At 39.8% G+C, this 70329-nt stretch overlaps 1 protein-coding gene across 3 annotated transcripts; it reads left to right on the top strand.

The window, feature by feature from the left end:
• The first annotated feature begins 21873 nt into the window (after positions 1 to 21873).
• Positions 21874 to 58445, top strand: TTF2 (transcription termination factor 2). 3 transcript variants are annotated; one of them, XM_081306720.1, is made up of 23 exons: positions 21874 to 21964; positions 22054 to 22156; positions 24191 to 24277; positions 31966 to 32032; positions 32886 to 33806; positions 34101 to 34215; positions 34545 to 34724; positions 36968 to 37095; positions 38489 to 38570; positions 40281 to 40400; positions 41531 to 41681; positions 43923 to 44022; positions 45873 to 46054; positions 46731 to 46884; positions 47197 to 47288; positions 47999 to 48081; positions 48465 to 48598; positions 49346 to 49516; positions 51932 to 51990; positions 53144 to 53294; positions 54294 to 54376; positions 55708 to 55782; positions 58162 to 58445. In XM_081306720.1, exons 1-23 carry the CDS (start codon positions 21937 to 21939, stop codon positions 58304 to 58306), a joined length of 3411 nt encoding a protein of 1136 aa, XP_081162846.1. In that variant the 5' UTR covers positions 21874 to 21936; the 3' UTR covers positions 58307 to 58445. The 3 variants fall into 3 exon arrangements, with proteins under 3 accessions (XP_081162846.1, XP_081162845.1, XP_081162847.1); XM_081306719.1 differs by having other exon boundaries at positions 43923 to 44028; XM_081306721.1 differs by lacking the exons at positions 51932 to 51990; positions 53144 to 53294; positions 54294 to 54376; positions 55708 to 55782; positions 58162 to 58445 and having other exon boundaries at positions 43923 to 44028; positions 48409 to 48598; positions 49346 to 49481.
• Positions 58446 to 70329: the final 11884 nt, after the last annotated feature.

The raw sequence follows: 70329 nt of genomic DNA, 5'->3' as shown, positions 1-70329 counted from the left end.
GTGTGGAGGAGGAGGGGTCAGCAGTGCCACTAGGTCCTCCCATGTTCTCAAGGCAAGCAGCAGGTCAAGTCTGATTCCTGGGGATCCCCTAATCTCTGCCTGGAAAATTCCAAAGGTGGGGGCATTTAAGGCTTGAGGCTTTCAAAGGCTGTCCCCATCAGGCCTGGGGTCTCCTCACCTTTGTTTCAAAAGCTGCTCAGGCCTTGTTTTATCCAGAATTGGAAATCAATCAATGCCACCTAAAAGACCTGAGAAAATACGTCTATTTATTGTCAATGTGACCAACAGGGTTGCTTTATGGCTTAGCAATTTGCATTTCCAAGGAGAGCAATTTATTTTTAATTATTTTATCAGGCGCGTGATCCTCTCCAAATTTAATTAGTTCCTTTGCTCCTTTGCAAGCAGATTACGGGTGGCTATGAGAACCTTTACTCTAGACCTGCAGGTTTCTTAAATTCGTCTCCTTTTTTAGCCTCATTTGAAATACTCCAAATATTTTCTTAAACGTGTCAATACTTTTACTACTTCTCTCCCAGGTGAAGGAGCATATTTTTACTGAAAACAAAACAGAAATAAAGACTTCTTAGAAAGTCTGATGAACCCTTTCCCTGCATTTTTTCCCCCAGAAATTTGTATTTTATTTTATTTTATTTTTTATTTTTTTAAATTTTTATTGTTGGTTGTTCAAAACATTACATAGTTCTTGACATATCATATTTCACACTTTGATTCAAGTGGGTTATGAACTCCCATTTTTAAGGACAGAAATTTGTATTTTAATTGAGATTTGGGAAGGAAAGAAAGTACAATTGAGCCCCAGCCAGAGAATCACAGAATAGACAGTGGAGCTGCTGTCTGCCCGGAGCTCCCTTCCTCTGTCCCACCTCTCTTCACCTGGATACAGCTTTCTTGGCTCAAATACCATTCCTTCACATTTGAACCCAGCACAGTGAACTCAGCACAGGGCTTGCACAGAGAGAGACTGCGCTATCAAACTGAGCACTAAGCCAGGGAAGTATTCCCAGGAAGCCCTTGCAGCTTGCCAGCCACTGTAACAGGCACACAGGGCCCAAGTGATGAGTCAGACATGGCCTTGTGCTCCTGGGAGCGTTGCCTTGTTTCTGCAGATGCTCTCTGTCATAAATGGGACCTAGATTTTCTTAGAAGCTACATCACACTATTGTCCCATAGTGAGTTGTCAGGCAACTAAAACCCCAAAGTTACCTTCTACTTCCTTTTTTTTTTAACTTTTGAACTTCTAGAATAAAATTTGCTTTGATCCAATTCAACAAATATTTTACATAAAACCTCTTTCCAGTTTAATGTTCGAACTTTAATGTTCGAAGTATAATGGAAACCTTCACTTTCAACGCATTGATTTCAACTTTTTTCATCCTGATAGTTAATATTCTGTCCATTTTACCCATGTATTTTGTTCCTGGGAAGCTTGATTTGACCTGTTATATCTGAATCTGTTTTGTACCTGACTGACTTAATAAATAATCTTAGGTTCTGAGGACCAGTGTCAAGTCCAAGACTTTCTACCATTTGAATCTTCCCCACCAGGCTCATCCTAGAGATGGACAGCTCACTACCTCTGCAGTATTCCACACCATCATACTGTGAACATACTCTGTCAAGACCAGAAAGCCATGGTTGACCATTTCATTATTTTCAGTCTATTGAGTCAAGGCAGAAAATGAATGTAATGCAAGAAAGTCACCTGCCATAATTATTATGCCATAATTATTTCTCATACTTGAACAGGATTCCTTCATCATCTCAGAGTCTTATGGAATCCCCTTCTAGAAGGGATCATTATTCCTGTTCTTCAAGTAAGGAATTGAAGCTCAAAAAAGCTGGGATTTATCCAGGGTCCCCAACCATATGCAAAAAAGTAAGAGCCAAAATTTAGGTCTGCTAACAAGTTCTGGACTCTCTCCACAATAAGCACTATGGGGAAAACCTGGTGGTAATAATACCTCCTCATGTGTGTGTTACAGTGATCAGATCAGTTCTTATGTGGAGATAAGTTTTAAACCATGTCAAATTATAAGTGAATGTCAGTATAACCCATGTTTTCCAGGTCTTAACTGCCTGTGCACATAAATGAAATGATATCAATCATAAATGAAATGATATCAATAGTAGTAATTCAGATTCTATAGGTTTTTGTCACAGGTTGCTTACACAGGGTCTTGCCCATTGTATTAGTCAGTTTTTCATTGCTGTGACCAAAATACTCAAAAAGAACAACCTAGAGGAAGAAAAGTTTATTTAGGCTCATGGTTTCAGAGGTTCAGTCCATGGTGTGCTAACTCCCTTGCTCTGGGTCAGAGGTAAGGCCCAGAACAATGGAATTAGCACATCATGGTGGAAGCAGGTGGTGGAGGAGCACTGCTCCATGGTGGCCAGGAAGCAGAGAGATAGAGAGGGGAAGTGGGGAAGACGGACCCTTCCAGAACATGCTCCCAGACACCTACTTCTTCCAGCCATGTTCCACCTGCCTACAGTTACCACCCAATTAGTCCGTTCGAACCAGGATGGACTGAGTAGGTTCCAGCTCTCATAATCAGTTTACCTTTGAATGTTCTTGCATTAAGGCTGGAGCTTTTGAGAAACACATTATATCTAAATCATAACAGCCATGTACAGTGTCCTTCAAATATTTCTGGGGATTCCTGAAGATTCTGAGAATTCATATGAGCTCAAAAACAAGGTCACTCCCACATAATTCTTTGCTACTCTCTCTGGCTCTGTGGGTTCCAACAGGCTCACCGCAGCTGGAAGGGAGGAGAACTAGATATTAGTCTGCACGTGTTTAGAGGTAACATCTTACTCTCATTCTGCCTTTGCTTTATGCTCTGATATAGGAGAATGAATCCAAGACTGCTTATGCTTTATGTCTCTTAAGTATTCTCTTGTTAAAATGACTACTAACTTTTGCCCAACATCTCCTTTCTTTGTAGAGTCCAGACACCAACTGGGATCAGACTGGGAGACAGACTTCAGGCTATTCTCTCCATTTCTCATTCTCTGATCCCAGGAACGTGTGCACTAACTTCTTAGGCATTTAGAAATGAGAGAAAATTTCACAAGGAGATATTTGAATTGGGCTTTAAAAGTAAGGAAATAGAATAATAGGACCAATTAGAGTAAATGGTCTAGGAAAATTTTGCAATGAAAAGTACAATGCAATGCATACAATAACTTTGGTTTAAGTGTGTGATCTATGGGTAGGAGGTAAATCAGGAAAGGGAGTTCGAGCAAAATTTTGGGGTGGTGGAAAGGGCCAGGAGGACAGATCTTGAACATGTAGAAAGAAGAACATGGACTTTATGTGGTAGGCAATGGTGAGCCATTGAACATTATTTAATAGGGAAGGGGCAGCTGTGGCTTAGGAGAATAAAAAATAACAGCACAGATATTGGATGGGGTTAGACTGAGGAAGGTGGAAATGTCAAAGTGAGATTGGACAGCCAGCTGGAGAACAACTTTTACTTTCCTGCTTTGTATAATGGAAATGACACTAATTTTGCAAGTGTTTGAGTATAGCACAAAATTATAAGACAGGTTTGAGCATGATATCAGGTTTATAGAAGTAGATTTATATGTATAATTATATATTAAATACAATGACACATATTATGAGATTCCTCTTGTGTTCAAAAATTTTAACCTAATTTTCTACAGACAGGTATAGAGGTAAGAAAGTTACATATATTCACTATCTTAACTAGCTCTCTGTTTATATTTTTGATACTTGTTTTTATTTTAATTTACTTGTTAGAAATTTGAAGTTGCTACCAGGTCACCTCTGAATCCAAGTCTCCTTCTGGGTGAGCTCTGACTGCCAAATAGAGATGTTTTGACTAGAAGCATGATTATCACATTAAACCATTTACAGAGATAAAAGAACACATTGGGTAAGGATAGTGATTAAGAAGTCTGTATGCTATAATTAACCAGTATATGAAAATCCAAATGTATTGCTCCTTCAAAGTCAACAGTGGTGGTGGGTGGAAAGGTGGAGAGAGTGGGTGGGAGGGTGGAGGGGGCTGTCACTTTAAAATTGCCTTTTTTTTTCAGTAAGAAGATCCTTGCTCAATTTATCTTGCCCTAGTACCTTTCTGGAACCCTGTGCTCCAGCCACACCGAATTACTTGCTGGTTCTCAAACATGTTTCTGATTTTGTCTTTGGATTTTTTCCCCTTTTCTAACCACCTTCATTTAGTTGACCTCAATATTGCTGAAGAAGTTCACTAAGATACTAGGGGAGCTGAATTTGATGGTGCATCCTAGCTACTCCAAGGCCAGCCGGGGCAGGAAGATTGCAAGTTTAAGACCAGTCTGGGCAACTTAGTGACACCCTCTCTCAAAATAAAATTAAAAAAGGGCAGGGAATGTAGTGCAGAGGATTCAATATCCAGTACCACAGGGGAGAGAGAGAGAAAGAAAGAGAGAACGGGGGAAAGCAGTACTATTTATTCCTTTGTTTACCTGTTTTGGACTGGATCGTGTCCACATAGAATTGTGAAGCAAGCCCAAATCTCAGAAAGCTCTCTACCATCACCTCTATCCTTCGGTAACTGTAAGATTATGAGCACCCATAATATTGTCTTAGGTCATCTCCCCCAGAGTACACTGTGCTGGGAGGTGTTCGCCTGTGACCTGATGTACACGGATGGCATGTACACAGATGGCATGTACACGGAGAGATGTGGTAACATGGAACCTGCCCTGTGTCACTGGTGCATTTACAGCCTACTTCCTTGGCTCTGATTATGTATACGTATATCTTCATGTGAAGGATTTTCAAATTTATCTTACTTGTAACAGGTAATTATTGAGAGTCCCATGCCAATCAGAAGAAGACACCATGACAGTAGCAATCAATGTTCTTTGGTAATACCTCTTTGTGTATATGCAATGAGTCTCTAATTAAAACACATATCAGTAACAGTTCTTTGGTCACGATAATACTATAGACAAAGGATCATCAGCTTAGGTGCTTCAGGATTCAAGCAGGTAAATGAAGGGAAAAACAATTGGTCTGTGGAGTCTTCGGGGAGTGATGAAGACTGGAACAACTGGAGCATGCATTTCTATTTAAAGGCACTCAGTTTCAACATAAGATATCGTGCAAGGTAATTAGAAGACTTTAGAGCTTTATAATCCTGCATCATATCCGAAAGCCATCAATAGATACCAAAACTCTGCCATCAAAACAGCACCTCAAAGTTAGGCCTGCACTTAAAGGTCATGAAACTATTTGTCCATGTTTTCTTCTGAGTGCTTCATTGTTTACCTTTCCAAAGAAGGCTTGGAATACATCTAAAATTAATTTTAAACAAATTAATTTTGTATACAATTTGAGTTGGGAACCTTGAATGCTACTGATAGGAATGTAAAATGGCACAGCTTCTATGGAAAAATTGTAACACATTTCCTTTTCTTTCTTTATTTGCATTGTCTTACTGCAAAAATAGAATTACCATAAGACCCAGTAATTCCATTTCTGAGTATATACCCAAGATAAATGAAAAATCAGGGACATGGATAAACCTTGAGGAGACCTATGCTAAGTGAAGGAGTCACAATAGGAGAAATACCATGGGATTCTATATATGAAGTACCCAGAGAGTCTACTTTATAGACAGAAAGTAGAATGATGGTTTCCGGGGCTGGAGATGAGGCAATAGGAAATTATTATCTAATGAATTATAGAGTTTTTATTTGAGAGGATAAAAAAAGTTCTGGCCAATGAAGCCCACTATCACGTATAATTATAATGCACCAATAAAAAATAGTTCTAGTGATAGTGGTAGTGGCACAACAATGTAATTGAATTTAATGCTGCTGAAATGTACACTTAAAATGGTTAAAATGATAAATTTTATACTAAGTATATTATAGCATTTTCAAAAAAGGAAAATAAAGATCAAAGTTTATTTCTCTCCTTTTGATTATCCCATTGCTCCAGCATCATATTTTTAAAAAGAATATCCTTTCCTTTCCCTAAAGCAGTGGCATCTATAACAAAAATTAGGTGAATGTTGTTTTAATGTACTGTTTAAGAAATCTTTGCCTATCCTCAATAAACTTTGTTGATATATTAAATCACAGTGAATTATGATTTAATCACAATTTACTACTGAAGCATGATTTATTCCAGTAATGCAAGGTTGTTTCAACATATAAAATTCAATTTATGCAAATCATTAAGTGAACAGAATAAGGAAGAAAAATACTTGATCATCTTAATAGATGCAAAAACTAATTTAATAATGTTCAATACTTACTCTTAATAATATTTCTCAGTAAACTAGTAATAGAAGGGAACTTTTTTTTTTTTGAGGGGAACTTTCTGAAGTTGATAAGCATCATACTCAGGTGTTGCCACAGTCTGGCTGGGCACAATTCAGGAGCCACTTATCAAGCAGCAACCAACTTTATTTTTAGAACACACTGCGCACCACAGGAGCTCTTCAGGAATTCCCCCACAGCCCAACTGCCACCACCAGCTTCCGGTAGCCTCTCAACCCCCACTCCTCCCGCTCTTGAGGCCGATTGGCTAGGTCGTGTGGGTGGAGCCAAAAGAGTCCCCCAATGAGCAGCTCTGTGGTCTGAAAGGACAGGGAAACAGCCCAATGAGCATCACCGCAGAGGAGCCAATCAGTTGGAAGTTTGCTGGGGCCGCTTCAGCTGTGGCTCTCAACCAGGTGTGATGGCCTACACCTATATTTCCAGCTATTGGGGAGCTGAGACAGGAGGATCACAAGTTTAGGTCTCAAGGTAAAGCTTAAAAAGGAACTGGGGTGGTAGCTCAGTGGTAGTGCACTTGACTACTATGTACAAGACCCTGGGTTCAATCCCCAGTACTGGGCGGGTGGGGAAGACAACTTTAAGATAGGGACCAGTATATAAGCCACAGACTGGGAGAATGATAATCACAAAACATTCCTGATATGAACTTTTATTAATATTTATATACTGAACTCCTATAAATCAATTAAATGGGCCTTCTTTGGGGAGGAGTACCAGGGATTAAAAAGGGGGCCCTCGACCACTGAGCCACATCCCTAGCCCTATTTTGAGTTTTATTTAGAGACAAGGTCTCACTGAGTTGCTTAGTGCTTTGCTTTTGCCGAGGCTGACTTTGAACTCGTGGGATGCTTCTACCTCAGCCTCCTGAGCTGCTGTGATTACAGGCATGCACCACCATGCCCAGCTTATAAATCAATTTTTAAAAAGGGCGCACATAACTTAAAAGTAGGCAAAAAATAGGAACATGGTTTGAAAGGGGAAAAAATACTTGAACATGGATTTCACAAAAGAGGATATGAGAATAGTCAACAAAGTTATATGTCTACTGAGTGCTTTGAGAAGCATATACCAACAAGGTGGGATTAAACGTGGAAGGGACCTACTGGGAGCAAATCCTATGAAGGAAAGAGGAGACTGGGAGATGCAGAAAATGTGAAGAGCCACTATGAGGCAGGTTTGACTCCTATGGAAGGAAACCAGGAAGGAAGAAGGATTATGTAGGCAGAGTCTCTCTATACAGCAGCTCTGAGACAATCTGTTTCAAACTGATAGGGAGTCTCTAAAAATAGGTCAGAACCTCATGGGGCAGAATACCTCTTGTATCTCTACCATGCTTAGACTCTGACTAAGAGCATCCAGGAGGAAATGTGGCCTCAGCACATACATCATAATTGATCTAAAGATCTGGATGTTAGAGGTTGTCAATCAACTATGCTCTCTATAGCAGTTTCCCTTGAAAAGAGATATGAGTGATATAGTGAGTGCATGGCCATTGAATATAAAAAGATGCTCAGGTCATTACTTATCAGAAAAATGCAAATTTAAAGAGTGAGTTACCCTTATACATGTACCAGGATGGCTAAAATGTAAGACTGACAACATCAAATGCTAGTAAGAATTTGGAGCAACTGGAATTTCAATACATGGCTGGTGGAAGTCTGAATCTGTCCAACTATTTTGTATGGTAGTTTCTTTCTTTTTTTTTTTTTTTTTGTGTGGTACTAATAATTGAACCCAGGGGTGCTAAATCACTCAGTCACATTCTCAGTCCATTTTACTTTTTATTTTGAGATAGGATCTCACTAAGTTGCTTAGGCCTCACTAAGTTGCTGATGTTGGCCTCAAACTTGTGATTCTCCTGCCTCAGCCTCCTGAGTTGCTGGGACTATAGGTGTGTACCACCATGCCTGGCTGGTAGTTTCAAATAAAACTAAACACATACCTTCCTTATGGCTCCTGGCATTTACCCAAGAGAATTAATGCTTATGTCTACCAAATAGCATATACAAGAATACTGATAGCTTTATTTCTCATTGTATAAAAACTGGAAACAGTCCTCATTGTTCATCAATAGGTAAATGGATAAATTATAGTTTCTATGTGCTATGGGATACTACATAGTAATAAAAACAAATTACTGATGATAAGGATGAATCTCAGGGCATTTGTTAAGTAAAAAACCCTGAATGCAAAAGGTATGAAGTTCAAGAGCCAACAAAATTAATATATGGTGACAGAAGTAAGAATAATGATTTCCTCTGGCAGGGGAATAGTGACTGGAAGTAGCATGAAGAAATAATCTGGGGCAACTGAAATGGTCTGTATCTTTATCTACGTGTTAATTTCATGTATGTGTGTGTGTTTGTGTGTAAAAATTCACTGAGTCATCTTCTTGAGATTTACTGTAAGCAAATAATAACATATATCATATTATACTCTATAACTATTTGCAAATAACTTAAACCTGAGATTTTTTTTATTTTTGCAGTAATGGGGTTTGAACCTATGTGATCCATACAACTTGAGCTACATCTCCAGTCGCCGCCTCCTCCTCCTCCTCCTTCTTTTTCTTCTTCTTCTTTTTTAACTTTGGGACAGGCTCTTTCTAAATTTCTGAGGCTAGCCTTGAACTGCCTGCCTCAGCTCCCCGAGTATCTGGGTTTATAAGTGTGTACCACTGAGACTTTTTTTTTGGTCCTGGGGATTGAACCCAGGGGTGTTAAATCACCCAGCCACAACCCAGACTTTTTTTTTTTTTTTTAACAGGATCTCACCAAGTTGTTTAGGCCTTTGCTAGGTTGTTGAAGCTGGCCTCGAACTTGTGATCTCCAGCTTCAACCTCCCAAGTCACTGGTAATACAGGAGTGTGGCACCACACCAGTGAGATTTTTTTTTTTTCGTTTTTTTTTTGTTTGTTTGTTTTGGTTTTTTTAGTATCTTTTTGAGAATCAAATGGATGGCTGGCACAGAGAAAAGAGCTTTAATACAGAAATGATAAGATTTTATATCTAAAAATAAATAAATAAATAGAAACAACAAAATAAATAAAAATCTTTTATATCTTAAAAAATAAGATTTGTGTATTCAACAAGCATCTTCTAGTATTTACTATGTGCCAAGGCTTATACTAAGAACTAGGCATGCAGGAGTTATTGACAAGTCACTTCCCTCAGTGAAGAAATGAAATAAGAATTAACATTCACCTTGTTGAGCAGCTACCATGTTTCAAGGCCTGAGTCTTTATGACAATATTGGGAAGAAGCTGATATTAGCCACAATTCTCCAGAGAAACAGAAACAATAGGATTTATACAGATATATAAGAGGAATTTCATTCTGGGAGTTGTCACATGTTTATGGAGGCTGAGAACTGACTGGTAACTGCAAACTGGAGACACTGGAGACTCGGGAAAATACGTGGTGTAATTCAGTCTGAGTCCTGTAGCTTAAGAAGCAGAACAGCTGGTGATGTAACTCCTAGTTGAGGTCAAAGGCCTGAGAACTGACTTGATAAAGGGGTTTAAACCTTGGAGTCTGCAGGCCCAAGAATCAGAAGCTCTAATGTCTGTGTTCAGGTGAAGACAGAAATCCCAGATGGAGAGAATTTGCTTATCTTCTGACTTTTTGTTCTATTTGGGAACTCATCAGATTGAATGATACCCACCAATATTAGTAAGAAAGTATTTTTACTCAGTTTTCTGATTTAAATGCTAATTTCCTTCAGAAAAAAACAGAAATAATATTTTACTAGTTATCTGGGTAACCTTTAGCCCAATCAAGTTGACACATAAATTGAGCCATCACAACCATGAATCAGGAAAAAACAGTTAAGTATTGTCATCGTTAAGTGGTAGTAAGGGTCATGACTCCAAAAGCAGAATGCTTCCCATAGATACAGATTCTACCATCTCATTATGAGCAAAGACTCAAAAGGTAACGAGAGGACCACTGAGACAGAAAATGACCACAGGTGCTTACACTGTCACAAGATTTTTAAATGCCAGTTTGCTCTGAAAGAGAGATGTAAATTTGGACTAGGGGAGCAGGGGACCCCTGTGCACTCTGCCTTGGTTCCCACAGATCTCTATTCAGCCCAACACATGTCAATTGAATGGCCACTCTGTGTTGCCTTAAGAGGTTGTTTAAATAGACACATGAGAGCATGTTTTGTTATGGTCTCCTGTAACCAAAGGCAGATGCTACAAGTTCTTAAGTCTGTCTTCAGGGAATCTTTGTATTGTTTAATGATCTGTCTGACAGCAGCTATTTGTACCACCCTGTTGGCAGCAGGAAATTGAGGGCTCTTCTGTTCTCAATGCCTAAGATGTGATCAGCCAATAAAAGGGTGCTGATATCAGAATGACTTGTATTCCCTACGCATGGCCCAAATGCCTGCTAGCCCTCAAACAGACAAACAGTGATGTGGTGTGTGAAAAGCAACACAATGGAAGCAAAAACTGAACAGTGTTGCAGGGATCTGAAGTGGCTGTGCTCAGCAGTGATGTTGAACAAGATTTACTGGCTCTGCCCAAAATCAGCTCCAAACACACATTATTTGTCTACATACTCCCATTGCTCCTCTTTTCTTGATTGAGAAAAGGTAGTCAGTGTAGTGTTTAACATGTGTCATTCATATGAAGTAAACCAGGAGATTTTCCACCTGGCAAGAGAAGGCTAAATGGCAATGTCCTTCTACACAAAAGAAATAGTCAACACTTGAGCCCTCACTAAGAAGTAAGCTTCACTGAGATACAATTGAGGTTGTTAACTATTACCTCTTACAATCTTCCACTTTTGACTCTTTGTTTCTTTAAGATGGTATTCCTAATGACAACCTTTGCTAAATTAATAGGTATGGGAGCTCTGGATTTATACTGCTTAGGTTCAAATCCTGGCTACATCACTCAATGATTATGTAATCTTTGGCAGTTGATCTCTCTTTACCTCATTTTCATCATCCGTGAAATGGGGGTAATACCCCTTACTTTACCCTTACTTTACAAGGTTGTTATGAGGATTAAATGGTATATACACATGAAGGAGCTAGAACTCTTAAACGTTAGGTATCATCATTATCATGGTTGACCAGCTGGCCATTTTAATCCTTTCTACTCTTGACAAAGAAACCAGATATCTGCAATTTTACTTCTTAATTCTCAGCACACTTGTGGAGAGAACAAGATGTGGGAATGGAACACTAGCATGGGCTTTTCCATAAAATGGGATCACTGCTTAGGTTCTCAGTCAAGAGGCTAATTTAGGGATAGCTATGTATAAGGTTTCAGGAAAAAGTCAGGATATCAAGGCAACATGAACAGGGGAACATTTAGATAAAACTGCCTGGGTGCTTTGCAGTTAAATGAGAAGCCAGCGTAGTTGAATCCAAGAGTTCAAAGTGAAGATGTATAAATATATGGGAATTAATGAGAAATGGAGTCACCAGAGACGCCTATCCTGAGGTACTTTATACCTGTATTAATTAGCTAATTCAATTTACATGTAGATTCAAGTGCAAATGGCACATTTGAAAAACAAATGTTATGGCAGATAGCAAATAATTAGCTTGGGAATTTGTATTAGTCTGCTCAGGCTACCACAACAAAATACCATAGACTGGGTGGCTGAGACAACATAAATTTATTTTCTCACAGTTCTGGAGACTAGAAGTCCCAAATCAAGGTGCCAGCTGATTCTGGGTCTGGTAAGGGCTCTCTTCCTGGCTTACAGACAAGCTACCTTCTCAATGTATGTTCTCACAGCCAAGAGGGAAGCTCTCTGGTGTTTCTGCTTATAAGGGCACTAATACCATCACGAAGGCCTTTCCCTTATGACCTCTTCAAATCTAACATCTCCTCAAGGATTCATCTGCAAATGCCAAAACACTAGGGGACAGGCCTTCAACAAAATTTGAGGGAGCACGATACAGACCACAGCAAGATTGACAGGATAATTAATGAACTGAACTGTGGCTTGCCCTTGCTTACCCCAGGTGTGCACTCTTCATATCTGATAACATGGTTCAGATGGAGTTTAGTTCTTAACGTGATACATTTGGGCAATTTTTTTTTATCATGCATGTCCAACCTAAAACAACCTAAAAGCAAAACCAGTCAAATGAACTGAGCAAAAATTCCCCATCTGCCACTTAGCCATGCTCCAGCTCTTCCATCAGAAACAGGCAATTACTGATGTGGCAGAGATGGTGTCATCTGAAGAAGTTTAAGGATGAAAAGGGATTGCTTAAACATGCATGCAGAGCTTTAGGTGAAAATACCAAGGACCTGGGTGGTTCCTCCTCCATAGCTGATCACCAATGCTGTTTTCATCTACCCTGAACTGCAGAAGTGTTGAGGGTTAGAAAGAGGAGGTGGTGAGGTAAGCAGGAGCAAAAGAGGAATGAGAGAGAAAAAGCAAAAGCAATTAGTACACAAGAATGAGAAAGCAGAAATAAAAGCCACAGAAAACCACAGAAAAAAGAACCACACGTTTCCTGCCCTACTAGAGCCCTGCTCTTAGCTCAAGTAGGGCTCTCCAGTCCCCTGCCCCAGCAGTGTCCATAGCTCCTTAAGTAACCACCAACCATATAAAGAAAGACGCCAGGAGAGGCAGCAAGCCCCAGGGCACTGAGGCAAGGTCTTGCTGTGTCTTTGGTATAGTAGACAATGTCTACTGCATGTAGAAATAGGTCTGTTGGTTTCTGCTTAAATTAAGGTAGAAGTTCAGCCTAGGAAATGGAGGACAAATTAGTTCTAAAGAGGAACTGAACAGCTAGGAGAGCTGGACCTTTGGAAGGGGATGTCCTGAGTTTCTGTATCATGCTACCCAGGGTGACTACCCTAGATCTCATCAAAAGAGCTAGCTTAGCCAGACATGGTGGCACATTCCTGTAATCTCAGTTACTCAGGAGGCTAATGCAGAAGGATCACAAGTTTAAGGCCAGCCTCAGCAAATTACAAGACCCTGTCTCAAAATAAAAAATAAGGGATGGGGTTGTGGCTCAGAGGTAGAGCATTCACCTAGCATGCGTGAGGCACTGGGTTGGATCCTCAGCAGCACATAAAGTAAAATAAAGATATTGTGTCCACCTATAACTAAAAAATAAATATTTAAAATAAGTAAATAAATAAATAAATAAAAAGTAAAAAGGGCTGAGTATGTAGCTCAGTGGTAGAGCATCCCTGGGTTCAATACCCAATACTAAAGAAAAATAAAATAAAAGCTAACTCTTCCTCTTCTCACTGTGAGACCATAGTAGTCCCTCACTTAGAACCTTCCTAACCTCCATCCAAACACATATAAACCTTAAGAGGGATCTAATAGGGGGATAGAAGAGGAGGCAGATTGAATCAGAAGTGAGAAGTGACAGACATGGCCAGGCAAACTGATGAGACAGGAGATGATGTGGCTGAATGAATCACTAGGCTGCTATGAGCCTTTGTCCTGAGAAGCCACAACCTTCTGTGGCCTCCAGGCTGCTTCCTGTGCTGCTCACCAAGAAAAAGTCACGGCCAGATGAGTGTCACTTCCTTTTTGGTCAAGCTTTGCAGGATGGCAAATCAAGGGACAGCCATAGAGCCAGCACATATGAACTGCGGCAAGGCATTTGGACAAGAGGAGCAATGTGGACTTTAGGTGACTCCATGCCTGACTGAATGATTGTATCCAAAGCACTATGACAATGGTGCCATGTTTGCCTGGAGGGGGTCTCTCCAGGTCATGCTAAGGTGCTCTGCCTGGCTGAGCATTGTTTACTGGCAGGTTGGATGAAGGCAAAGAGGGCAGCTTACCAAGTGTTCAATTGACAGAGAGTCAGGAGGTAGCCTAATAAGTCAGCTGACAGAAACAAGAAAGATTCAAAGAGATCTAGACAGGCTAGAATGCTGGATCAAAAATAACAAGATAAAACACAGAATCCATAGTTAAATTCAAGAAATTAGATGCACTGGGCAGGCTCGAGTCCATGAGTGAAAAATGAAAACAGTGGTTTTGGTTGATTGCACACTCGATATAAATTACTAGCATGAAATATTTGTTTAAAAAAAAAGAGAAAGCAGCTTTATAATGCATAATAAAGTGGTCAGATCCAAAATAAAGGAGATAATTATCCCATGGAATTCTTCATATTGAATTCTATTTGAGATGCCTCAAATTAAGCAAACATGCATTGAAAAACATGAGTGAGGGGGTCTGGAGGGGAGAGAAGCAATTGAAGCAGTTGGAACAGTTTCTCTGGGGAAAGAAAAATGCATGTGAAGAGTGGGGAGGATAAAATAGCCATATCCAAATATTTTAAAGTGATGTTAAAATGAATTAGATGCATTGTGTGTAATTCCAGATGACAAAAAAGTGGTTGTTTCAGACAGACAGATTTCTACCCAATATGCATTAGAATTATCTGACATTTTGAGATATCCATATAGAGAACTTCCTGTGACCAGAAGTTTCTAAGATGAATCCATTAGGGATGCAGTGAACAGGATTAGGGGGCACACTGGATGGCTTTAGGTTCCCTTCCTACCCTGGTTTCATTTATTCCATTTAACAGATATGTATCGAATTTCTATACACTGTGTATATAGGGAATGGGGAGAAAAAGAGAAATGAGTCCCCGATCTGTTGGCACTTCCATGTATAGTTAAGGGCAGAGATAGACAATAAACAAGTAAACAGATAACTACAAGCAAAATCTTAACTAGAAAGCAAACAGGATGCTCATAGGAAAACAAGGAAGGACCTCTGTGGATAAAGCAGACAGAACAAGTTTCATTGAAATGATACTTAGGGGCTGAAAGATGAGAGCTGAGATTTTAAAGAATTAGGGAAAGCATTCCAGGCAGAAACCGCAATTTGAGCAAAGGCCTTAGGGTAAAACAAAGCTTGGTGTTGTTGAGGTACAGAAAACGGGTCAGGGTGGCTGGAACACAGCAGGCAAGGAATAGGGTGGCAGCAGGTTAAGGGGAGAAATAGGCAGCAACAGATCCAGGAGAAGGGACCAAGATAAGGATTTCAAGTGTTTATCCAAGTTTAATAGAGACCACTGATGAGTTTTACATGGAGGAATAACAGACTCTGAGTCATGCTTTTAAAAGATTGATGCGTTCTTTAAAACCATTTTCCTACTGAAAGAGTAACGTAAAAGGCTGCTGTTACAGCTTCCAGGTTAACTCAGAAAGTAAATGTAGGGGGAATAAGCTGGAACATAGCCAGAGTTTTCTTAGCCCCTAAGGAGGCTCAAAAACTCCAGTCTTCAGAGTACACTAGGGGAATCTACCATAGTGCCATCTGCTGCCTTCTAGAAGAAATACAACTCAGGGCCACGCGAGAAAGCAGGCACAGACAAGGAGGTCTTGAGGCTCCAGTTTAGCTGGGTATGTGAAATGGCTCAGGGAACTGAGGGCCTCAGCAGCTTCAGGGAGCAAGTAAGCAGCGTCCTTGTACTCCAGTAATATTTGAAAGGAAGGATAAGTTGAGGATGAAGTTAAAATTAAGCAAAGTAACTAGTACAGAGTTGAAGGCAACAGGGGAATTCCCCTTGGTATAAAATATTAAATTAGATACCAAAAGGGGGTGGGTGAAAGGAATAAAGAAAATACAAGACAGGATTAATTTCAGAAAGAAGGTCAGGATTAAATAGCAAGGTTGAGTGGTAAGCGGGTTTAAGAGGTGTTATGGTGGAAGTACAGACATGTAGGGCCCATCGCTACTCTGCAACAATAAAATAATGTTACTTGCTGTATAAAAAATTGGGGAAAAATAAAAATCCTGCCACCTTACATAAGCACTATTATTATTTTGGTATATTTCCGTTTCCATTTTCTCCTATGTGTCCACTTTTAATGGTTTTATTGGATTTTTTTTTCAGATTCTTTTTTTTTATTGGTTGTTCACAACATTACAAAGCTCTTGACATATCATATTTCATACATTAGATTGAAGTGGGTTATGATTATTGGATTTTTTAAAATCATAAGATCAATGTGTGCTAGTTGTAGAAAATAAAAACTGCACAAAACTTCCCAGAGGTACATAAAAGGAACCATGAAATATGTAGCCTTAAAAGTTAACAATTTATGCTGCTCAAAATATTTTTGACATGACTATAGTGAGAGGATAAACAGCAATGTTAATTAACTACTATTATTTCTTTGTTTCCCTTGGATCAATAACAATTAATGAAAATAAATACCAATTAATAGCATATTTACTTAGGTTTTGGTCTAAGTTCCATACAAACCCATAAAGGAAAAATCCTTTCAAGACAATCTAAAAAGAGAAAGAAGATGGATTAAAAAAAAAACTGAAAAGGAGTCACTAGGGAAATGCAAATTAAAACAAAAATTTTATGCGAGAGAGGGAAAGAAAGACAGAGAACAAGTATTGGTGAGGATATAGAAAACTTGGAATTTCACACATGGATGGTGAGAATATAATGGTACAGACACTTTGGGAAACGGTTTGGAAATTTTTTAAAAAGTCAAACACAAACTCACCATTTGATCCAATAATTCTACTGATGTATTTATCCAAGAGGAATGACAGAAAAAAATCCACATAAAGACTTGGATGTTAATGTTGATTAAAAAAACATTATTTCATAATACCAAAGTGAAAACAACACAAATATCTATCAACTGGCAAATACTATTCAACAATAAAAAGGAGTAAATACTGATACCTGCTACAACATGGATGAACCACAAAGGTGGTGGCCTAGTGGCAGAACGCTTACCTCGCATGCCTGGAGCACTGGTTTTGATCCTCAGCACCACATAAATAAATAAGATAAAGGTATTGTGTCTATCTACACCAAATTTTTTTTAAAAGCATTATGCTAGGTGTAAGAGACAGAAGCAACAACTGACTAGATGTTATTATGACTCCATTTTTATGAAATATCCAGAAAGCAAACTTACAAAGACAGAAAGATCAGTGGTTGCCTTGAGGACAGGGGTGGTAGTGTAGATTGACGACACACAGTTTGAGGAAATTTGGGGGGTGATGGCAATGCTCTAAAACTCAATTGTTGTTCAACACAGTGAAAAACAAACATACACACAATGAATTGCACACTTATTTTAAAAGAAGATGTACTTGCTTTGAACTATTTTTGATATAACATTTTAAGAACGGTAAAATTTAATACTGTGAAATAGACAGTCTCTTGACTTTCCAGATTATAAGCAGATTTGTCCTCACTCTATCATCCTATGCTTATATCAAAGAACAAGTTAAAAATAGTCATATATTTGAAAAGCACAAAATGAGATGAGATTGAAGTATCATTATGTATCTGTAAGCAAAAGGAATGAAACTGAAGAGGATGGGCCATCTCTGTGGTTTTTGTGTTAATATGCTGCTACCTAGTGATCATTTATAAAATGGCAGGACTTTTGTGGTTGTTTTTTTTCCTTTAGTCTTGGATTTGTTGAGTAATGTATGGTTATCACAACAAACACCTAAATGCTTGGAGATGTAGGTTCAATATCAGAATGAATCACTGAACAATTGATGCTTTATAAAAATACTATAGTAGCAAGAACTGGATTGGGAATCTTAAAATATGTATTACAGTCCCTAATCTGCTGGTGTAAACTTTGTGACTATGAGTCAGGACAAAATTAATCTATGGGCCCTATCTGGCTCCAAAGTTCTAGGAGAGGACCTGCACAGGAGTGATCAGGCGCATGGTCTTGGGGCAAGCTCCTTAGCTGTTCTAAACTTCAGTGTAGTACCCTAATCCTTAAAATGAGGATAAAAGAATGCTCACTGCTAGGGTAATCATAAGCACAGAATGTAGCAATATATGTAAATGAACTTAGAACATACCTCAGGAATAGTTAGGATGTGAGAATGCTCCCTCTTGGGTCGAAACTCATAGGTTAAAAAAACCCTTTATCTGCCAGTTGAAATTATTTATTCCTCCTTACCTCCCTTGAAAGCAACAATCAAAAACCCCAGATGTTCAGAAAACAAAATGGTGGGATGGGGGTATACCTTAGTGGTATAGCACTTACCTAGCAGGTGCAAGGTCCTGGGTTTGATCCCTAGCACCACCAATCCAAATGATTCTTAGAATTGTCAGCTGATTGGGAAAATACATTTAAACAATTCAGTTTTCAAAATAATGAACAAAAATTGCATAGTGGCTGAATTTTTATGAATAATTTAAAACCTGGAATTGCTGATCATTTTAAAATAGTTACAGGGATGTCAAGAGGTGACTGTTACAGATGATCTTTTCACCACTATATCTTAGGATGTCTGATAAGTTTAATAGATGTCAGTCAGCACAATGCTTACCTGAGAAAATGCAATTCCCTAAGAATTAAACTGAGTGTTTGTTTGGACCACTCTGTCGTTCATTCCACAGCTCAGAGAACTAGCATGCTTAACCATCAACACCATCTGAAATTAAAGGGTTTTTACTATTTTATTTCTTCACCCTTTAGGATATTTCCTTCGAGTGTTAACATGTTTAGACTAATAATTTTAGTTTTCACTTTCTATGTAAATGTTTTGGCATTGCTTACACATTCTTAAAAACTGTTTTATTGAGGTATCATTTTGATGGCACCAAATTCACCTGTGTGGGCTGGTATGGCGGAGCATGTGATGTTGAGACAGAAGGATTACAACTTCAAGACTAGCCAGGGTAACTTAGCAAGAATCTGTCTCAAGATAAAAAATAAAAAGGACTGGGTATATAGCTCAGTGGTAGAGCACCCCTGGATTCAATCCCCAGTGTACCAGAAAAACAAAAAATATCTATTTGAAGTATACAGTTCTGAGTTTTAATGTAGCCATTAGTATTTAAGTTTTAGAAGAATTTCAATATATTCTTTGATCAGTCCCAAAATGAAAGAATTTGTTAAATTATTAACCTTGCATTTAAACCAACTAGATCTAAGACCAAGCCTAAGAATTTACTTTGAATAAATCAAGTTTTCAGAAAACACAAATTCTTGACTCAAAATTAAGAGGCCCACAAAGCACATTCTCCAAAGTTTCTCCAGTTTTCTATAGACTATGAATATAAACATAAAATATATTTACAAATTAAGAGGTATTAATACAAATATGCTCATGTATACTGAAAAATGTATATTGTATACATCAGTTTTTTTCCATGAGGCATAAAAATTAATTAAAAATATCTTTAATTATGATCATCTTTCATCCAATGTCCAAGGTATTTTTTTTTCCACGCTTTTAAATATGCCTAGGTGAGCTAAGCTGTCCAGGGATGAAATTTGAACTAGCACATCCCCAATTTAAGGAAGAAATATTCCCCCTTTCTGTAATTTGTTATGTACCCTTTTGTGGACTTGAACCTGAGATATCTGCTTGTAGAGGAAAATCTTCTTCATTTTTGTTTTGGTACTGGGGATTGAACCAAGGGGTGCTTAACCATTGAGCTATATCCCTAGTCCTTTTTATTTTATTTGAGATGGGGGCTTTGAACTTGTGATTCTTTTGCCACAGCTTCCCTAGTCACTAGAATTACAGGCCTGCACCACTACAATTCATGAGAAACTTCTTTTTAAATGTGATATTTGAAGACTTGATTTTGTCTTATTGTTTCAAAATAATATTATTCAAGAAAATCAATTACCATGCCCCTCCTCCTACAAATCCAGTATTTATGTTCCCATATATATCACCTATTAAACATGTACATAAAAATCTCTAAATTACAAGAATTATAACTGGGAATAATGATAATGCCTCCACTTGTTCGTTTGTTTCATCTCTCTTATCTCAAGAGTTGGTGTTTCACAGAAAAACTAACTTCACTTTGGAAATTCCAGACATTTCTTTCTCTAGCCCTCCGGAGTTTACTGCTAATTCTATTCATCTTGACATTTAAATATTATTTCATATTGCTATTTAAGTTTTCAATATGTGCCAGTTCAGTCTCCTCTATTCAGTAAGCTCCTTGTCTTTATAATATTTGTTTTAAACTTTGTGTGAATGTGAATACATGAATTTTGTATTTCCCACGTACTACTACACATTGGACACACAAAAATGTACTTAGTAAGTACTGTTAAATTAATAAATGATACCACAGATTTGTCTTCTAGACTCCCCATAACATTTATATTTGTCATATAGCCCAGATTTCCTAGACATCACAGATTTTCCATCCTCCTGTCCCTGTAACAGTTGCATGTGCCACTCCATATGCCTAAGACATATGGTCCTCAATTGCTGTAATATGAAGCCATCTCGATTGCAACAAATCTTTCCTATCTATTCCTCCATTTCTGTTGACTAATAGAACTGATAACAATTTCAAATACACTCCCCTTTGTTTCCTTTAACATTTTTTTTTTTTTTTTCAAATTACAAAAGCACACTAATAGTGGCTGGGGCTGGGGCTCAGAAGGCAGAGCGCTCGCCTAGCATACGTGAGGCACTGGGTTCGATCCTCAGCACCACATAAAGTAAAATAAAGATGTTGTGTCCACCTATAAGTAAGAAATTAAAAAAAAAAAAAACAGCACACTAGTAGAAAAGGTGTGATAACATAAAACATACAAAGTAAATTCTGCCTTCGCTAAATTTAAACACTGCCCTCCTTTGGTTTCCACTTTGCCACTTAAACAGTGCTTTCACACTAAGAGGGCCTTGGGACCAACTAGGCAGAAGGCTGTGGCTCAGTGCTTGCCTAGCATGTTCAAGGCCCTGGATTTGATTCCCACACGGGAAAACGAAAAGAAAAAAAAAAAAGAAAGAAAGAAAAGCCAGCTGCGTAGTCGAAAGGATTCTAGCCCTGGAATGCAGACCTGTGCACCTGTCCATACACCACCCACTCAATGACTCTTTGAACTTGGGTGAGCTTTGGGGGGATAGTCCATTAGATACTGCCTATCTCAGCAGGTTGTTGAATGAAGAGACTTTTATGTGCAAGCACTTTCTGAAATCTAAAGCGCTAAGCAAATTTAAAGGACTGTTGCGGGTCCCAGAGAAATTTTTCTGCCTGCGTTATTACAGACTTTACAATTCACCGCGGCTGCCATTAAAGGACTGTCCCCATCACCCAGCTCGCGCCGCTAAATTCAGTGGCTCCGCCTACAGTGACTGCTCCTCAGGACTCAATCGCAGCGGCAGCGTCCAGGCCAGGCGCCCAAAAGGGCCCGACTCAGAGATGGCTGCGAGGCTCAGGCCTTCAGAAGCTGGACTCGTGTTCCCTCTAGAGCCGCTTCTTGTTCTCAGTGCTAGACTAGAATCGCCTGGGCCTCCGTCTCGCTCTTCCTTTTTCTAAGATCTGCATTTCTTAGTCAGCGTGGTCTGGAAGCTTCTCCAGCCTCAGCCACGCCCCAGCCGGCAAACGTCAGGTCCTCCACGCCCCCTCATCCCGTCTTTGATTAGACGCGCGCCCTACCTGAGGGCGGCTGTGATTGGCTGGAGATGAGCGAATTTGTTATATGATTGGTAGATAACAACGAGGGCCCGTGCTGAAGTCTCCGGCGGTGAATTGTGGGGGTGGGAGGGGGTGTGGCCACAAGAGGTGAATGATGATTGGCTCCGAACCGCGGCGGGACGGAGTAAAAGGCGGAAGCGGAGGTTGGGGACAGGGCTTTGAGGGCGCGTGAGAAGGAGCGCTATGGAAGGAGTCAAGTGTCCGGAGCACGGTAAGAGGCCGGATGCGTAAGTCCACCGTACTTGCCCCTGCCGTTGAGCTAGCGTGGCGTAATTGTTGGTGACCTCCTTGTCTCCTCAGGGACCTTCTGCCTTTTGAAAACCGGAGTTCGCGATGGCCCGAATAAAGGAAAGAGCTTCTATGTGTGCCGAGAGGACTCGTGCAGCTTCGTAAAGACCACCGAGTAGGTCTCGAGCTGGGCAGCATTCCCAGTGTCCGCCTGAGCATCCCAGGGGAGCTGCTGGTCCTGTGCTGTGCGGGCACCCTCAGAGGAGTTGGGGAAGAGACCCCCACCACCTGTGCTTGTGTGACCCGAGTCGGGTTACTTTCCCCTCCTGGGCCTTGGATTTCCCCGCGTGTAAAACAGGGATCCTTTTCGTTTCTTGCAGCCTCTTGCAATGTTTGATTTCTGGTCACCTGTCGCGCCTTAACAGTGACTCCCTTCAGCTTGGACATTCCACCCTTCCTTTAAAGAAGTGAGGGCAAACAATAGACCTAGTTAAGAATAATCTGTTCCTGTTTTGCACTAGTTTAAATATTTGGAGTTAAAACAGTGGTCACTGGATTATCAGTCCTTTTCTTAAAGTAGGACTCTGTGTCTAAATAGTGATGTTGATAACGACTAAACATTTCTTTTTAGGGATTAGCGCTGAAGGAAACATCAGTACTCAGGTTTACAGACTTGAAAACAGACCCAGAAACGTTAGGCATCTTCTCTGAAGTGAGAAAAGTTAAAGTCTTGAGTGTTATTATTTTATCACGTCAGGTGCCTACATTTTTTTAAGTGAACTGAAAACTATCATATCATCAAACATTTCTTACTGCTATCTATTCAGCTGAACTTGGTAAAATTATTTTCTTAATATCATGTAAAGCATATAATGGATATTTGTAGTAGAAAATAAAGTATCCTTTCAATATGTTTATTAATTTCTCATGTTCCCCTTCCATGAATTATATGATTTGTATCTTTGTTTTGCTTTGAAACTAAGTCAAAGACTTTGGATCCTTTTTCAGACTTTTACCAAAAATACATTTTTAGCTCTCTAAAAAGCTTTTTTTTTTATTGTTTTAAAGAAATTACTGGGAAACAGTTTAATACAAAGTGATTTTAGTATTTGAGTAAAGCAGTCAAATGTTAGGATAATACTCAGGCTCTCTTAGATCAAAAGCATATAATTATATCAGGGTTTACTGGATTTGTGCTTGTCTGTTTGTTTTGGTACTGGGGATTGAACCCAGGGCAATGAGGTATATCCTCATTCCTTTTCATTTTTATCTTTAGACAGGGTCTCACTAAGTTGATGAGGCTGACCTTGAATTTATGATCCTCCTGTCTCAGCCTTCCAAGTTGTGAGATTACAGGCATGCAGCACCACTGCTGGCCCTTTACCGTTTATTTCTAGTTTCTAAATATACTGGACCTCTTAGATTCAGTACCCAGCACGGATTTTGAGAGATACAAGCATGTTCGCTTTCATAGGAGTTAGCATTGATCGTGGCATCTGACTCAGATTTACGTCAAGATAAACATGTTCCTATATAGGGTGCCATTTATACAAATGTACTGCTACATGAACTAGTTCACGTGAGGACAAATATTTGATAAACTTAACATATTTAGAATATATCTGATAACCAGAATATAGGCCAAAAAAGTTTCACAAGTCATAGGAGAGTACTTTAGATCTTTACACAAACCTGTTTACTCTTGAATGTTATACACACTTAATTTTTTTTCCTAGTAAGTTGGGAGAGAGTACTAATTTGCGTATATCAGACAAGAAGTGAATTAGTTACATATTGTTAGAGGTAGGCATGTGAATAATGCTATGTGACAGCTTATAGGTTATTATTAAGGTATAAAGATTAATGGAAGAACCTGAGGAAAATTCATGTAGGGCCTCACACCTAATCTTGACTTCAGTCATTAGTCAGTGGTATTGCAGTGTAGAGTCAGTGCAGTTGTAAACATTTGAGTCATCAAGAAAAAGGTCTTTATTGTCATGCTTTATTTGAGGAAGTGGAAAGAAATGGAAGCTATCTACCCTATGCTCAGAAAAAAGCATATAGATAGAGGAGTGTGTGGTATTTACAAATCCATTAGAGGCTCTCCACAGATTCTGGTTTAAACCAATAATTTCAGTTTATTTTTAGGATGTTGCTGTATTCCTTGCTCTTAAAACAAAATGTTTTTTTTTTTTTTTTTTTCCTCTAGCATTCCTGTTTCTCATTGTTTATTGCATGAGGACTTTGTGGTAGAGCTTCAGAGTTTGTTTCCACTACAGGGCAAGAAAGAATGCAGGTAAGTATCCAAAAGGAACAGTTTTCTATTCCCCTCCAACCCAAAGAGTCTTAGCTGAGATATTTTTTGGGTTTTTTTTTTTTTTTTTTTAAAGTTGCCATTGAAAAATAAACAGCCTTTCTATATGTATTGAGTATCTTCAGGGCTGTTATTCCCTAACTGCTGAGCAACTCATTAATCTGAGCCAGACTTGTGGTTAATTTCTGGGTAGACAGCTCTACCATTGTTCCTTTCTAATTTGCAGGGAGCTAATAACATCAGCCCACCAACTTATTGTCATTTAGTTCTGGTAATAGAACGAGGTAATATGTAAAAAGGTCTAACAAATGGTAACTCAAATTGTAGTTTCCTTTATATGGGGATTGGGAAAGGCAGGGAATTCTGTAAAATGAAAGCTTTATTTATTGCAGTGCTGGGGATTGACTCCAAGACCTAAGCTAAGCACACACTCTACCTCTGATTATACCCCCAGACTCAGTTGAGCAGATATGTTAGTGTGGCTTCAGGAGATAAGGTTGACCAGGAAGACAGGGGCCAGGATGTGATAGTCTTTGTATAATATTCTATATAAAATAATTATATTATTATTAACATTAAACTATTAGAATAACTATTTTTGTATTTTTAGATCTCTGCCTCTCCCACTCCAAAATAGACAATAAAGTATCAATTTCACAATGTTTATATACATGAGTAACGCCCACACTACTGTTTCCTTAATTGATTTACATGTATAGTAAGATGCATAGAACTTGAATTCAGCTGGTTGAGTTTTGAGAAATGTGTATATCCACCCATAAAACTAAGCTCCAACTCAAAATATCACCCCAGTAACTGCCATTTTCTTCATTCCAATTAATTCTGCCCCTCTCTACTCAGCAGTCAGTTTTGGTTTTTATCACTTGAGATTTGTTTTGCGTGTTTTTGAACTTCACATCAGTTAAATTATATTTTATGTATTCTTGCATCTGACTGCTTTTACTTAACAACGTCTGTGAAATTTATCCATATTGTGTCAGTAGTTCACTTTTTATTGCTAAATTTAATTCCATTTATGAATGTACCATCATTTATTTTATGTACTTATTTGCTTTCTGAAAATCTTTAGTGAAGTATCTGTTTAAATATTTTAAATATATTTTTAATTAAAATTTTCATTGAGTGATCTTAGATTCACTTGCAGTTTGTAAGAAATAATGTAGAGAGGTCCCCTGTAGCCTTTTACCCAGTTTCACCCAATTTGCAAAACAACCAGGATATTGACATTGATACAATGTACTGATCTTATTTGTAAAGTGAACTTTATTTGTATATGTTTAGTTTTATATAATTTTGTACATGTGTAGTTTTATATATTCATCATATTCAGTCAGAAAACTAAATAGTTCCTTCACCACAGGATTCCTTCTGTTCTGCTTGTGTAACCATACCCTCCTTCTTTCTCCCTCACCCCCAGGAACCATAAATCTGTTCTCCATTTCTAAAATTTTGTCTTTTCAATTTTGTTACATTATAGAATAATACAGCATAACTTTTGAGATTTTTCCTGTTTTAAAACTGTTGTTATTTGTCTTTTCACTATTGAGTAGGAGTAGTTCTTTATACAAGTTTTTTGACATATTGTGGATTTTTTCCCCTCAGTCTTTGGTTTTCATTTTCTTAACTTTTTTTTTTGAAGAATACAATTTTTAATTTTTATAAAGTCTAGTTTATTATTGTTTTATGATTTGTACTTTTTGTTTTCTTTCTAGAAATCTTTGCCTATGCCAAGATCACAATATCTCCAGTAGATAGATTTTCAGGGATGTAGATTTTTTTTTTTTCCACTTAGGTCTATAATCTGTCTCAAATTAATTTTGTGTATGTGGGTAGAGGTTCATTTACTTTTTCATATGTTACCTAATTTTATTTTAGTGCCATATTTCCATTGAAATCATTAGCATCTTTGTAGAAAATCAATTGACCCCATAAAATTGGTCTATTTCTAAGGTTGCTAATTTGTGCCACTGATCCATTTACATATTCTTACACAATCAGGTAAATTAGTGTGAATCTTCCACCTTTATCCTTTTTCAAGATTATGTTGGCTATTCTAGGGTTTTTGTATTTGCTTATAAAATGTAGGATCAGCTTTTTAAATTTCCACAGAAAATCCTGTTGGCATTGCATTGAACTTATATAGATCAATTTTTGGAGACGAGACATCAATATGAGTTTTTCAATTCATAATCATGGCACAGTTGTTTAAAACCTTAAAATTGTTAGATCATTTTCATCATAGTTTTTGTGCCACCCTTTTGTTAAATTAATTCCTCATTGATTATGTTTTTCAATGCTGTTATAAGTGGGATTTTTAAACATTTTTATCTTTACATCATTTTCTGCTGGTACAGTGGGTCTGGTAAGCCTTTATTACATGAAATCTGGATGTACTCCTGATATTTAAAATAATTTTCATACCACGAGGGATCTGCTACAATACAGAAACACTGTCGTAGGTGGCAGAAGGGAACTGAAGGATTTCCAATTTGCATTAAAAGGATCATGGTGATTAAAAAGTGAACAGAATGGAAGCAAAAGGCTGAAATAATAGTTAGTATTGAATACCTGCTACACGGCATGTTCATTAGCTCTTATCTTTCATTTCAATAGCTCTATTTTACAGGCAGAGGAGGAAATGCCACTAGAGAGGTTAGAAAAGCCATTGAGGTCCTGTGATTTTGAAATGACTTTGCTGGGACTCGGATCCAGCTGATTGCAAACATACCTGCTTTCTCTAAGTGAAAGAAAGACATAGTCTTTTCCTTTTTTTGTGGTCTTCACAATCAGCTTCAATGCCACTGCCTCCGTTCAGGCCCATGTCTTTGCAGTTAGGCAGGAGAAAATTTGCAGAGAATTAGAGTTGATAAGACATGTTTCCTGGTAGGGCATTTCCATCCACACTCTCATCTGGAATAGTGAGAAAGTCCGCAGCCCCGACTTTCCTGAGCTGTGAGTATTCCGAGAGAAAGTGTGGTATGCTCAGTCTGGTGTTTGACACATTATTAGTGCTCAGTGAGTAGTTGTTAAGTTGGGGTTTCTGGGAGATGATTTTATATTAAGTGGGACAGGGAGGGAAAGGTAACGTCAGTAGAGGATTTGGATGTGTTGTAATAGGTATAGCTATGGACTAATTGTGTATGAAGTGAATGTGAAGTCAGCTAGAAAAGTAAATGTGCAGCTCTGAGTGGAGAGCTAGGCTGAAGGTGGAATCTTGAGCACTTGTCATTAACAGTCCTTGTGTTAGGTAGATAAGGCAAGTCTGCTAAATGTTTTCTTTTTGCCCAGATCCAGAACACTCACTAGGAGATAGGTACTGAAGCTTTAAAAAGATAATTTTGAGCTGGGCATGGTGATGTATGCCTATAATCCCAGCGGCTCTGGGGGCTGAGGCAGGAGAATTGCGGGTTCAAAGCCAGCCTCAACAAGAGTGAGGCGCTAAGCAACTCAGTGAGACCCTGTCTCTAAATAAAATACAAAATAGGGTTGGGGATACAGCTCAGTAGTTGAGTGTCCCTGAGTTCAATTCCCAGTATCCCCCCACCCCCAAATTATTTTGGGCCAGGTGTAGTGGTACACACTTATCCCAGCAACTCCAGAGGCTTAGACAGGAGGATTTTTCTTTCAAAACCAGCCTCAGCAATTTAGTGAGGTCCTAAGCAACTAAGTGAGACCTTGTCTCAAAAAATAAAAAGGGCTGGAGATGTAGTTCAGTGGCAAAGTGCCCCTGGGCTCAATTCCCAGTACCTCCCACCCTCCCAAAAAAAGACTTGAGTTGGGACAAATAAAATACAACAAATTAAAAGACAAAACAAAAAGCACCAGGTACAGGCTGAGAATTTAAGCAGAAATAAATAAGCACATAGATGATGATTTCCTTAGGAAACTGGAAGGGCATTTAGCCAGGACTTATAAGAAGGATCTTGAGGACTGTCTATCCTTCTTGCAAATTGAGTTTTCTGTTCAAGAACTTGAATGTTTTATACCCTCTGACTAATATTATGATGCTAATTATACTAGGCTTAACAAAGCCAGGAGACAGGTGCAACAAAGGAATGGAGTAAGGAGTAAATGGAGTTAGGGGGTCAACCAAGGTTAAGATGCCTGTTTTTTGTACCCTGTGGTGTAGTGCATTTATATGTAGTTCTTTGATTTAAACGCCAGATGGCATCACTCGCCAGCATGTGACTAGCTCTTCAGATATGGCACATAAGGAAAACTAGGATAGACTCTCAGAAACCCACAGGGAAGAAATCCTGCCTTGACATATGGCACACTCTGTTGGGCCTTGTCCTCAAGCTCCCAAGTTCAGGTTCTCTCCTTTTTATCTATCTGCTGTTCTTTTCAAACACATGGGATCAAAAGAGATGGAAATACTCCTTTGTCTACAAATAGGTAAAACATTTTAGTACTTTAAATAGCTGGTTGTAGTGGATATTCACAATATTTTACTTTTAATAATATCTTCATGTCTATAAAACTCCTGTGTTGTGGGTGATTGGGTAAAATTGAGCTGCAGAGTATCTAGCTCCAATATAATGGGTGGAGTGATGATGGAGAAGCATTTGGGCATGAGCCAGATCCTCGCAAAGGCCCTCAGGCCCACCAACCATGAAGAACTCCACTCATAAAGTCAGGACTTACTAGGTGCTATAGAGTATTATGTGGGGGCCAGTGAAATATTCTTGTTTATAAAGAATATTAGCCCTTTGTGGTATTTGTATGGCAATTACTTTTTCCCAGTTGCCTGTTACATATTATTTTCCTTAGAGTATTTTTGCCACATGAAACTTTTATGTGGTTAAAATTACTAATTTTTTTTCTCTCTCAACTTTAGAATTTTATGTCATCTTAGAAAAGACTTTTTCACTTTAGGGTTACAAAAACATTCATCTCTGTTTCTTCGAATACTGTGTTTTCCATTTTTGTTCTATCTAGAATTTTAGTGTAAAAGAATGAGGTAAAATCCAGCTTTATGTTTTTCTAGTGATGGAGCATATAAAGATGTGTTCTCAACCCCTAGGGGTCCTTTGACACAGTTGGGATACATTAGACATAGCAAGATGAGGAGCACTCCACCTGCCAGTTAGAGCACTAAATTGAATGTGTTCAGATGTGACTCTAAGATCAATAACCTGTTAAAAAGGTTACTGAGAACGTGGAGGAACTGAGACTTGAACTTGGCCTTGAGTGACCTTAAAAATGTTCAAAGGACAAAAAGTGTTATAGGCAAAACAGCAATAAGTAGAAATGTGGATAATAAATAAACAAAATGATTGGCAAGAATGAGTTTATGATTTAGCTCTACATTTATTAATGCATTTAATCTTCAAATTGACCAGAAGGCATAAATGTTATTGTTTTGCTTTGTTTCCTACTTCAAGAGGAGGAAACTGCCACAGGGAATAGTCAAGTACAGTGTCCAGTGTCTGATGGCTCAGAGCTAATTGTGTGGTAGTGCTGGGATTCCAGCCACCCGAAGAAGGTTCTGGAGCTTGAGCGACTCTGTCTTGCTGAAGTGAATAGGCTTGGCAGTGCTGTGCTGGGTTGGACAGTTGCTCTAATAAGAAGGGAGGTTTTACCTTCTGGTGAGGAAATAGGATTGAAGAGGTCTGGCTTCCTCTAACTGGTTTTGTCTTCATTATTGCTAATAACCTGTGTCCTGAAAAATAATTAATACACTGCAGAAATTATACTGTTCCTTAAGTAGAATCAGTATCTGCTTTCTCTATGAGAATATATTTCTACTTTTCTACTGTCATCTTCATGGATTTACAATTTACAGTATTAGAGATTGAACCCAGGGGTCTTCTGTCACTGAGCTGTATTCTCAGTGGCTTTTTTTTTTTTTTTTTTTTTGAGACAAGGCCACACTAAATTGCCCAGGCCAGCCTCAGACTTGCAATCCTTCTGCTTCAGCTTTGTGACTAGCTGAGATAACAGGTGTTCCTGGTAACAACAATTTTTTTATTCTAAAAATAGAGAAACCCACCCAGATAACTAGTCTGGATTAATTAAATTAATTAATCAGTTTTACTTTTCTACATTACTTAAGAATGTTAAGTAAAGCATTTTAGGACTATGCCCAGCACATGGATGCTCAATATGTGTTTTCTTCTTTCTCTAAGTTTTGGCCTTTCATGAAAGTCTACATGATTGAGCTTTAAAATAGATCCTGTCAATGAAATCCTTCCAGTAAAAATTCCATTGTCCATGAGGAGGGGTTTGATTAAGAATGATGTAACATCACGAAGATGAAAACTTCAATTGTAAAAAAAAAAATAGATAGATGGATGAAAACTTCAGTTGCAAAAAATATATAGAGATAGATGTATAGATAGATAATAGATGAATGAGGAAGCTCTTCATATATACATTCTTATGGAAGAATTTCCAAGGTATATCAAGTAAAAAAACAAAAAGAAAGATATTTAGTACAGATTGCAATACCTTTTTTGAAATGATTAGGATCAGAGGTGTTTTCAGTCTTCAAATTTTTTCAGATGTTTGAATATTTACGTGAGCTATTTTGGGAATAGGACCCAAATCTAAACATAATTGGTTTTATGTAACCTATTCACATGGCCTAAAGGTAATTTTATGTACTTTTAAAACAATTTTAATATTTAAATTTAATAATTTCAAAAATAATTTTAATAATTTTGGCTTGACTATGGACTTGAAAATCTTTGGAAAGGTGAATAGAAAGATAAGAATGGTTACATATTGGGAGGGAGGTGAATAGGGTAAATAGAGTATGGAGGAAGCTTTTCTCTACTTTTTTATTCCTTTGATTGAGTACATTACCTATTTAAACAAGTATGTACTTTTAAACCTCTAACTCATTCATAGTTTTTAGGAATCATTTTGGTTAATGAAAAAAAATCAGTTGGTTCAATTTTATTTATTAATTCTTAACCATTATGTACAAAAGACAAAGTACAGTTGGGACTACCGAGAAAATGCATTATAATTTGTCAAAGGAATCAGGTCCTGTGGTTGTTCCTAGTGTCAAGATTATGCACATTCTATTCCCTCATGATTTAGTTTTATATGTGCCTTTGTTTGTACTTTCTGTGAGTTGGTAATTGGATCTAGAAGTTTGATCCCATTCGGGTTTGTTTTTAGTTTGTTAGGCTTATTGTTTTGTTTTTGTTTTTGCAGCATCCATTTTTAAGTGGTATTGTGGCCTCCTTTCCAGCACATACAATGTCTGGTTATCTTTTTCTGATTTTAGCAGCCATTGCTGATCAGTGTCTCCTTTTCAGTCATTTTTTCTTTTTCTTTTTTTTTAAATGAGGTAGCTTTTTTTTAAAAATGGCTTTATTTTATTCACTTGAGGATTGAACCCAGGGCCTCACATGTGCTAGGCACACACTCTACCACTGATCCACAACCCCAGTCTCCTTTCAGTCATTCTTGATAGAGTAAAAAGAACAAACCTGTTTGCTGTCTCTGGTTACCAGGTCATCTTTGCCTTCCTAGTTCTTTAAAATATCCTGTGCTTTTTACGTGTATATTAGAGTTGGTTTCAAATGATCTCCCAAAGCCAAGATCAAATAGTTCCCAGATGTTTTCTTGGATTAAAAATAAACTCACCTCTTAAGGATTTTCATAGTTGTAATTATTTATATTTTATATTTCATTAGGTTATTCTTCCGATGCACAAGAAGCAAGGCAGAGGGAAAACACTGGTGTGGAAGTGTTCCCTGGCAGGTGGGGATTATTTGTTTTCCAACCTCATATGTTAAGCCTGTTTAACACATGGTGTTGACTGAAAAGACCCTGAAGCCTTATTGACTGGTGGCTTGTCATCAAACCATCTCTGAAAAACTTTCAACAAGGTAGACCCGGAGGGACTGTTATTTCAAAGTATCATTGTTACATTCAAAATTTAATTATTTACCTCTTCTTTCACTTAAATATTTTTCAGGGTTTTTAAATACAGCTAATATTCTATTTAGAAAAAAAATTAGATTTTCTTGGCTAACTTCCCTGTTTTCTTACAGATTACTACCTACTTGATATTGGTGTTGGCTAAGTATAGATGTATAGATAGATAAATAGGTAGATAAAACTAGGAGATAAAACTAGGAGACGTTCTACAGATATCTGATGCATAGGGAACTAGATCTAGGGAGGCAATGAGACTTGTTTTAGCAGAGATATAGCTTAAATGTATGATTCTGGATTCTTCTAGTGAAACCTTTGGAAAGCCAAAGTCAAAGTGAGCATAGTAGGACAGTGTTTAGATTGGGGAAAAGTTCATCTTGAGAGATTGGGTTTTACTGAAAAGTATACATTGTGACTACCATGATTGTAAAAGCACTTTGGTATAGTCAGGACCTGGAAAAGTATGATTATGAACAGAGAAGGAACATGCATTGAAAGTTAAGAAACTATTCTATGTGAGTTTGGCATCTATTATTTTTTAGATGCAGAAGTGTTTAGAAATATTGGACTGCTTTTACTGTTACAAATTTCCATTTCCTCTAGGAAAAAAGGCCACCTAGATAAGAGGGTTGCATTAATATTTTATATTATGATTAATTATTTTCATTGTCCTTAGGATCCTAATTCTAAAGAATATCCTGTAACCAATAAATCTCAGCCCACATCTGAGCCATTTCCTCATCCTTCCAGTCAACCAAGAAACCCATTCAAGGTTCTTGACAAGAATCAAAACCCAGCTCTCTGGAAACAGTTTGTCAAAGGGGGAGGGGAGGAAAATATGGCTGCTAAGAAGTCAAGGGAAAAAGGAGACCAGTCCATGTATCAAAAGCCTAACTCTAACTGCTCGATGGAGAAAGAGTTCTCATCTAGTCTGGTAATAAAGAAAAAGCAATCTGGAATTCAAGAGGAGGAGCAAGAAGAGACAACAGAGGAAACTAAAGGAATTACATCCAGACAGCACCCAGGGAATGGGCCGAGAGGACCATCTATATCTCCTCAGGAGAAGTCAGATGGTGAGAGTAAAGATGTTCAAAACAAATCAGAATCTCCAAGAGAAAAGGAAACCCAGTTTTTGCCTCAGAAGATTCATGATCAGAACCAAGTAAGCCAGCCTCAAAAAGGGGATCACCTTGGCAAGGAGCACCTCAAGAACTTGGAAGCTAAAGAAGCAAAGGCAAAGGATGGCCCAAGCACGCAGACCTTCCAGAAAAGGCTGCCCCAGGAGCATTTCCAGGCACCCTCTGGGACCCCGGGACCTCCTCCTAAAGGCCAAGCAGCACCAGGGCTTTCCCTGGGCGAGGGGTGCCCTGCTGCCTCCAGCAGTAGTGAAAGTGAGGAAGATGACGTTTCCTGTATTCCAGGAAGCCCTCTACTCTTTGACTCGACTATGGACTCACTGAAGTCAGAGAACCTTCAACTCCCTGTTCAAAGTGTGCAAAGAAAAACGTCTGCTTCCTTGAACGTTTCTAAGAAGAAAGAACCCTCCGATCCAGCTGCCCAGCGTGTGTACCTTACAACACAACTGAAACAAAAGAAGGTAACTCTTGACTTGTGCTTTATTTCTAAGGTCAGAGCATCACTTGTGGTGTGCAGCTAGGAGACCCTTACTATTCAGTATATTCATTGGGAAGGTTTTTTAAGTGGATGTTAAGTTTCTGCCTTTCCTATACTTTCAGGGTTAGTAAGTGAGCTGAGCTTTGGAAAAAATCCTGGTTTTTACATGCATGCTTAAATGACCATCCTTTCAGAATTTTGGCAAGTTAGGCTTTTTAAAATCTGAAGCTACTCCTCTAACAACTTGGGCAATCCATTTCATAGATCTGTTTTTCAGAGCACATTGGCAGTGGTGAACATCCAGGCTCTTCCAGACAAAGGTGAAAAGTTACTCAAGCAAATCCAGATGTTGGAGGAAGCACTCAGTACTCTTGCCCTCTCCCCAGAGCAAGGTAAACAAAGTAGGTTATACCCCAGAACCTGGGTTTTTTGTGAACCTGATATGAGACTTTTTAAAGAATGTGTTGACTTATTCACCCTCCCATCTTATTATTTGCTTCTGAGATCTCTTTTAAACAATTCCTATCCTTTATTAAAAACTTTTTCTCTTACTTCCTGTAGACTAAACACCCGCTGTTTAAGCACTATTAAAAATACTTCATTCTTTAGGAAGCCTTCTAGCTTATTGGAATGACAGTGATCCTACTCTCTCCTCTACACATACAGTCCCTTCACTTGCTTTTCTGAATTGTAATCGATTCTTCCTTTGTTTCTTGAGCAGGAACTAGTGAGAAGAGTAACACTCAAGCACGACAGAGTACCCTCACCAAAACTACTGTGGGCCCTCCTCACGTGGTGTCTCCCCAGCCCCTTGTGGGTCATGATCTCCAGCCTCTGGACCCTTTAAGGCTACAGGCAGCCTGCCAGGTAACTACTGGAGGACTCGGCCACTGCTCTGGAGGTAAGATCCCAGGGCCTGGTCCTGCAGTGAAGTGCTGCCTCTGTGAGTTAAATGCCATCAAGCAGATGTCTTTGTGCCTGTGAGGAGGGACGTACCATTTTTTTAAAATTGTTTTTTCTTAGTTATACATAACAGTAGAATCCAATTGTATAAAATTATACAACATGGAATATGTCTTATTCTAACCTAATTAGGACCCCATTCTTGTGGGTGGGCACAATGGTGGGATTCACTTAAGTATTTTCATATGTGTACATAGGAAAATTATGTTAGATCTATTTTACTGTCTTTCCTATTGCTAATTCTCTCTTCCTTTCATTTCCTTTTGTCCAATCTACTCAATTTCTCTTCTTTCTCTCCTTTATTGTGATTTTTCTTCCACATACCAGTGAAAACATCTGACCTTTGGTTTTTGGGAAATCATTCTTGAATTGAAAATTGCACATATATTAAAGATCATGGTGCTTAGTAGAGCTTTGCATGGTGTCACTTAGATCTTGGTGAGGCCTTGTACCACTGTATGCTCATCAGTTAGCCCAGTGGCTGGCAAACAGGAGTCACCCAGGGAATGCCTGTGAATGAATACTCTGGCTAACATCATCATGAGGCAGGTAGAGCAGCACATTGCATTTTTATTCTTCCTTCTGTAGGGGTGTGATTTGGGGTATGTGTGTGAAGGCAGAGCACAGGAGTGATATGACTGCAGACGGTACTTATAGACGCACAGAAAACGGTAAACACCTGGCCTCTGCCCCAACTTAGCTAAGTGTTTCCCTTGTGAATAACTTTGAATTCAGAAGTAGCTGCAGAATGAAGCTTTCAGGTAAAGTCTTAACTGGGTCATCTGATGAGCTAGCTGGCCAATCAGGAGGCAGGAGCTCAGGTTGGCTGGCTCGAAGGAACGAGGAGAGCTAAAGCCAGTTTCCCCCAACAGAGAACTACCAGAGATGTTAGGCCCTTGAAAAGCAGTATGAACAGGGGTGAAAAATAGATGTAGGGCATTTGAAGTTAAGGTCACTGTAGAAGGGAAAAGAGAAACATACTTGTTCTAGTATGTTTCTTGACTGCTCAGGAGGCCCCTTGAGAGCATTTCATGTTACAGCATGATTTTGTAATGTAGTGGTGACCAGGTCACCTAGGGAAACATTATGTAAGGTTCGTTTTTTTTTTTTTCTTTCTTTTTTTTTTTTTTGAAGTGCTGGGGTTGAACCAAGGGCCTAGCACATGCTTATTAGCATGTGCTCTAGCACTGAGCTACACAGCTAGTCCAAGTTATGTTAGTTTAATAAGGTAAAAAGTATGTGAAATGTCTTGGAAAAAAAATTCTATTAAGGTAGTTTTAAAACAATTTAACATTTAAGTAATTTTCATTTGTCTAGAAACTTCTTATTTAGAATGCTTCATCCCTAATTGCAAACAGCTGAGGCACCTGTAGTTATTAACTAATATCTGTAGCAGTTCTCTGTGTAGAAGGAGTGGGCTCACAGTACTGCAGTAGGATATACACTCAGGTCATGACCTGCACTTTAGGGGTCATCTCTCCCTGGCTACTCAAATGTCAATGGCTGATTTCTAGCCTGGTCTTTTCTGTCACGATTTTTCTTTGCATCCAGGTATGTTTTCTTCCTAAAATATTGGATGGTGTTACCTTTTTCTCTGCCACTTTTTCTAGGATGAAAAATAAAGTATCAAAAATATTATATATTGGGCTGGGGATGTGACTCAAGCGGTAACGCACTCGCCTGGCATGCTCGGGGCACTGGGTTCAATCCTCAGCACCACATAAAAATAAAATAAAGATCCTATGTCTATCGAAAACTGAAAAACAAATATTAAAAAATTCTCTCTCTCTTCCCCCTCCTCTCTCTCAAAAAAAAAAAAAAATTATATATTGGGCTAGGGGTATAGCTCAGTGGTAGAGTACTTCCCTAGTATGTGTGAGGCTCTGGCAAAGATCCCTAGAAAAACACACACACCCATACACAAATATTAATAATAAAAACTATGAGTTAACTTATTTTTTGTTACACTTTTTATTATTTTATACTGTTAAGAATATTGTTTATTTGGTTTTAAAAAAACAAACAATGGGGATAGAGAAACCTGTGAGACCATGTGAATTGGAGGCAAGAATTTTTAGTCAATACAGATCTTTTACCTGCAAATATTCACTTGTGGCTTTGTAGCCTTAGCCAGAGCATAGTACTTGTGACATCTTTTAGATAATGCCTTCTTGCATGCAGATCCTAGGAACCAAGATCACCTTTATTCAGTATGGAAAATCACAAGTGAAGCCATTGATAGGCTGCATCGATCACTGGAGTCATGTCCTGGTGAGACAGCAGTGGCAGAAGATCCAGCCGGCTTGAAGGTGAGCTGTGAAGACTCGTGGTACAGAGTATCTCTTAACAGTCTCCCAGTCCCTCTGAAGAGAGAGACCACTGTGACGCTGCCATACAGAGTCCTCTCTTCATGTACCTTTTCTACAAAATAGATGCTTTAGTGACTTTCCTTGGAATATTTTCTCCTTTTATGCTTGAATAGTGAAAAGAGCAGAAACAAAACCTCTTCCCCCCACCCTTTTTAGAAATTGGACGCAGGTGTACTCTACTACTAAGCTACATCCTCAGCCCTTTTTCCTTTTATTTTGATCCAGAGTCTTATTAAATTGCCCGGTCTGTGCTTGAACTCCGAACCTCTGCCTCATACTCCCAAGTAACTGGGTATACAGGTGTGCACAAAACCCTTGTTTTTAAGTCACGAAGTAATAAATTTTTGTAGCAATAAAATATCCACTTTTTGAATTTTGGTAGGTGCCACAAGGATGAAAAAGAATTGCTATTTGCAGTAAATCAATAGGAGTTTAAGTGCACATGCAACATATATAAAACAATTAGAAAGTGACTATAAGGCAGTGATGAAGTGTGCGTCTTAATGTGATGTACATAATACACAAAGTACAAAAGATATTAAAAATAAAGGAAATGTCACTCTAGAGCAGTAATTATCTGTTGCCTACTTTGCCTTGAAGAAGCAATAAGTCTTTAGATAGCAGAGTGAATAAAAACAAAACATTGAAATTAGACAATTAGAGAGATAGGTGGGTAGAGAATAAATACAGAGATTGGTATCAATAAACGATCAGGAGTCATTAGTACCTGAGCTGGGAGGAGCAGGTGATGTTCTGAGAAGGGAGACTCCTTGCTATGGCCTTTGGTGAAGGAATTTGATTAGAGAAACTCAAAATACATTATGAAATTGCTGTAGAATTTTGAGCAGAAATGTTTAAAGAAGATTAATTTTATCACGGCTTATAAGATAGACTGGAGTAGGAAAAAGTGTCCAGTTAAAGGGCCGTTGGAATTTATGACTAGCAATGCTGGAATGTTAGTTAAAGAGGAGAGTCAAATTTAAGAGCTAATCAGAAAAGTCAACAGAAGGATTAGTAAAAATAGGATGACCACTAGAGGTCTTAGTTGCAAGCAATAAAAACAGACAAATCAGGACTCTCAGTGGGTGCCACGGATGCAAAAGAATTACTATTTGTAACGAACCAGTAAAAGACTAGAAATGCTGAATATTAGATGTAAACCACAGCCTAAACTTGGGAGGACAGATGAAGTGAATCACTTATAAGATGACAACTAGAACATTTAAGGAATCACTTGTAGAAAATAAAAGCAAGGTTGCAGTCTGTGCATACAGGATCTGATACAGCTTCTCGTTAAGAATTTGTGCTTAACATTTGGTTGTTACCTTTGCAGGTCCCTCTGCTACTGCACCAGAAGCAGGCGTTAGCCTGGTTATTATGGCGGGAAAGGCAAAAGCCACAAGGCGGAATTCTAGGTAAGTTTGGTTTTATGGTAAGAGCCAATAGTTATTGAATGTTTTGGCATTATACTAGATGTGTTGTCTCATTTGATCCCTTCCACAACTCTATTAGGCAGGTAATTGTGATTCCCTTTTATAAATGAAGAAACTAAAGTATAGAAATATTAAGCAACTTGCTCAGAAGTGCACAGCTATAGAAAGAGTTGCAGTTATAAGCAGTAGTGGTTGACTCTAGCTGATTAGGCAGAGTTGTTTATTTTGTGGTAGCCCTAGAATCTCTGGGAGATGTGGATTACCAGGCTGGAGGCCAGATTTCCAGGAGCAGTGGCCATAGCCAGGTCACCAACTAATTTTAACTTTTTTGTTCCCAGCACTAGCTGCCAAACATCATCAGATGCTTCTGACACAGGCTTAGTGATTTGTCAGTAAGTCTCATAGCATATAGTCATACTCATGGCTGTGATTTATTACAGTAAAGGATGTAGATCAAAATCAACAAAAGGAAGAAATACATAGGGCAAAATCCAGGGAAAATCAGGCACAAGCTTCTGCAGTCTTCTCCTAGTGAAGTCACATGGGTCACACTTAATTTCCCAATAGTTGTGACAACATATGTAAAATGTCTCTAGCCAGAGAAACCTGCTAGAGATTCAGTGCCCTGGATTTTGGTCACATAGGCAGTTACAGCCTGGTGAATTACCAAAGTTTCATACTCCCAGAAAGAAAGCATGTGTTCAGCTTGAGCCATATTGTCTGTACAAGTGGTTTAGGCAGAGTGATCCACTCTTATCAGTTCTGAAATGGTGAGAAGCTTTCCTAAATCAGAGTTTCCAGTCAGCAGCCAAGAGCCCACTTTGTAAGTAGGCCTCTCAGAAGTTAGCAGACAGACCTGTTATGTTGACTCTTTCTGCACAGCGGTAGAGCCAAAATTCAAATTATAGCCTATGCCCAGCCTGATGACTGAGCCTCAGTGTCTTAATCTAATAAGATGAGGAAATAATATAGAATAGAATATTATGAGTAAATTAGATAAGCTTAATGACTAGGAATTGGCACAGTGATAGTACCCCAGAAGTATTAAATTATGGCCTTCTTTGATGAATAAATTAAGACCATGGAGGACTGTTTGGAGTTTTTTTTTGTTTTGTTTTGTTTTGTTTTGTTTTTTGAGGTGAGGTCTCATTCTGTGGCCCAGGCTGATCTTAAACTCCTGGGCTCAAGTGATAATCCTGCTTCTGTCTCCTGAATGCTGTGACGATAGGTGCACACCACCATGCCTAGTTAGAGTTAACTCTTGAGCTGTAGAAGTGTGGTAGCACCAGTAGAGTAGATGGTGGGAAGAGTCTGCTGGGTTTTTTTTGCTTTTGGAGGAGGTGACAGATACAAAGACTAGACAGTGACATCAAACAGGAATAGTTATATCAGTTGATGTAGTGTTAGGTAACAGTGTAACATGGAGACTTGGATAAGATCTGCATTTTAAGATTTAATTATTAAAAAAAAAGTAGTACTAATTGTTTGGTTTAGTTCCCTAAATAAGTAGCAAGAGATAAGGTTTATTTTAACTAAGAAGATAAAGAATCCATTGGGGTTGGCAAAGAATAGGGACTAAAATGGCATTGGCTTCAGAGAGAACAGGGTCAATGTCTGTGGTGGCTTCTATTGAAGTTGTGTTGGTTCTTTACCTAAGTAATTCACTATCTGGATTGTGTTTTTATTTTCCAGCGGATGATATGGGCTTAGGAAAAACCCTGACGATGATTGCACTCATACTAACCCAGAAGAATCAAGAGAAAAGCCAAAAAAGGGATGAAAACATAGCTGTGACATGGCTTTCCAAAGATGGTAGGTAAAAGTACCACTTTGATGCCACTTCTGATGTCATATGAACCAGCTGGGAAGAGAAACTTAAGCTACAGAAGGACACCTTTGGTCATATTGAATTGATCTACTGGGAAACCAGTATCACATTGCTTTCCTGTGGTATCATTTCTGATGCTGACTATGCTAATTATAAGTGGTCATTTTTTCCCCTTTTAATCTGCTTTTTATCTATGATTAGAAAAAAAAATTATAGAGAAGGTTAAGGCTCTAGAAGACTTAGTTCGAGCCTAGTAATTATTATTTTACTAAACTCCAGGGTAGATCCAAATTAATGTATTAGTTTTTTTAAGGGAGATCTGTCACAAATTCACATTTTAGCTTCCATAGTAGAAGCCATTTTCCATATTTCTGAAATTCCAGAAAACTTTCAGATGATAGACAATTTCTATCTTAGCCTAGTTTTTAAAATGTAGTAAATTCACTCATATTTTAAAAAATATTATATATAGATAACCACATGTAAGTTGCCATGTGCACAAATAGTTGTCCTGAGTTGGTTAGACAGACAGAAGTCTGTGGTCCTCTGCCCTCAGCCTCTTATGAGCCCACAGCTGGGGCCTTGCTCCCACGTGGAGCAGCAGCTTGTGTAGAGCAGCACACAGAGAGGTGGGTGATGGCACAATACTCCATCACTTTCTTATTCCAAACTGATATTCACCCACCTTGAAAGAGGACTTTTGCACTTATATATGTGTGTTTTAATTGACAAATAGTAATCTGTACTTAGATTTTAACATGGAAATACATTGTTATGCTTTTCAGAAAAAATAATAACACTGCCCTGAATTGAATCAACTCAGAAGGAAATGATTGAGTTCTAGTCCTGGCCACTCTGTGAAAGGGCACTGCTTTTTGAGCCTCTCTTTTCTGTCTGACACTTTTATAGGAGAAAATAAATAGTTACGTGTCTTGACTTAAAAGACCATCTCTTCCATTTCCTATTCCGCTCTCGGCTCTGTGTAGAAATAAGATCAACAGTTAAAAATATTGATGGAAGGAAAAAAGCCAGTCAAGAGAAAGATAATGCCCTAAAGAAGTTAAACGCTATTTAATGAATGTAACTAAGTATTGATTTCTTTCCCCCCCTCAAGACTCCTCTGACTTTACTTCCCATGGAACACTAATTGTCTGTCCCGCTTCCCTCATCCATCATTGGAAAAATGAGGTTGAGAAACGTGTGAACTGCAACAAACTAAGAGTCTATCTCTATCATGGGCCAAACAGGAATCTGACTGCGAAAGCGTAAGTGCAGAAGTGCTGCAGGCTTGGGGCCCCCGGCCCCTTGGCCAAGGGTCCTGTTGACATTCTTGCTTGCCCTGGTTCTTGACTTGGGACTGACCATGTGTGAAGACCAAAGACAGATGATTCATTCTTTTTTTTTTTTTTTTTTTTTAGAGAGAGAATTTTAATATTTATTTTTTAGTTTTTTTGGCGGACACAACATCTTTGTATGTGGTGCTGAGGATCAAACCCAGGCCGCACGCATGCCAGGCGAGCGCGCTACCACTTGAGCCACATCCCCAGCCCAGACGATTCATTCTTATTACCACACAGTCTTTGCCCTGTACTAAGAGACACATCTTGAGACAATGGTGTTCTCTTGTGTCATATCCTGTCACATCCCCAACAAAAGCTACCATGTAAAAGGCCTGAGATACCTGAATTGTCAGCTAGGTGGAGCCACATTCTCTGGTAAATGAGGATATGTCACATCTCTATGTTGCTAAAGAACGCACATTCTTGTTTTCTTTTCTTGTTGGTGTGAATGGAACTGTCCCAGTATTGTAGAGTAACTTGATAAAAATTCTAAGCGTCTGTGTGTGTGTGTGTGTGTGTGTGTGTGTGTGTGTATGTGTATGTTTTCTAGTGGCTGTATTTTTCATATAGAAACCATCTAAAAAGTTTTAGACTTAAGATTTTAGAAAATTCAGTGCGAAGGACTTACATCAGTGGCAGAGCACGTGCCTAGCATGTACAAGGAAGGCCCTGGGTTCCATCCCCAGCAAAACAAAAAAGATTGTAGGTTGATTAAGCCTAGTTATAAATTCTTAAGGGGATTTTTGGGAAGGAAGAAAGATAACCCCAGATAATGTTAGTCCTAGTGTTTCTCTTGGGGTGTGTGTGTGTGTGTGTTGCTAGGAATTTTTGGCATGCTGAGTAAGTTCTCTACCACTGGACTACATCCCCAGCCCTGTCTTTTGATTCTAAAGGAAATTTTTTCTTTCCTAATTATAATGTGAGGATCTGGGGTAAATACTTGTTCCTGTAATCAAAGATGAGATTATAATCAAAGATGCTCCTATAATCAAAGTTTTCTCTTCTTATTAGTAATCTCTCTCTTTATTCTTTCATACTGGGTTTTTTTAATCTCCTAAAAAAACAGTGCAGCAGTCTTTGGGGAATATATTGCCAGATTAGTGACCTTTGGTGTTATGGTACAACTTTCATGACTGGTCACTTCAGCAGACAGGAGGTGTTATGGCAGCAATGGTGGGCCTGCAGGTCTTCCTTGGAACAGAGTACTTAAATTGTCTGCCTTTGGAAGTAAATTTGATCTCACTTGATTTGCACTTTGAGCATAACTGTTTTGTTATTCAGAATGTGCTAGTTGACTGATTGGAATTATTGTCATTTATACTTCTTTATATATGATGATGAGGCAGCTTATGGGCATTGTTGCCTCTCTGAATTAGGCATGTAATTTTTATCAGAAGTATTTATTGCAGTTCTGTCAAGTACACAATATTCATTGGAATAAGATGTATGTCTGTAATAAGAATCTTTACATGTAAAGAGCATAGGGAAGGTAAACTGAAAGTTATAGCATGTACTTTTAAAAAATATTTAGTTTTTTAGTTGTATTTGGACACATTACCCTTATTTTATTTTTATGTGGTTCTGAGGATTGAACCCAGTGCTCTGCATGTGCTAGGCAAGGGCTCTACCGCTGAGCCATAATCCCAGTCCCTATAGCATTCACGTTTATAGCTAAATATCAAAGCTAATTAATGGGTTTTCACAAGTCTTTATAACCAGGAGTGGTCGGCAGAAGGCATCATTGATGTGAGCTCAGCAGTGCTTTCAGTGTTTATTTTTTCTCTGAGGCTTTATCATAGTTCATTTCAAAAATCACTATTGAATGTTCATTCCCAGCCCTGTCCTTTCTGTTCTGGCCAGGTCATATCAAGCTTAATATGAGATTTTCCTTTCTGGCTCATTGGATAGGAAAAGGTAGGCTGTTCTAGCTGTAGTGAGCAGACTGTAAAAGTGACCAGAGGTTAGAGATAGGAAAACCAACTGGGTAAAGTTTACCTCTTCAAAATTTTGTGTGTATGTGTGTGTGCTTATGTGTGTGTTAAGGATATAAGTTAATTGATTCTGCTGTCTATCCTTCTAGCCCTGGGCTTTTATGCAAAGACATCAAATCTGCCTCTTGTCCGTAGAGGGATTGTTTACTGTTTGTTTTTTGTTGTATCTATGCAGCCTCTCTATGTATGACATCGTGATTACTACTTACAGCCTTCTGGCCAAGGAGATTCCCACAGTGAAGCAGGAGAGAGAGGTTCCAGGTGCAAACCTCAGGGTAAAGGTGAGGCTTGGGTTGCCAGGCAAATAGTTGGAGCCACATGTCATTTAATGGGAGTCTTTACAGCCTCAGAGATAGCTAAGGAATTTGCAGCAGTGCTCTAGTATTCTTCCCCTTGTGGAAATGAGTAGTTCTGTCTGTATTCTGTCCCTCTTGTCCTAGATAACAGCTTCAGTGATAAAAGTTGATACTTGGCACAGTATTCAGCTGTCTTTTAGAGCTAAAGTTAACTACACTGCTTTATGGTGGTAATAATCCCACAAATACAGGAAAGCCTCTTGTTGCTGTTTTATCTTAGAGTATGTGGGGTATACTCTCATGATACTTTTTATTTTTAGTGTGCAGACTGTTATTTTAGTACCTGTGTTTTGGTATTAAGCCCTCATTCATTGTCTCCCATCTGCCTCCCAGAAAAGGGCATTGCAAATAATAGAGCTTCAGATAGGCCAGAGACTAAATGATAACCACGAAAAAGCCCCAAGTGTCTTCAGGTAGATTCAGGGCATCTGTTTCATGAGGTAGAGGCTTTATCACATAATTATTGTGGAGACTCCTCCACCCCAAATATAGTATTGTCTGTCCCAAGAGCTATCTTTTGGGTTTTACCAGGACAGGATTCTCACAGATTTCTGTATTTAGGAGCTCTCTAGAACACTTTACCAGCTCATGGCACTACCCTGACTTCTTACAGATAACGAACTTCTCAGATTCTTTAGTTGTTCACCATCACTTTGGTGATAAACTCCAAACCTCTTTACATGATGTATCAGGTACTTTGCCATCTTGCTCTGCCATTGTGCCTGCTCCTCTCTACCCCGTCTCCCTCCCTGTGACACCAGACATGCAGTTGTGTAGTCCCTGATGTGCTCCTTCACAGTTACGCCTTTACTCTCCCACTTGATACAATTCTTTGTCACCACTCCTCTTCCCAGGTTAATTGTTTTTTTTTTTTTTTTTTAATAAGAGAGAGAAAATTTTTTAATATTTATTTTATAGTTTTTGGTAGACACAACATCTTTATTTTATTTTATTTTTTATGTGGTGCTGAGGATCGAACCCGGTGCCCTGCGCATGCCAAGCGAGTGTGCTACTGCTTGAGCCACATCCCCAGCCCAGGTTAATTGTTTTTTAAGCTGCTTCAAGCATCCTTTTTGGACCACTCCCTTCCTACCATTTGGTTGAATGTCTCTCCTAGCCCCTTGAGCTTGCTCATATCATGGTATACCATTTATCCAGCAAATATGGAGTATTTTTTACTTGGCAGGCATTATTTTAGCTTATCCAGGATGACAACAGTGAATAAGAGCAGCTAGATTTCCCTTGTCTTACATTGAGTTATGTAGTTTGATTTACTGTATATACACCATGTTACACATCATGTTTTAGTTATGTCTGTTTTTCTCCCCTGCTAGATTTTGAGCTCATGAAGGGTGGGACATGCCCTTTATGTCTGACTTTGTATCTTACATAAAAACATAGACTTTAAGTAAATTTTTATTAAATTATCAGATATTTTTATGGAATGAGTAAATTTGCAAACTGAATAACTAGTACACTCTTAGCCCATAACCATTGCCAAAATGTGGCTTGAAAGAATAAATGAAAATTCAAATTAGAAAACATTCTGCTCTTGGGCATCTTATTCTCAAGGCCTGAGACTCTCAAGTGGCCTATTATTGGAACCAGTTAAGAGATTCTGCTCCTAGTTTCTCGACTCAGATTATTGTAAAAGATCTCAGCAAGTTAGTGTGTCAGATTGGGTCTCCTCAGTACTGGTTGGTCATTTCCCCTTATCTCCTTGAGGACATGTTCAGGTTCCCATAGTGTTGCTGGATTTCACTTTCCAGGGCAGCTCAACACCTTTGCTTCAAATAGTCTGGGCTCGAATTATATTGGATGAAGCTCATAATGTGAAGAATCCCCGTGTGCAGACGTCCATTGCTGTGTGTAAGCTGCAAGCCCGTGCCCGTTGGGCTGTCACTGGAACCCCTATACAAAACAACCTGTTGGATATGTATTCACTGCTGAAGTGAGTAACCTTGGGGTCATGTAACTGTGAACCCTGTCTGTAACCCTTCAGCATTATTTCATGTCTCACTATAAAGACTCTGATGTGTGTCAGATCATCTCATGTAGCAGATGGCAAGCCTGTAAGTCTTTAAAGGACAAAATAATTAATATATATGAGAAAATATCAATGGATTGACTGACTGATAGAGGACTTTGATTACATTCAGTTCTTCTATATGCAAAAATATAGGAGAGATTGACATAAAGGAAGCAAAAGTCATCTTTCTTTAGTCCCCTGAATATTTTGGGCTCTTTCTTTAAAACATGTACTAGACTCTGGACTGCAACTTACTGGAGGCCAAGAGAAAAGAATGATGATTTAAAAATACTTTATTTTGTTCAAGTCAGCCCATAAGAGGATATGGAATTTCTTTGCTAGAATAAATTCTAGCTACTGGTTATATATCCTGGTGTGATAATACAGATATTAGTAATGGAGAAACTCATTTTTATCGTGTGGTTTTCATTATTAATTTAGGTCCTTTTGATTTGTCTAGCAGAATATGCTGTGAAATTTACTCAAAAAATGATTGGATGACAGATGTAACAAAAAATCTAATTTGTTTTCACCTTGATTTTACTTTGAACCTTTACTGCTTTCTTCCCTGTTCTGTGTCCTTTCTCCACAAAAAAAGATTTCTCCGCTGTTCTCCATTTGATGAATTCACCCTGTGGAAAAGTCAGGTTGATAATGGTTCAAAGAAAGGAGGAGAACGGTTAAGTATTTTAACCAAGAGCCTTCTGCTGAGGAGAACAAAGGACCAACTGGACTCCACTGGCAAACCCTTGGTAATCAAATTTCTACCTGTCCCTGGGGGAGCCAGGGAAGGAGGATGACTATATGCCTGAGGGAGTTGAACAGCCATCTGCTGTGCTTCAGGAGCCTCTAGTCTCCCTTTTTTCTCTGAGGAGGCCTGGGATTGCATCTTGTGCCTCATGTTCCAGCAGTCCTGTTGTACACTCCTTTAGTTCTACAGAAGGATAGGAAATGCTTCCTAGGGGTTGGCTAGATTTCCAGTGTCCACCTGGGGAATTTGCTTTGTAGCATTTAGTTAATTCATATAGCTTTACCCCAATTTCCATTTTCTTTTATTCTTCCAGGTGAGGCTGCCTCAGCGTAAATTTCAGCAGCACCGTTTGAAGCTTTCTGAAGATGAAAAGCTGGTTTATAATGTCTTTTTTGCAAGATCAAGGTTTGTGTAGTGAAGCAGCACTTTCTCACATGCATTGTTTTATTCTTGTCTTTGCTTGGGAGTCAATAGAGGGTCAGCTTTCCCTAAACTGAATTTATGGTGTTATTGATATGTTGGATATCTATATTCCTTTTTTCTTCCCTTTTGTTCCTCCTTCTCTCCCTGGCTCATCTTTGTCTCACACGCACATTGAAAGCAAAATTTTGAACCTTGTTTTCATTGGCTTCCTTGCATAGGAATCATGGGATCTGGTCACTGAAAACTGATCTGTCTGTTTCACTTGGGGCTGTATTGGAAAGTTATTTCCCTTTGCCCTTTGCCCTTTAACACAGCATCTCCCTGGGACTTTAAAAGAAACAAAACTGCTTTGCCATCCTTCATGTTATTTGTTTTTTGTACTTTTACTAGAAGTCTTATCCTTCCCTGAAATCTAGATTGTTCTCTTCCACTTAATACTTCTCATTTCCAATGTAAATTTTTTTTTCTATTTATACTTTATATTTTTAGCTGACTTTTAAAAAGTTAATTTAATAATTATTTCTTTTGCAATACCTTTGGCTAGTGCTTGCTATGAGCTTGGCATCATTTATCAAGTCCACTTCTATAATTTGCCAAGGTCCACTTGCAAGCACAGTTAAGCAGTGACCATTGTAAGCCTGCTCAGAGTTAGTGACCATTATTTGTGCATTTTCTTTTTGGATCTGAGGCAGATCTGCTCTGCAGTCCTATCTGAAAAGAGATGAAAGTAGAGATAACCAATCTGGAAGAAGCTCTAATAATCCATTCATCAGAGGTAAGCTGGGGGATTCATTTACTCATAAGTAAATATCACTAATGAAAAATGGGGATTCTGATTTAGTTAAATAGCAGATATGAGAAGTTGTGAATCCTAGGTCTGAAAGAGTAGACTTTAGCTAAGAACCTCAAACCAGGGTAAAATATACTGACCTGAAAACATAAGATCTGGTGGTCTAAACTTCTTATAATTGCTTTTTTAATCTGCTTTGTTAAAATACATGTATGTCTATAAAGAAAACCAGTATTTCATTTGGCTTCATAAAAGTGAGATATAATGATATTACTGAATCTCAGATCCAACCAGTTCCCAATCCTTCCCCAGATTTCTCTGTTTTAAATCCTGTACTATTTCCTGGGGTTTGTCTTCTCTCTTGGAAGTGGCCCAGGAGTTTGGGTCCAGTGGGCCTGGGCAGACCATGGCAGCAGACTCACAGAGATCCAGCACCGTCCACATACTGTCCCAGTTGCTGAGGCTCCGTCAGTGTTGCTGCCATCTTTCTTTACTGAAGTCGGTAAGAAAAGGCCTTAGCATGGTGTCACGATTTCTGTCTTCTGCAGCTGGGATCCAGTTGGCTGGATCAATGGAAATGGTGTTTTGGGGGTTTTGTTTTGTTTTATGTTTTGGTGGGGCAGAGAAGAGGGGCTTGTTTATTTTGCTTTAAATGATAGTATATATTAATCTTGATGATTCCTGTGGTATTGAGAAGGCACACTATTACTGTTTGTTTGCTTTAGAGACTTTGAGAATGGGAAGTCACATTTTGTTTTAAAAGAAAATTCATGAATGCTTCAGTATATTAGAATGTCATAAGGTTAATTTAGTTATTGGAGTTTAGGATTGAGGCTTTTAGGTCTAGATATGAAAACTCAAGTAGTTATACAAATTGAAAAACTGTCTTCACATTGAATAGAGGCACATCCAAAATTAAGAGGCACATAGCATTAATTTCAGAAGCTGTTGTAATATGTTTTGACCATCAGCTGCTTAATTAACTGTTTTATGCTAGCCGAAATAGAGAGAATGATCATATTATTTGTCCAAGTCTTTAAAAAATTCCATCATTTTGTATTTCTTTAATTGGTTGAAAAAAACTTGCAAGTACACACTTTAAGGAGGGTTTCTCTGAGAAATTATTGAAGATAAATTACAAGGCGTTTTGCTCTGTGAAGTGTGGAACAATCAGAGCCTCATCAGCAAGTAATAATGCATGCTGCTTCCACTGCCCAATTGCTCCTGTCCCTTTCTGTGTTGTGCTCAGGTCCTGGATCCTGCAGATCTGAAGAGCGAAGGCCTTGTCCTGTCCCTAGAGGAACAGCTCAGTGCTTTGACCTTGTCCGAACTCCATGACTCAGAGTCGTCTCCTACTGTTTCCCTTAATGGCACACCCTTCAAGGTGGAACTTTTCGAAGACACACGACAGAGCACCAAGGTACTTGTCACCTCTCTTCTTGGTAGAGGTATTTGGATTCTCGTTCATACCCTGTGTTGAGTGCCTCATTTGTCCCAGTGGGTACAGCCATCTGATGACAGAGGAAGAACTATTAGATGGTAGTAGTCGATTGTATTAACATCATTTTATGTCACAAAGAACAGTCAACCTTATTACAAAGTGGGTGTTCAGAGAGTGGTTTGGAACAGCTCTGCCATCCACACAGGTTTTCTGTCAGGGATTACGGGAAGGGAGGCTGCCAGGTTTATGCTAGGGATGGGACCTAAGCAAGTGAGCAGTTTGTTTAGGGAAAGCTTGAAAGGAAAACCATAGCCTTGAGCCTAGGGACTGTGTAATACACATGAGCACCAGTTGCTTTGACTTGTTGAAAGGCTTCCATCTGTGAGTATCGCTTCCTGCGTGGCCTTCTATCTTTATTAGTCATTCTGTTCTATTTTTGTCAAAGCTTTTGGAAGGCTGAGCTGTTCTGTAACTTGAGTCCTCTCTTGCCGTCAGCTTGGAATGTGCTCTGTTATCCTCCACACCCTGAAAGCAGGCCTTGTTTCTCTCTCTGTCATGATCTTAAGTTGCCACTTTGAACCTCAACCTCTCTTTTGAAATGCTTAAAAAATGTAAATTAGAAAGGAGTTTACTATGAAGGGAATGGAATTATTGTTATTTTTTTTAAAGAAGCACTGCCTCTTAATTAAAGCATCTACCCAGGTCTTTGCCACAAATTGCTGAGATAAATAGAAGAATAACCCCACATGTGGCTAGCATTCATGTTCTAGAACTCAGAGTTAGCAGAAACTTATATTCCTATCTCTTTGTCTTCCTTGTCATTGATAATCAGATGATACTTATTCACAAGGCTTCAAACATAAGCCCCTTAATAGTGGTTCAAACCTAGTAAAGTTGTTTCATGAGGGAAGAAATAGTCTTTCTGAAATTTGACCCCAGCTCATGGACCATGAATCCACCCACCCACCCCGCCCCGACCCCCACTTCATTTTTCTTAAAAGACCTACTGCCAGCTTTTTCATGGCTTCTTTCACAACCTTAAGATGCCGAGACACCTGGCAAATGAGTGTCTCTGTTCTATTGTTAACTAAAAACATACATACCTGCCTTTCTTCCTGTTCCTGCAAACGTACAGTGCTTGTTTTTCTTCCTGCCCAAGCATCAGAATGTTCATTAAGATTGGAAAGCAGCATTGGGTTATCCCAGTAACAACAGCCTAGAAAGTGGGAATTAGCACACCTCAAAGTTTATCTGGCCCAAGCCCCTCTTTACTGAGAGGAATATGGGTTCCCACATGGAATAGCCATGGTGGTCTAAGAACTGTATTTGTCTCCTGACTGATGTCTGGTCCAGTTTTTCCCCCTTCCACTACTCAGGAAATTAACTCTAGGGCCCTTAGAGGCTTTTTAAAAAAAAATTATTTTTATATCTTTATTTTGATTATTTTTATATTGTGCTGAGGATTGAACCCAGTGCCTCACATGCAAGGCAAGTGCTCAACCAGTGAGCCTCTTAGAGGCTTTTGAAAGGTCTTTCACTTTAGCAGTCAAAAGAGCAAACCCAGCTGCTCTCCACAGTCTTGCCGCTGTGTTTTTACTGACCACTTCCATGTGGACTTAAAAGCATCCTGAAGGTTTTAGGTAAATGCCCAGAGAGCTTACTTGGAAGCTTTAACAATTGCTGCTCCGTCTGAACAGGTTCTCTCCTTCAGTGACATTTGGAACAGCCCTAAAGTGGGTAGAGCTCTTTCACTTTCTCCTTTTGCAAGTATGAAGAGAGTACCTTCTCTGTTCCAGCAGGGTACTAGGGTCCAGGGGTACAGAAATGAATTCAGCATGTGCTATCTTTGACCCCTTGAAGCGTATCAAGTCCTGGAAGAGAGAGATGATTAATGAGCAATTAAATGTAGTGTAATGAGGACTATAATAGTAGGGACAAAATAGTAGCACGGACAGTGAATGTAATCCACACTTGGGGCCTGAAGAGGGCCCCAAAAGGGACATTAGAGGGAACAGAATAGACAAAGGTGAGACTCGGCATGGCTTTCTGAAGGACACTTTTGATGTGATTGAAGTTCCATTTGAGGAGGTCATTAACAAGAAGTGATCCTAGAACAGTAAGCAGAGGCAAGAGCAGTGAAGATCGAGCCTGTCGTTCTAAGGAGCTTGGGCTTTGTCCTTAGTGGGGAGCTACGGAAGGGGCTTCAGCCAGGACAGGAAAGTGATAAGCTTACATTTTAATAATAGCTCTTGGTTACAGAGGGGTGAACAGAGTAGAGAGGGGTCGACCAGAAGCTTAGAAGCTTTCCAGGATAGTGCTTCAGTAATGTAGGCAAGAGAAAATGGAGAAAAGTGAATTGCTTCAACTTGCAATGTTAATGTAACCTTTTCCCAGATATCATCTCTGTTGGCAGAGTTGGAGGCAATCCGAAGAAATTCAGGGTCCCAAAAGAGGTAAATGTGTTTTCTCATTATGTAAGCATTGGTTATAATTAAGCAAGAAAATCTGATATTGCTGATAGTCATAAATCTTAGCTTTTTATATCAAGGACCTCAAGTCATGCTCAGCAGAAAGCACTGAGGTTATATCACAAATTCTCCAAGATTTCTAATTAAAATATTTGTGGAACAGATTGAAAAGGACATCCCTAGAAGATCAGGGAAAGATAGGCATCTGAAACAGTGATTAAAAGTAAAGAAGCCAGGGAGTGACATAGGAAAATCAGGGTGCCGCAGCAGCACTGCCGATGTGCTTCTGAAGCTGGGTGGGGAGACCGGGATTATTTCCTCATTGTTACACCTTACACATATTTTGTACATCAGCGTTTGTGTATATGAAATACTTTAAACATTTAAAGCTTTAATAAAAATGTGGCTTGGGGAGGTAGGAACCCTAGTGCCGTGTTGTTCTGTGACACAGGGTGGTGTCCATTTACTGCAGGAACACAGATCTCTGGATGAGCAGTAGGCCCCCAAATAAAAGGAAATTGGAGTAGTTATTTTATTCTACTATTTTTTTTTCTAACTTTGTGTAGTACAAGACAAGAATGAAGTCTCAAAATAACTGGAAGCATTTTAAGCTTATAGGACAACCTAAGTGTGTGCCTATAGTGCTTCACGTCACCACATGAAATACTAACACAGGCTTCTTATGAAATATAGAGAAGTTTGATGTGGCTCATGGTTCTGGAGGCTCAAGTCTTAGATTGGGCAACACCATTGTTTGGAACTCTGAGAACAGCAAATGGCAATGGCAGGAGCATTGGCAGAACAAATGGTTAATCAGAAGCCAGGAAGCAGAGAGAGACTAAGGGGAAAAGATGGGATCCCACGATTTCTTTGGTGGGCTCACCTTCAGTGACCTATGCAACTTTGTTAGGTCCTACCTCTCAAGGGTCCACATCGTTTCCTAACACTTCCTCCCTGGGACCTATTCTTACATGTGGGTCTTTGGAGGACACTCATCCAAACTGTAGGAACAACTTTTTCCCTTAGGTAACTTTTTTCCTTTCTTTGTCTCTTAAGATTAACAAGGGCATTAAAACCCTACAGATGAGTTTGTTTAATCTGTTAGTGGAGTTGGTTTTTATTTTCTCCTTCTTTCCAGTGTCATTGTCTCTCAGTGGACCAGCATGCTGAAAGTGGTAGCACTGCATCTTAAGAAGCATGGATTCACTTATGCCACCATTGATGGCTCCGTCAAACCCAAACAGAGGATGGACTTGGTGGAGGCGTTTAACCACTGCAGGGGCCCTCAGGTACAAGCTGGTACAGCAGAGCTCTATAACCAAGGAGTAAATTGTTCCCAGTTATACAGAGAGCACGACAATACAGCAATTCGACTTAAAAATATTCACAGCTTTGATTTCACCAAGTGTTTAAAATGTATTAGACATTTATTGGGGTACTTATCAAAGTGCACAAGTACTCTAAAGAGAATAAGATGTGAGGACTAAAAGGAGACTCAGAGCAGAGTTGGTTAGGAGCAGGAGAATCTTTGTGGAGAAGTCAAGCCTTGAAGGATAAATAGGATTTTGATATGAGGAAACCTGGAAAGAAATGGAAGAACAAAGTCAGATGTGATTATAAATATGCAAAGTTGAATGATAGGCAGGAGAATTAAGGCAAACGAGGAAAGGGTTCTGATGGGATACACATATCTGGTTAGTGGGAAGTTTAAAGATGTGAGAGTTTTTTCAGAGGTGAAGCATGGGAGATGTCAATGCATGTTTTAAAAAATAACAGCAGGAGAAAATTTGATAGGAACACATTGTTTTTCTATTTTGATCTTGGGCTTAAACCTGATAGGAAAGGAAAATGTATTTATTTTGTGTCACTCTTAACAACTTTCTGGGATCATTAATTTAGAAAGAGAAAAGGTTTATGTCTCACTGTTTTGGAGGTTTTAGTCCATGGTAAATGGTTCCTGTCACCTTTGGGCCTGTGGTGAGACAACATATCATGGCCGGAAAATGTGGCAGAGCAGAATGACTTGCCTCACAGCCAGGAAGTAGGAAAAGACAGGAAGGGGAAAGGGGTGGGGGGCCATTATTTCTTTCAGGGGCACACTCCCAGTGACCTGAAGACCTCCCACTAGCCCCCACCTCTTCAAGTTTCCACCACCTCTTAACAGCACCATGCTGGGGAATTGGGTCTTGACAAAATGGATCTTTGAGGGACACTTAAAATCCAAACTATTGCAGATGTATTATGAGACCAAGACTGTGTAGAGTTAATGGTTATGTTTCTCTTTGAAGGTTATGCTAATCTCTCTCTTGGCTGGAGGTGTTGGTCTAAACCTAACTGGAGGGAATCATCTTTTTCTTCTGGATATGCACTGGTAATGATTCAAGATTTATCTTGAGTTGTCACAGCATAGTAGGGAGACCACTGGGTTAGAGGGACAACAGGCAGTGTGTTCTGCTTCTTTGATGGAGATGCCTCTGTGCATACATGTCTATAGGTGCAGGTCTAAACAGGATATAGGGCTAGTCAGTGTTCCTGAATTCCTGAGTAAGCTTCAAATGATTACTTAAAATATCTCATCCACTTTATCATTAGTCTAATATCCATTTCCCTGGAAGCTGGGAGCACAGCTTTTCCTCGTAGCTAAGAGCCCAGTTTTACTTGTCCACAAAACCACATTCCAGACATATAATCCTAGGGAATCTCAACCTTAGAAGTATTACTCCAGTACTGGGGATGTAGCATCATTAAAAGGTGAAGAAATTTTCTAATTATGTTAGAAATACACTTAATATAGTCTTTGGATTTGTTGTATGTTGTGTCCATGCCAGGAACACAACAGTATTGGTAAGATGAGTAAGTTAGTGTATGACCAGGAAAAGTCTCATAATTAATTACCACTTTCTAGTTTTATAGTTACGCCAATCAGGGATTGCTGCATAGGTACCATTGTTGGGATTGTGTGTCTAATTATCCAGGCTGCCCAAATTGGTACAGACAGACCAACCTGTTGTCATCTTCCAGGAGGTTGTGTTTTAAATCTTACCTGAAGCTCCCATGTACATAGTAGTGAGGAAAGCATACTAGGAATTAGGCTGTTTTCTGAGATGGAGAATTGTTATCCAAGATTTAAAGAAGTGAGATGAGAAACTAATTGCAATTTGGTAAGGAGGATCTATAAAGAAGGTTACAAATGAAGTGTTCTTAGTTGAATCATAGAATACTAAAGTTGAAAAGTTAAATTTCAGAACATTTAGCCAGTCCTCATGTTTATATGTAGTCATCTGAAGCCTGGAGGGCTGAGACTAGGTAACTTGCCCAGGGTCATCCAGCTAGCTAAAGACTGTATTTGACTATTGGTTTGACCTTGTTACTTATAGTTATAAACCAATGATAGTGCTAAGAGTTTTTATTAAAGTTTCTAGTTTCTCACTAGAGGGCAAAATGATAGCTGGCACTAATCTTGCTTGGTCCAGTGTAGCCTAAGATAGGAACTGACAAAGTGTTTCTGCAAATACTTCAGACTTTGCTGGCCACATAGTTCTTTGTCATATATCTTCCTCTGGGTTTTAAAAATGAAGCAACTATTTTTAGCTGAAAATGTATACAAAAGCAGTATGTGGGCTAGATTTGGCCCATGAACCATAGTTTACTGTCTCTGGTGTAGGATATCAGAACCTCTAAATGTTACCTCTTCTCTAACAGGAATCCATCACTTGAAGATCAGGCTTGTGACAGAATTTATCGAGTAGGGCAGCAGAAAGATGTTGTCATACACAGGTAAGTAAGGGCTCTGAGGACCATTCCTAGTGTCTGTTTTTGTGAACGCCTTCTTTAGGTAGTGTTTTAATAGAATGTAAAGTATTTGGTGATCACATTACTCATGATGCTACTGAGGCATACCATAGTCAGGAAAGAAACAAATAATCTGAGATAACCTTGTAGTTTGGTCACTGCCGGAGAGGAATAAGCTTGTGTATGACAGTCCAGGTAAGCCGTGAAGGGGCTCACTTTTTTTTTTGCTTTTAACTTTCATTATGACATAATCTCATACATATAGAAAAATTGCAAGGAGAGTAAAAGAGTACCAAAGATTCTCCTATACTGTGTGCATAAACATATGCATCAGCTTTTTTCTGGACCATTAAAGAGTAAGTTGCAGAGATGATGTTACTTTTTCTTAAGTATTTTAGTGTGTACATTTCCTAAAATTATGATACTGCTTACTGCTTTAATCTATCACTGTGGCACTATTATCTTATCAGCAGACCTTATTCAGTTTTACCACATGTTCCAGTGGCACAACAGAATAAAATCCTGGATCCTGTGTAGCATGCAGTTGTCACAACTTTGTCTCCTTCAGTCTGGCACAGTGCCTCAGTCATTGTTCTATGACACTGACTTTTAAAAGAGCACAAGCTCACTGTTTTGCCAAATGTTCCTCTATTGGAGACCTTCCTGTCTTTAAAAACAACACAATTTGACGTAATGCTACAATGTAGCACTCTCATTGTGGCCCTTTTTCTCCTTTATTTTCATGACCAAGTTTCCTGAAGAATTTAGAAATTGCTGTCTGATTTACTTGCTTACCTCCCATTCATTCCTCAGTCTTTGCAAACTGGCTTTCATCTTTCTCACTCCACTTAAGCTGCTCTTGCTAAGGGGCACCATGACTTCCAATCTTTTCCAAATACATTGATTCTTTAAATTTCTTTTCTGCCCACTCTGGTATGTCCTTGCCTTAAAATTTCTATATACTCCAGTAAGTCCAAAGTCTATATCTATAGTTTCACTGTCTCCCAAACTTCCAGCCTTGGATATCCAAATTCCTGCTAAATATCTGAATCTGATACCCACACACTGATCTGTATATATTATTCCATTTGTATATTCAGCTCCTAAAATGAATACCTGTGATGTACCCTCTACGTAGCAAGTACAATTACATGTTCCAGGGTCAAGATGTCAAACTGAAATTGCTTCTTTCCACCACCTCAAATCTACTTTTTATTCTGTATTTGTTGTCTTTGTGAGAGGTGCCACTGTTTACCTAATCAAAAGGCCAGAAACTCAACTCCTCGCTCTTTCTCACTTCTCATATGCCAAGTCCTCTAGTTGTGTTTTCTGAATGTTTCTGATGACCGTTCCTTTCCATCACACTGCCACCCCTTTCTTTTTAGCTCTACTGATGCCTGTCCTTTGCATCACCCCTGGAGGGCCCTTCCTAACTCCTCAATCTGATTCTGCGGTTTTACTCCTCAGATTCATTAATGGCTCTTGCTCTAAATGTCTTAGCATGGTATGCAGAACCACTTGTGATCTGGCCCTGCCAGCCCCTTGAATTTTGCCACTGGATGACTGATCTTCCTCCAGCATAACCATACTCTGAAAATTCAACTGTGATATATCACACATTCCCATTCCCTGGGATACCCTCCCTACCCACCCACTGCTCCATTATCCCATCTGGCAAACCCTTGCTAACCCTACAGGTCGGTTACACACTAAGAATTAACCCTTTAATGTCAACTTCCTTGATTTCCTAGACATACTTCCATTGTAACACTTACTAGGTTGTATTATTCTTGGGTTTTCTTATCTGATGTTTTCCTTCAGAGCAAAACTCTATTCATCTCTTCACCCCATCCCTAGCATAGTACATGATACACAGCAGGTGCTTAATCCATACTTGTTGAATAATGAGTGATTGAAAACAGTGGCACTTCCTTAGCTTGAAAAACCTCTTTTTTGTGTGTGTGAAATAAACAAAAAATTAGACAGTTTGTACTTAAACTGACACACATATGCCTGACAGAAATTTGATCATGTAGAAGCCTCTGACCCTATCAAATGGAGCTATTTGGGTGAAAGCTAAGTCTGTATACTTTTTTTGAATAGGGATATCTTTTGCTTATTTGTGGCTTTCTCAATCACCCTAAGCTGCAGAATGAAATCACAAGTCTATTTGAGAGACATATTTTAAATGGGCATATATTTAGTCAAGTGTATTTGGATCCCCTAAATACAGAGTTCTTATTCAATCCTAAGGAAACCTAAAAGAAAGCTCATTAAAAGATGAACATAATAGAAGTTTGAATGTGTTATATAAATACACTGCTTTGAGTTTCTGAGAGTGTGCTTATTTGTTTGCTTTTTTAGATTTATTTGTGAAGGAACAGTGGAAGAGACCATCTTACAGCTCCAGGAAAAAAAGAAAGATCTGGCACAACAGGTTCTGTCAGGGTCTGGAGAATCTGTCACTAAGCTCACCTTGGCTGACCTCAAAATCCTTTTTGGCATCTAAGGTCCTGTCTATAGAGTATAGAATAGTGCCATTTCTGATGTGGTAGGGTCCAGGACTAAAACCCTAGCACGATCCCTGAGCTCTGTTCTTGCGTTCCTTTTCACCTTCAAGCCTTAACACTCTCCTCTCAAAATGGGGAATAATCTTATCCCTAGAATTGAGGATGGGTTATCATATTCAACAACCAGCACTCATGTTAATCAATCAGTTTATTTGAAGAATGGCACAGAAATTAATCCATTTTTTCAGATAAAGAAATGCCTTGGAGCTACATGGTTTTGAAGGCCATCTCTCACAGAATTGGATTTAAGCTTCAGTAAAGCTCAAAAAACCCTGTGTTTCTTCTCCGTCCTGAGCTGTTGGGAAAAGCAGTGTTATTACCATCTCCGACACAGACTCCACCCATCTTTCCATCTCTTGGTGCTGGTGAGGCTGCTCCTGTGAATGTCCCTCTGGGCTGAGCAGCGTCGATCCCCGTGGCCAGCCATTCTCTGCAGCCATTGCAGTCCAGGCGGTTCTCCCTCTCAGAATTAATTTCAGGGAGGTGCTTTGCATATAAATAGATGTTAAGTATCTGTGCCCTTTAGTACCAGCATGTCTTTTTGGTATTTACATCATTGTTTCATCTAGTAGTACATCAATATCAAATGTCATTTAGGTTTTGTTGGTGATGGTGGTGGGGATTGAACCCAGGAGTGCTCTACCATTGAGCTACTCACCTAGTTTTTGTTATTTTTAATTTGAGACATTCCTAAAAACTTACTTTCCTAATTTCTGCTAGAAAGAATCGTGTAGTTCTTCCCAGATAGAAATATTTCCTCAAAGTTGGATAAAGAAACAAAACCCTGTGTTAACACAGTCACAGTAGGGACTGAGACACTGTAGTGTTCAAGTAAAGCTTCCCTCTAAGGACCAGATATTAAAGGCTTATAAATATAATGGGGCCCTGGTGGGAAGAATTCTGATCTGGGCCTTTGACTCAGCTCTAATTCTAGTTTCCCGTTAGCTGGGCTGCCTGGTCAGCGTTGGAGATTCAGGGTGCTCCTGGGGCACTCTCCTGCATGCCCATGCCTTTCTTGGAGGCCACAGTGTGGGTGCTTTCCTAGAGCTTGGGGGGGAGCTGGGACTGGTGAGCCTCCTGTGCCCCATGTCATTTTTGTGCCTGGCTTTATCTTAGTTCCTTCTGCTTTATGTTCTAGTGACTTGAGCACTCATCATCCAGGGCAAAGTAAGGAGTCCAGGACAGGGATAAGGACCCTGGGTCATGGCCAGAGGAGTAGGGTGCCAACATTCACTGGGCACAGAGCAGACCTGAGCGGGTGTCCCTGGCCTGACTTCATCTTGGTGTCAGTGGGAGCCCCCAGGCAGATCCCTGCACAGAATGGGCATGTTATTGTGTATCTCACTGGACACAGGACTCATCAGTGTTTTTAGGCCATAAACTTCAAGAAAAAGAGAACCCTAACAAAAAATAGTCAACAGAGGGATTGTATTAGATGAGTCTTTGAAGAGGTTTCTGGATGTCATAAGCCTCAGGAAAGTAATGATGGCCTCTGAGAGCTGATGGTCTTTGCTACTGTGCAGGTTACCAATCCTGAATAACCCTCCCGGACCTCGCCCTATTCCCTGCTTGGTGAGGATATTTTTCTTGAGACTCAAATGATGCCATCCTCTGGTTGACTTTAGCCTCCATCTGTAGCAGGAAACTAACTGTTTTTTCCAGAAGCCTGTTTTTTAATTCATGCATGCTGCTTTTTCCTGAGTGAGATGTTTACAAGATCAGATATATTCATTTTCCCCAGTGAAATGACTCACTTTGGACCATTTTGCAAATGAAGGACTTTGCTGCTTGTTCTCCAGGATGGCACATCTGCTTTTGTCTCCATTCAGATGAGGCTCTGGAAGCTCCCAAATTTGAATCATCTTATAATGTATTTATGGGGGGAATCTGGAAGAGAAAAGGGTTGTAGAATTTCGATTCTGAAAAGAATACAGGGCTGGGCATGTTGCTCAGTAGTAGAGTGCTTGCCTAGTATGCACAAGGTCCTAGATTCGATCCCCATTACCACAAAAAAAGAAACAAGACAAAACGGAACTGTGTGGAAGCTGGGAAAGAGCATTTCATCTGTATATATTTTTTTAATATATAAGAAAGTTTATTATCCCCAGTTATCAAAATGTTTATTATCCACACCAACTCTGTTTATGGAAGTGGGCTGGCCAGGTTGGACAAATGTATGACCTAATTCACACCAATAGAGATGGCATTTCAGATTCATCACCAGAGGAGGAAAGGATGGCAAATCCCTGGCTGCCATTTCCAGCACAGCGTATAAGTCCTGGATGTAAACTGTGTTTTTCTATGGAAATTTATTTTTTCTTCTTTAAAATTAAAAAAAAAAATTGTCAGTGCATCTACTTACCTAGAACAAACACTACTTGATAAAAAAAGTCCAAGACAGACTCCAATACATTAATACTGGGTGATTTCAACACACCTCTCTCACCAGTAGGCCATTCACACATAGATTAAGTAAATACTCTTCAGACCTAAAAAATACTATCAATCAAATGGGCCTAACATGTATGAAGACTCGAATTGGGTGTAAACAGATAACACACATACACACACAGAGATATGAAAAATTGTGGTATATATGTGTAATAAGAATTGTAACGCAAAAAAAACCAAAGTACATGTATAAATTGGCATGAATGAATCGGCGTGAAAATACTCTATATACAAAGATATGAAAAATTGTACTCTATATGTGTAATAAGAATTGCAATGCATTCCACTGTCATGAATTAAAAAAAATAAAATCAATAAAACTAAAAAAAGGAAAAAAATTCTCTAATAAAAAAAATGACTTAAAAGATATCTAGAGAATGTTTCATCTATATCCACAAGATTCTTCTGATCTACAAGATTGATAAACCCTTAGGCAGACTAATCAAAAGAGAAGATTCAAATCAAAATCAGAGATGAAAAAGGAGATCTCACCACAGGCATTTCTGAAATTCAGGGAATCATTAGGAAATATTTTGAAAACATTCCAATAAAGCAGAAAATCTAGACGATATTGACAAATTTCTAGGCATTTATGCCTTACCCAAATTGAACCAAGAAGATATAAAACCTAAAATACCAACGTCAAGGAATGAGATTGAAGCAGTAATAAAAAGCCTCCCAACAAAGAAAGGATGGGACCAGATGGACTCACGTGAATGATACCAGACCTTGAAAGAAGAGATAGTGATTACAGGTGGAAATATGCACTTTTTTTCCCCCCTGACTCCCCTTCAAGGGCTTGAAATGAACTGAGCCATGTTCAATAATAGGAATAAATACCATTTTACAAATGTTGCCTCTGAATGGAGCCCCGCTTCTGAGCAGTGAACCCACCCCTTCAAGAGGACCATTATTGCTCCATTCATTTATCCCTGGGAAGTTGAGGCTGAGAAATAGTGAACCGTTCACCTCAGATAATGTGGCTCTGTGACACAGTACACAAGAAAGACTTTGCAAGGCAGAGTGGCCTTTGGTGCTTGTTAGATGTGGATTCCTGGCCCCCATACTTTTCCCGACTGATAGTACTTCCTGGATGGGACCCAGGAGTCTACTTTTAAGAAGTTCCTGGTGACTCTAACAGGCAGCCTAAGCATACACTCTTGGGAAGCAACCTCTCTTAGCAAGCCAGTTTCCAAGATCAGACATGCCTGCTTCCTGAGTGACAGCTGCTACACGGCTGACATGTGGCAGTTTGACTTGTGACACTTAGGAACGTATTAAAGGAGATGATTCTGCACAGCTCATTCTTTTAGTCAAGACTCTGATCAGTGACTGACATTTTCAAAGGAAAAAGCATGCTACTTGGGGCTGGGTTAGGGTTTGGGACATGAGGACTGCTGGTGTGTGTGTGTATGGGGGGGCACTACCCCCAAAGAAAGGGGGCCTGGATACCAGTCTTGTCATAGTTGGAACCCAGACATTTAAGGGACAGCAATTGGATACAACAGACCTATTTTTATGAGTATTTCCTCCTTCACACCAGGGCATGACAGTCTTTCTAATTAACTCAGGCTTTTTGCCACAAACCCTAGTGAAAATGCACCATTTTGTTTTGTAAGGAGGTACCAAAAATATTAAGTTCATACCAATAAACAGAGCTGGGCTCAGCCACCAGAATAGACTGAAAGGGTTCAGAGTCACACAGAGAGACTGAGACATTTTGCAGTCCTGTCCCGATGCCCAAGTGAGGACTGAGATGGTGACCTTGGAAGGTGTAATAGTTATTCATTGCTATGACAAAATACCTGAGAAAAGCAACGCAAAAGGAGGAAAGGTTTAATTTGGCTTTATAGTTTCAGAAGTTTTAGATCGCAGTCACTTGGTCCTTTCTCTTTGGGCCTCAGAAGGGAGAATGTTGTGGCAAGAAGCATTTGGTAGAGCAAAGCTCCTCATCTCAAGGTGGCCAGGAAGCAAAGTAAAATTGGAGAGGTGAGAAAGGGGGTCAGGGACAAAATGTACCCTTCAACGGCATGCCCACAAGGACATGCTTCCTCCAACTAAGCCCCCCTCCTAAGGTTTCTACTACCTCTCAATCATCTTGAGTTGTAAATCCTCATAATTATGAGGTCAGAGCACCTATAATCCAGCCACCCACCAAAGGTCACACATCTGGACACTGTTGCATTGGGGACCAAGACTTTAACACATGAGGTTTGGGGACATTAAAGATCTAAACCATAATATGCACCCATCACAGCCCTCAAAGGCTGCTGGCCACCCGACAATGCAAATGCATTCGATCCATGTCCAAGAGTTCTAGTCAATAGTTCCAGCATTGCTTAAACCTCCAAGTTCAAAGTTTCCTCCGAGATCCAAGGCAAGCTCTTCCTTGTGAGCCCCACTAAAAAATTAAAAAATACTCCCAAGATATAAAGACATAAGATAAATATTACCCTTCCCAAAGGAAGGGATAGGAAAATAGCAGTGGGGAATTTGTCCAAAGGAAGACCAGAACCCAGCAGGTGAAACGTTCAGTATTGTAGCTCTGTGTCAGCCTCTGGGCCATACCATGTGATGTCATTCTAGGACTGACTGCCTGTTTGCCTGCTGCTTTCCTCTGTAGATATTCCACATCCTTGGCATCTCCATGGCAGCTTTCACTCTACTATCATAGCTTCATGCATTGCCCACTTAGAGGAATCTGATCCTGACACACACTGCCTTGTTTCCCAGAATTTATTTTGAAATTGCAATGGAAACCTCCATGATCCGGACACTCTTGCATTCTGTTTGCTGCAAGACCAATACCATGTGGAAGATGCCAGGGTCTGCCCCTGGCAGGAGCAGTACCTGGGCCCACTACTGCAGCCTCTGAATGCTTGGACCACTGAACCATGGGACAGAAATTCTAGGGAAATAATTCCATAGGCAACCCTGACTGAGCAAGGTGCCCCGGGACTCTTCTCTAAAAACTATCTTTCAAATGAACTATTGGTACATCCTGGAGTCTGCCATGGGTGGGGTCTAGATCATTCCTCAGATGCTTGCAAGGCATCTTTCCTGGTGCAAAGTACTTGGCTTCTTTTTAATTATCTTGGTTTCTTCAGTAACCACACCTTCCTTGGCCTCAAAGCTAAATATGGTCCTTTTCTGGACAAACTGCGTTTTTCAAATCTTTCTGCTCTGCTTTTCTCTCCCAGTTCTCACTGTGAACTTGACAACTGGGAGAAAAAAGCAGAGCAGAAAGATGCATAAAGCAGCTTGCAACACCCACTTCAGAGCCAGACACTGTGTGACTTGAAATTTGCTCCACCAGATTAATTATTCTGTCCTGTTTAAACTTGGCCTCACACAAAGTCTCAGGCCATGGACAAAATATAGACAGGCTCTTTGCCAGAATATAACACAAATGGCTTCTAGTCTAAGACCCAGCAGAGTTCTTGTTCCCATTGGAAACCTTATCAATCCTGTCAGCAGTCTGATCTTGTGAGCAATCACCAGAAGCACCAACTAGGCTCAACTTACAGCATTCTAAGCTTTGTCTAGCCTACTTCTCTTGCCTTTTCCAAATTCTTCCTGGAAATCAGATCCAACAGCATCTGATCCATATGGTCAGATATAGTCACAGTGATGACCCCATTTTTCAGTACCAATTTTCTATATTCCTCAATTTTCTGTCACTGTGACCAAATACCTAAGAAAAAGAACCTAAAAAGAAGAAAGATTTACTTGGTTCGTGAATTCAAAGATTGCAGTCCATGGACACTTGTCCCCATGAATTTGGGCCTCGGGCAAGACAGAACATCATGGTGGGGAGCACACAATGGAGCAAAACTGCTCACCTCCCGGTGGGCAGAACATAGAGAGGAAGGTGCTGGGAGAAGTGCATCTTTCAAGGGAATGCCCTCTGGAACTTAGTTACTTCCAGGAGGCCCAGCCTCCTGAAGTTTCTGCCAACTCCCAGAAAGCTACCTATCTACCAATGAATGTATGAGGTCACAGCCTATATGATCCAGTCACCTACCAAAGTCCCACCTCTGAACTCTGATACACTGTGTGACAAGCCTTCAACACATGGGTTTGGGGGACATTTAATATCCAAACTGTAAGAGGAGGCATGTAGACATTATTAGCTCCGTGGAATCCCTGCAGCTGAATTTTTGTCCATAAGTGCAGGGAGCTCTTGTGATGACCTGTCAAATTCACAGATAGTTAGTGTTTAGTGGCATCGGTTTTGGTCTTTGGATTTTAGTTCTTTGATTTTTTTTGTTTTTGTTTTGTTTGGCGTGTGTGTGTGTGTGTGTGTAAGCTAGCCTCCTTAGTTGGTGTTGCTGCTTAGGATGTGTAGTCAGTAGTGAGGATGTCAGAATGTAACCCAGCCTCTCATCCAGCTCCTCTCTTAAGGATCCCCTTACATGCCTTTGTCAGGTTCTGAGGGGCATTGGACCCACATTAAACCGCCCCACTATGTCCTTACAGGGGCAGAAGTGGCCGCGAACATCCTGAGAAAGGTAGAGCAAAACTTGCCTTCACTATATCTGAGATGGTTATAATGAAGGCTGTGGAAGACCTAAATGTGATCCATCTCTTCTGTGTTATTGACACCACTGAAAATATCTACCTGGTGATGGAGTATACAGATGGGGGGCAGTGACTGCACCACATCCCACAGGAGTGGGAGACTAGGAGGGTGTTCAATCAGATCACATGTGTCCTATGCTACTACCACACACACATAAAAAATCATTGTGTATAGAGACCTGAAGCCAGAAAACATCCTGGCAGACCAGCAGAGGGGACATCAAACTCTGTGACTTTGCCTCAGCAGCAGGTTCACAGCTGGGCAGAAGCTGGACACGGTCTGCAGCACTCTCTCATACCTGGCCCCAGAACTCTACCCAGAGCAAGAATATGCTTGGCCTGCCGTGGATGTCGGGAACCTAGGTATTGTCCTGTTCATGGTCATGGGCAGCCTCCCATTTAACAAGGCCATGTTTTAGCCAGCTTTTTCTTTTTCTGCTCTGACTAAAAGACCCAACAAGAACCATTTTAGAGGAGGAAAGTTTATTTGGGGGCTCACAGTTTCAGAGGACTCACCCCATAGATAGCCGGCTCCATTCCTCTGGGCTTGAGATGAGGCAGACATTATGGCAGAAGAGTGTGGTAGATGATCAGAAAGCAGAGAGAAACTAAGCTCAGCTCACCAAAGGCACATCCCCAATGACCCACCTCCTGCAGCCACACCCTACCTGCCTGCCACTACCTCTCAGTCCCTGTCAGGGAATCAATTCACTAATTAGGTTAAGGATCTCATAACTCAAATCATTTCACCTCTAAACCTTTTTGCATTACCTCACACAGGAATTTTTAGGAGACACTTAATATCTAAACCACCATTGCACAGCTGAAGGAGCAGGCCCAGCACACCCTCAGCAGATGACTTTTGTTCTCACGTGTCCTCCAAAGTGTGAAGCCTCATCATTCAAATACTGATGGTGGATCCCACACAGAGGCTCATGGCTGACCAAATTGTGGGGCACCTAAGACAGACAAGACCAAGTAGGTGGGGACGGTCCAGCATTTTATTTTATTCCATGTGATTCTATTCAGGTCAGTTTCAACAGACAAATCATCACTTTACATTTATGGGGTACAATGTGATGCTTAGACAAAGCTCTATACCGTGGGATGATGAACCCATGCTAATTAACATTATCTATCTACTCAGAAAGATGGATCACTTGGGATCTCATTTGTAGAGAGCAGGAGGGAGGTGTGCAAGCTGCCTCAGGTTTCTCCTCAGGGATATCTGAAGTTTCCTGGAGTTAGGTGGCACCTCCACCCCCACCTGGAAGAGGTATCAGAGACATTTTCCTGGGAAAGTTTCCCCTCCCCTGTTCTCTGTCCTTTCTCCATGTCTCTGTGATAGCAGAGATGGTTCTTAGTACATTTCTGTTTCTCAAAAATATCACATTAAAATTTGATGTTTCTGAAAGATGATCATGGATTTTAAGGATTTGCATCCTCCTTGCAGATTTGGGGCTGTGCATGCTTAAGTTTGAGCAAGGGGTAGTACTGGAAGTTAATCCAGAAACCTAAAGGGAAAAGTGACTTCAGAGACCGGTGGAGATTGCTGCTCCCCTACACACACACACACACACACACACACACACCACAACAACAGATGATTCAGAAGGAATGGGGCTCTGAGCAGTCTGTGGGGCAGAAAAGTGGGTGCTATTGACACGTCTTTGCTCTGCTCTGATATCCGTGATAGCGTAAGGAAGACCTGTGAAGCAGTCTGTGTTGGGACTCAGGAAGTAGCATAGTGCATTCCCGAGTGGCTCGGGGATCATGTAACTGCTGCTCAGTTCCCTGATTGTATTATGCAAGGAGTTTGGTCCTTCCACTGTGACACTCGCCTCTTTTTAGAGCAGAGGCATGAAGCAATTCCTCTGAGAGGCCTGACCCAGGTATGGGCCCCTCCTTCAGCCCAAGTCTCCAGTGGTGCTGCAGTGATCCAGATGTCCTAGGGGTCAGAGGGAGGATGTTTGGCAGAAGAACAGCCTGGACGGGATGAAGGAGTGGCAGAAAGTGGGTGTTTCCCAAGACAAGTGCCAGGTTCCCAGGTCCTGGTGTTTTCCCCTGAGGCAGTGCATTTGTGGTTGGAAAAAACCATCAGGGAGCGTCTAGTTTTTCAGGAGCCTGAGGAATGCCCACAGAACTCAATGCCCACAGAAGTTGGCTGGCGAAACCAGCAGCTGCTGCTTCTACCCCTCACTAGTCCCAGCTCGGTTATGCAGGGGCTTTTGGGTTTTGTTCTCAAGAGCAGAGAATTTGCTAGAAGTCCCACTTTTATTCCACACGATGCCTCAGGCTAAGGGTGCACAGTGAGCTCTGGTGGAAGAGACCCCAGAGTCCTCCTGAGAGAGAAGACCTGTTGCAGACTAGACCGTGAGGAAAAGGAGGGAGTAGATAGGAAGGAAGAGAAGCATGAAGGGGAGGGAGTAGACAGGGAAGGAGGGAGGAAAGAGGGAAGGAGCCAGGAGGTAGCAGGAAGGAAAGGAGGAAAAGGGGGTGCAGGAGGGAAGAGGAGCAGAATATATTGGGGGCCAATGGGAAAGAGGGGAGGGAGAGGAGGGATAGGGAAGCAGAGAGAAGGAAGGGAGGGGAAAGGGAGGGCAGCATAGTAAGAAGACCCTAAGGCTGGTGTGCAGGGAAGGGACCAGAACAGACGGGGTGGGGCAGCTCAGAGGCAGGAGCTGGAAGGCAGCCCCTACAGGATTGGCAGAGAGAATGGCTGTCTCAAGAGAGAGGAAGGAAAGAATTGAGACCACATTCTAGATTTTTTTTTTTTTTACTTGAAGAACGGAGGATAGCTATCCTTGCTGCTCACAGACCAGGAGAGTCTTTGGGACTTGGGAAGCCTTCTAGGACTCTAGAGAAAGTGCCAATGTTTTCCCCTGCCGCAGTCTGGCTGGGCACAAAATCACGAGCCACTCACACCTTGTAGATTCAAACAGCAACTCTTTATTCTCGAACTGTCACCGGCACTCTACACACACGTTCTGGGGAAATCCACCCTTCCACTGGGCTCTGCATCCCAAAATACTCTCTGAATCCCTTGAGAACTCAACAGGAACTCAAGGAGCGGGCACCTGGAGGCAGTAGGATACGCCCTATTCCCAGCAGGATACACCCTAAACCTGGATCCGCCCTGGTCCTTGAGCAAGGTCACCTTTCATGCAATGTTACTGCAAATGACCTGGGTCATGCCATGCTTCATTCTTACTTAGCTATGGCTCTCAGCATCTCCCCCCTTCTGATTAATTAAACAACAAGCAATGCAGCTTAAGGACCGTGCCTGGTAGGTTGTCCAATTCAACATATGGTTCTTACCTGTCATCAGATAAACTGACTTCTAGGCGTCAGCCTCCTGTCTTAGGTTGATACCACTGCAATTGGATCATACCCATAACTGAGTACCGGTCCAGCATACAGCCATACTTGTGGATAGGCCTATGCACCAGTGGGGGGGTGAGGTTCTTTGCCTCACCTCTGTTGGCCCCCAAATTTGGCCTTTGCACCAGTGGGGGGGTGAGGTTCTTTGCCTCACCTCTGTTGGCCCCCAAATATGGCCTTGGTGCCAGTGGGGGGGTGAGGTTCTTTGCCTCACCTCTGTTGGCCCCCAAATTTTAGACCATCACTAGCAAAAGGGAGGAGAATACAGAAATGCCACGACACCAATCCAATTGATGGCTCCTTTGGAAAAATTGCATCACTAGTGACACCATCAGCAAAGATATGCCAGCACTACCACAATTCACTGCACCAAATGATAGTTCACAATGTATACAAGTGATACATAGTCCAGGCAAGTTCTGCAAGCAGTTCAAAGCAGAGGAATCTATCAATATGTCCATTTCCTCCCAAAGTAAATCGACTCCTTGACTGAGCATTACTTGTTGAGTTATATTCATTGATGCATCAGTTTATACAGTTTACTGTGATGGCTATCATAGAAGCTGTAGTTTGGTTTTATCTTTGTCTTCACTGGCACTGGGATGAAGATAGGAATTCTGGCAATGATGCTAAAGAGACATTATCCTGAACAGAATTATTAAATATAATGAAAAGGAAAGGTGAAAGTAAACAAACAGATCTGTTAACCACCTTTAAAAACAATCCTTAACAGCTGTTTACCTAATTAAAATTAAACCATTTAAATCACGTGAATAAAAAAAATAATTCGGATCCATTTTTTCATGAGTGCTCCTCATATATGATATATGGACATACACACATACAGACATACAACACAAAACACAAATGTGCACACAAATGTACAACACATAAGACAATAATAAAGGCCTTGTAGCTTTACCTAGGTGAAATCTCCATTGCAGTGTTTAAAAACTCCACAGTCAAAAAATAAAACTGATCAGAAAAACATTAACCTAGGTTTGTATGAGCTCAAAAAATAAAATAGAACTTTATGATGTGGGAAAGGCAATAATAAAATAGATATTGAAAAAAGCACCCTGGTTAATCACTGTCACAGATGTAAGAATAGCCAAGCTGGAGCTCTGGATATCAGCTGTTATGGATTTGAGTCAAATCATCTTCTTTTTGGTCTGTAGAAATTGCTTTGGTTAGTCTCTTTGGAATCCAAATCGGCTGCTGTTCTCCCTGTGGAAACACACAAACAGAACTCCGACTCCAGACAATCACTGAGTCAGGACCTTTCCATTGTCCTGTTAGAATATCTTTCCAAAGTACCTTAGGCTTATATACATTTTTTGGATACATATATCTTTCCGCAGCACTAAGCCCTGATGAATCCAAATTTAAAAAGTTTAGAGTAAAAAGTGTTATTTTAAGTTTATCTTTGGGGGATATATACCCCTTTCCAATTCCCTCTTTTTGTTTTAATAAGTACATTTTAATCTTCTATTTTATCCAATATTTGACTTTAAACTTCTCTCTTCTACCTTTTTTTATCTTGAATGTC

This window comes from Spermophilus citellus, assembly GCF_964194105.1.
Source record: "Spermophilus citellus genome assembly, chromosome: 9".
In the NCBI taxonomy this organism is placed as follows: domain Eukaryota; kingdom Metazoa; phylum Chordata; class Mammalia; order Rodentia; family Sciuridae; genus Spermophilus; species Spermophilus citellus.
Note: the sequence above shows the minus strand (reverse complement) of the source record. Positions and strands in the feature narration are given on the sequence as shown.

Coding starts and splice junctions, on each gene's coding strand:
- TTF2 (XM_081306719.1), top strand. CDS start 21,937: ATGGAAGGAGTCAAGTGTCCGGAGCACG. Junction 32,033..32,885: donor GTGGAAGTGTTCCCTGGCAG/GTGGGGATTATT, acceptor CATTGTCCTTAG/GATCCTAATTCTAAAGAATA. Junction 41,682..43,922: donor AGGAATCTGACTGCGAAAGC/GTAAGTGCAGAA, acceptor GTATCTATGCAG/CCTCTCTATGTATGACATCG.